Here is a 52,126-nt window from a genome sequence, read left to right on the forward strand (position 1 = left end):
CACCACCACCACCACCACCACCACCACCATCACCACCACCACCACCACCGGGCCCAGCAGCCGCAGCCGAATCACCACCCCCCTCACCACCACCGGCCGCAGCCCCATCTAGGCAGCTTTCCCGAGAGCTGTAGCAGCGACTCCGAGTCCAGTTCCTATTCGGACCATGCAGCCAACGACTCGGATTTTGGCTCCAGTTTGTCCAGTTCCAGCAACTCTGTGTCCTCGGAGGAAGAGGAGGAGGAAGGAGAGGAGGAGGAGGAGGAGGAGGAGGAGGAGGAAGAGGGGGGCAGTGGGGCCTCGGATTCCAGTGAAGTCAGCTCGGAGGAGGAGGACTCGTCCACGGAGTCAGACTCCAGCTCCGGCTCCAGCCAAGTGTCAGTGCAGAGCATCCGTTTCAGGCGCACCAGTTTCTGCAAGCCTCCCAGCGTGCAGGCGCAGGCCAACTTCTTGTACCATCTGGCCTCCGCTGCCGCTGCAACCAAACCCGCTGCTTTCGAGGATGCCGGCAGACTTCCCGACCTCAAGAGTAGTGTCAAAGCGGAGTCGCCAGAGGAGTGGAATCTGCAGAGTTGGGCCCCCAAAGCGTCTCCAGTGTACTGCCCGGCCAGCCTGGGGAGTTGTTTCCCAGAGATAAGGAACGATAGGGTATCTGAGATTACATTCCCACACTCTGAAATTTCCAGTACTGTAAAGAGAACTGACCTGACAATTAACTGCCTGGCAGAGGGGGCCTCTTCACCTAGCCCAAAGACAAACAATGCATTTCCACAACAAAGAATACTCGGAGAGGCTAGGAAATGCCTACAAGCTACTCCTACTACACACTGTGCAGATAACAACACAATAGCTGCTAGGTTCTTAAATAATGATTCTTCAGGAGCAGCAGCAAATTCAGAAAAAGATTCCAAAATCCCTCATTGTCCTGAATTTGCTACGGATTTGCCCTCTTCACAAACTGATCCTGAAGTGGATGCAGCAGCACTAGCAGCAACTAAAGTGGAGAATCTGTGCACTGACACAGGCGACAAGACATTGTCATTTCTGCACAATATTAAAATCAAAGTAGAAGACAGTAGTGCTAATGAAGAATATGAACCTGATCTTGTTACAAATAAGCTAAAGTGCGAGTGCAATGATACAAAGGGTGAGTTTTACAGTGTGACTGAAAATAAAGAGGAGGACGCCTTGTTAACCACAGCCAAGGAAGGTTTTGCATGCCCTGAGAAAGAAACTCCTTCCTTAAATCCACTGGCTCAGAGTCAGGGCCTTTCATGCACTTTAGGTTCTCCAAAACCTGAGGATGGGGAATATAAATTTGGTGCCAGGGTGAGAAAAAATTACCGAACACTAGTACTGGGAAAACGACCTGTCCTTCAGACACCTCCAGTCAAACCAAATTTGAAATCAGCTAGAAGCCCTCGTCCTACAGGTAAAACTGAGACACATGAAGGAACACTGGATGACTTTACAGTTATAAACAGACGCAAAAAGGTAGCCAGCAATGTAGCATCAGCAGTGAAAAGGCCGTTTAATTTCATGGCAAATTTTCCTTGTCCACCATCACTCATTATTGGGAAAGATGGGGATTTGTGGCCAGCGTATTCTTTAAACACCACTAAGGATTCCCAACCTCCTCACAAGGCCCATCCTATATGGAAATGGCAGCTGGGCGGTTCTGCAATACCTCTTCCACCTAGTCACAAATTCAGGAAATTTAATTCATAAAAATGTTTTGGAAGATATTTTCTTGAACCATATTACCTTCCTTTTGTTGTAAACTGCACAGGATGGTTTGTACAAGTCCATTAATGGTGTTACATCCCCTTTGGAGTCCTGGTTTATCGCATTTTGAAGACAGAAATCGGATTACTTTTTTTCCATTGCGGGGGTTTTTTTTTTTTTAAAGTAGGGTGGGGGTGGGGTGGGAGAAGGGTTGGTTTACATACCACAGACTACTTCAGGCTAAAGACTCAAGTAAAACTCAGTTATTATGGTAGAGCTGGAACACTTTACTGTTTCAATACTAATAATGCACCGGTACCTCAATTCAACTGCTACAAATAAATGTCAAAAGGTTGAATAATAAATATTACAATGAGCCATTAAGTTTATGCACTAGATTTCAGATCTGAAAGTATAACTGTTAATTCAGTGAAAGTTTGTTAGGTTACATGGTTACACAGTGAGGTAGCAAGAAGTTTCTGTGAGCCCAAAATGTAATTTTCTGGAGCTCTTGGTTGTGGGGTCTCTTTTTCTTTTTAATCCCCTCATTCCCTCTCCAAGAATAGTTGCACTTAACTTTTTAATTTTTTTTTTAATGGAAAGATTGGGGTGTGAGTCCTGATTACTGATAAAAAGCTGCCTCAAATAGAATAAGTAAAATATGGGATTTTTTTTTTTTTTTGAGTAAAAGATGTGATTTTACTTTTACAGCCCCTCCTTGCAATTGGAAAAGTCCTTTTTGTGTTCTCATCCAAATGTTTTAAATAAGATGACTTACTCTTGTCCTGCTTATCTTGTGGTCTGAACATGACTCTTCAAACTTTCAGTATGATTAAAATATTTCTCTTAATAGCAGGATATTTTATGGTCTAACTCTTCATAGTGACAAAGTAGTAAATACAACCAAGAAAAAGAAAGAGGGGTCAGAGTTATAATACCCCAAATGAAAATGAACAGTTATTTCAGGGCTTTTGGTACTAGAACTCAGGCACTTGGATTTTATTACCTTATACTTTTTTTCTGCATCTCTAAACTTCTGTTTTCAGACCATCTTGTGTATACAGCAGGAGAGTTTCTACTGCAAGTGACAATCAGAGGTGACTATCTATATTTGCACTTAAAATCAAAGTAGTTCAACATGCAAATGGCTAGGGTCTAGCCCTTGGTAAGGGCCATGCTGGTGTACTGTGTTGTGATGATGGAAGCAGTAAATCAAAATTATGGAAATTTGCACTGTTGAAAAGCATGCTTTAGCTTTATTTTCAATTAAAAACACTGTTTAAAATTCCTGGTTCCATACATTTCTACTTATTCCAGATTGAAGAATGGTTAACAGGAATGAATGGTTTTGTTGACATTTTCACTTGTAATGTTTTTGCCTAAAAGAAATGCATTTATTGGGTGAAGTGTTTTGTTGTAATAGTTTGTGATGAGGCAGGTCAGGTTTTGTGCCTAACACTGGTGGGTTTTTTTTTTTTTTTTTTCCCTAAATAACAAGAAAATTTTACAAACTTGTTAAAAATCAAGTACTAAAAGTTTCAGATTTAAGAAAGTAAAACAGAGATCAGTTGTTGTTTTAAAAGTAGCATCTAATAATTTTTTGGTCCATCTCACTTAGTATGACAAATTATGTATCTCATATCCTTGCTATCTTGAATCTAAGAAGTTGCATCTATAGATCATAAATCACAAAGCAAAACAAAACACCAACGAAATGTTTACTGTGTGAATTTAAGTCACAATTTCTCATGGAAATTTAATCTATTTCCCCCCTTTATCTTATAATTCCTACTCCCTTTGAAATTTTCCTTTTGTCTATAAATGTTTCAGATAAATCTGCATGGTCTCAGCCCTAATTGCTGTATATGCTCTGTGGTTTTCCTCTTGTAAAGGACAGAAGCTGAGGATACCTGCATCCAAATACATTTGGATGGAGTAAACAGATGCTTTGAACGGTCTCCCTTCCTTTCCTTTTTGAATGTTGCCAGATGTAGGTTCACTGGATCGCTTTTTATTAGAATGGTAGATATAGTCAAAGCAAAAATTCAGGGTTGTTATCCTTAAATTCACGTTTGTATATAATTCCAAAGACCAGTCCATGTTACAGTTAAAGCCCCAGAAAGCTGAAAAATTGGCCTCTCAGTCTGAGTTCTTTCCTTTTTGAAAGGCAATACAGAATTTAGGTAGTGAGTTGTCCTGAAAAATGAATCTGTAAAAAGTGTGACACACATACTGGAAGTCTGTAATTTCTACTCTAATTACTGCTAAGTCAAGAAAGTTCAAAGTACAGTGACTACTACATTTAGACTAACACTTTCCTTGTTGGCTATGGACTCATTGTCTCTAAATTATAAATTGAGCATATATTTGAAGTCTACAGATCTTGGGTGTGGGAGGACTGTAAGATGGAATAAGCACAAATTAAAACAAATATACCCTATGGAATTTCTGACATAAAATATCAGCCTCCAGCTTTGACACTTGGTCTCTAACCCTCAGAGAATCAATAGTTTCAGTTTATAAGAGCTGGAGAATGAGCAGTATGGAGGCCGAGGCATTCCAGAGTGATACCATCAAAAGGAAAGAAATTAAATAGTCAACACAAATTTCACCCCACAGTATTACTATAAGCCAGCCAACCACAGCAAAACCTGAGTTAGGGCTTCTGTCAGGAAAGTGTACTAAATAATATTGCAGTATATGGCAAATACAAGGTATTCTTTCAATTGCTGTTAGCCCCTTAGCTATTTTCCCATCCTGCTATGGGAATTATTCTCAGTACAGTTTATTTTATTTGGGTTGTCTTATGATTAATGGAAATATCTAGATTTTTCTAACATGCTATAAATGTCCTATTTGTTCAAAAGTTAAGCCTTATTGAGAGTAAAACAAAAATTACCTCCATTGATAGATTGCATTTTTACATTTAAATATTTTCAGGGACTAGATTTTTAAAAAAGTTATATGGCTCCAGGGTCATTGATTCCTGTGTCTAAATTAGCTCAACATTCATAGACTTGAGGAAAATGCAGGAAAAGCCTCTTTCTCTGACTTTTTGGGGAAACAAACTTGTTTGGTTTCCTATGAAAGTAATTTCCCAGTAACACTGTAAAGTGAAGATTTAATTATTTTTTTAAGAGATGTGTTGGACCTTTTTCCATAGTCAGGTTATCTGCCTTTACAGAAAATGCAGCTTGATCCCCCCCCCCCAACTATTTACTTTTTAGAGTGGGTGTTCCCTTCTACTGGCTTACTTGATTACAGTGGAGTAATCTCAATAATGGTTGTTTATTTCAAAATCAACAACAAGGAGCCACCACTAAACAGCAATAACACAAAATGATGGGCTAGTGTGTGGATTTTTATCTTGTTCCAGTCTGGGTGACTTTCAATGGTCTACAAATTCCTCAAAGTTCTTGTCAACAAGACTTGGATTGGGAGTTTCTGCTGATATAAGAATGATAGTTTTGTTTGCATGCAGGAAGAGATGTAGAAGAAACTAATTCCTCAAAAGCTTTTTTTTTTTTTTTTTCTTTCAAAGAAAAAAATCCTCCATGGTAAATAAAATAAATAAAGCATCAGCATCTACAAAAGAAAGAAAATGTGGTGAGTTTTGCTTCACCTTGAAAATAATTTCCTGCTGAAAGAGATGGGAGAAGAGGGATTTCCCTGAGCCAAACTAGGAAGAAGGAGGGAGGGAAAAAAAAAAAAATTAAAGGCTCCCAATCAACTAACCTCAGGATATTGGCAAGGAGGAACAGGGTATCCACCTTAGCGAGTCTTCCCAGCCACCCCAGTCATCCCCAGGATTTTCCCCTTCACTGTGAGGAAGAACTATTTTTAATGCTAGCTTTGGTTTTGGTTTGCTCCCTAGGCCAAAGGGCACTTTGCAAACTCGCCTGGGGGGTGGGGATTTAGGGCAGATCGAGGAGGTGGGGGAGGGCTGCATTTTACCTGTTTGGCAGGCCCTCTTTTACTTTAAAAAAAAGAAAAGAAAAAGGAAAAGAAAGAAAGGAAAAAAAGAAAAGAAAGAAAGAAAAAGAAAGGAGGGGGGCCCAGCTATCATTCTTTGCCCATGCCCTAGGCCCCCGCTACTCTCTCGCTCCTTTTCAAACTGTGGCGGCCTCACAAGCTCCTACTTTAAAAGGCCTGAGATGTTTTGCATGAAACCCTCACAATAGGGGTTGAGGGAATTGACAGTTTCAAAAACAAGGCGTTCAGTCCTTTCCAGCTGCCGGGCCGGCTCTCTCGCACCAACTCCTCGTTCCTCTCTGCTGGTGGCGTCCTCTGGAGCGCGCGGCCTCCCCCACCCCTCCAGCCTGAGCTCTGGCCAGCCCCACCCCGCCCCCAGGCTGTGTTTGTAAACAGGGGTCAGTGGTCGGGGCTGCAGGCGCGGGCCTTGGGCCTAGAGGCCTGTAAAAGGAAGGCAGGGGACAACTGAGCGGGCAAGGGGCTTGGGGCTTAGAGTTTCGAGGGGGATTTCGGGGTCCCATTGCCCCTCGCTAACCCCTGGCAGCCGAGTTCTGGGGGCCGCAGTGACCTAGACAGCCCTGGGCTCTCTGGCCCGTGCTACCGACACAAGAAAAATAGTTTAAGTGCCGCCATTTTGCACTGTGGCTAACAAATTTCTTTGTGACTCCCACCCCCACCCACCCAGATCTTGTTCTCCTCGGAACATGTGACCATTTTCCTCCCTGGGACAGAATAACCTGCACTCCAACTTGTCTAGCCTAGTGTTTTAGTCAGGCGGCTGCAAGGCCTGGAGCTGAGAGCTGCAGGGCCTGAGCCTCCTCCCGCGGCCTACCTTCTAGGACTGGAACGCCTCTCCTCACTTTGTACTCCTTTTGTGTGTCCTGAAGTTACCTCCCATCCCCGCACACGCACAGGCCGCCCAGCTCTTTCTCACCTTCTCAACCAGCCTCATCTCTCCCTCCGAGGCAAATGAGGCCCAGTTCTTTGCTTTGGGCAGAGGGCTAGCCAGGCCTCCAAACTGAGCGTGTGGAACCCGAGTGGCAAAGGGACAGGGCTTCCTATGGGCCAGCCTGGCTGCGAATATTTCCTGGGAAGTGGCCCAAGACCAGAGACCTGGAGTGTGGTGAGGGTGCTAAAGCACTAGCTGGGTCCGGGAGAAACTCCTAAAGTGAGAGAAACGTGATGGGGTATCGCTTGCTTTCCTTGATGCCATGGTTCTTGTCCCTTGGAACTTCTCTCTGTGCATCTATCTGCAAGTGGAACGATGACCTGGAAACGGGAAACGGGAGACAGTGACCTGAAAAGCCACCCTCAGTTGGGGAGGTTGGAGTGCAGCAAGGCAAACAAAGCTGCTACTGGGAGAGGGGGAAACAGAGGTGCACTGCAGATAGGTCACAGCAAAGTGCAACAAGCTTGTTTTCCCGGGTGTTTAAAATGCGGCCCTAGTTGTAAAGTGTGTGAAATTACGCACTGGTCTCTTAAAGAGTGCCTAATTTATAGTAAATAGCAAGGTCTTTGTAAATGGCTTTATTATGTTGTTTCTTGTTAATTGTTGAGAAAATCCCCATTGTTGAGTGTGAAAGGCTTTATGAGCTAACCTGGTCCTCAGCGCAATCAGAGGGCTGTAAAGGGCCGCTCGGCCTCCAAAGCCTCGCGCGGAAGCTGGCGCCGGCCGAGAGTGCCGCGGGGACCTTTGGAGATGCTGCCTCAGCCTGGAAAGAAAGTGGCAAGGCTTTCCAGGCTTTAATTAATGAGAAAGCGTGTTCTGAACTCGCGGGTCCCCAAGAGCAGCTGGCTGAGTACGGCGGGGGGAATCCGGCTGGCCGTGGCGACCCTGGCGGCTAAGGCTGCGGGGAGGCGGAGCGGGCCGGGCTCTCCTCCCGGGTCACAGCCCGCAGGGGGTCAGGCCTCGACCGCAAGTCGGCGGGCACCGGACGCCGGTTGAGCCGGGCTGCGGTGGAATTGGATCTTGGGCTTTGTCTGGTTCTCCAACCGCGTGGAGCACGGGCTCAGGCCCGTTCCACTACGTTTGCAGACCCCTGCCCCCCAAAATGCCTGCCGGACCAGGGAACTGGAGGGTCTAACGGGTAGAACAGGCTGCGGGGAGAGCTCCAGGCCCCTGCCTGGGCCTCCACATCTTTTGTTTAAAGCGCTCTCTTCTTCCCTCCCTCTTTTTCTCTTTCCTTCTCTCACGCACGGACACACACACACACACACACACACACACACAGAGTCTGTTAGAAACCTGAAAGGGACTCAGAAGACAGGAGAAATAAGAGGAAAGGTTTTTGGTTTTGTTTAACAAGAAAAATAATTTCTTGAGTCTAAGATAAAATATTCCTATCCTCCTTTCCTATCTCTTCCAGTTCCCTTTCCAGCCAGCTGGGACCCAGAAGGGAACGGGCAAAACCAGGCAGGCGCTGGGTTCTTTGCATGAACTTTGAGGAAAAGAACTGGCTTAGTCCTGCAGACCTGCAGAGAGTGCCTCCCGGGGATGGGCCCCCGCGGCCTTTTGCCGGACTTAGGACCCGGCTGGTCGCTGGGGGAAAAGCAGCCGCCGCCTCTCCCGCAGCCTGCGAGCTCGGGCACTGCAGCTAGAAAGAAGAAATTTCTTGAGCCTACACAGATGGAAGAAAACCTGGGTTAGGTGGACTGTGTGTGAGCGTTTGGACATTAGCTAATGCAAATCCAAGGAAATGTTAATACCAATCAGAAAAACCTGTATTCGGCTAGCTTCCCTTTTAAGATAGCCTTCTGCTTGCAGCACTCTCACTCTCACCAAATTAGCTATTACGTGAAATCCCCCTGGGTTTAAAGCACTTGTTTCGCGGATTCGCGTACAACCCATATTAACTATGCACTTTCTGCTATTCCTCTTGTGACTGTCCCTGGTTCTTCCTTCTTTGCGGAGAGTATGATGCATTTTATTTTAGCCCAATCGATGCGTGCAAATACTGGGATAACACAGCCCACACATCTGCGGTGGAGGCTGTTTTCAAAATTGAGTTTAGGGATCAATACTAAGTTGAAATGCTCCAAATTGCACGGATTCGCCAAATTCGAGCCTTGAGCTCCCACGCCCCTTTCCTGACTGATTAACGCATTCACAGGCTATAGCTGTGTGTCTATCCTTCCTGCCTCTCAAAACAGGATGTTTTCATCCAGTGTATTTGGCTTTCCCTAAAGATCACTCCGATTTGCTTGGAAAAACACGACCCCAAAACGTGTGGTGTTAAACCCTTGTCAATGGCTTCCATGTGGGTCTCTGGGTCTCTTCACACGTCGATTGCTGTCTGCCACCACCCCCCTTTATTTTCCTAGGACCTAACAGTAGCACCTAGAAGTGCCATAGTGGTGCTCCGAAAACGTTTGCCCAATTTAAATATTTTACTGGCGAGAGAGTAACCACTACTTGTCTCCTAGAATGACATTTAGAGCTGAACTGTTTGGGTAGGAGCACATCCAGCTCTCTATTCTTTTGCAGCCCTCAGCTGCGGGTAGACTGGTGTTCTAACTGGGGGGAAGGGCAGTGGTTGTCCTCTTGTTGCAAGGGACTACTTTTAAGGCCAAAGAGAGGGTGGTGAGGGGAGTTAATTCGAGCTGATATATCTGTGAATATGTGCCTGCTTGTGGAGTCTGAAAATAATATCTATAAAGGAAACACCTCAAGAATCTCGGATGTTAGAGTAACCTTGTTCTTTAGCTCCTGCTGCCTAGGTCTTCCTTCAGGTTAGAGAACTAGAAGATAGAAAACACTGGAGAGAGAGAGTGGCAGGCAGCCTCAAAGCTCTGCAGTAAGATCCAGTTATTCATCTAATCAGTGTGTGTTTGATGCTTTTGGGATGGAAAAGGCTTAGTAGTCAATCGACTTAGACCCTAAAATATTGCCAGTCTAGCAAAGAGCAACTGCTCACAGGTCTGCAAAGGCCCTCCCCAACCCAGCTGTATGTAAGGAAGGGAAGGAAGCAGAAGGGAAACCATATGAGTGGCCTGCCCTTTTCCTCAAGCCACCAACCAACCAACAAACAAACAAAGTCAGAATTCTCCTGAAGACTGGGCTATTAGAAAAGCACATGTAGGGCACCGGAAGGCTGGAATACTATTTCCATTGTTAGTGATTGCCTTCTTTAAGATCAGTTTGTTAGCTCCAGGAAAAACACAATACTTGTGATAAGTGATGAGCAGTAGAAAGGAAAACCACTCTGGAAGAGAGCCTGTGTGGGAGTTTAGGCAGCTGCCCTTCCCCTTTCCTATGAAAGTTAGATATGACACAAATTTATAAGAGATCCTTTGGCTAAAAGTTAATCAGTAGGAAGGCCTTTGAATCTCTGAAATGACCTGAAAGAGCCTAGATTCCTGAATGTCTCAGGAATAAAGGCAGATTTTACTTTCATTCCCCTCAAGTCACTCTTTCTTTCTCTCTTTTTTTTTCTCCCTTCAAATGAATACCCTGATTGTCATTGGTGCAAATATAAAAAAAATCAGTTTTCTTCCTCTATGTTGGGTCCAAATATGCAGACCAATAGATGGGTAAGCTTTGAGATGTCTTATTATTTCATTCATCAATTTAAGACCTGCAGGATATAGTAGGAATTGCCATGAATATGTTTATTTACCTTTCTTTACTTTTCCCCTTATCTTCCCTTTTTTTTCTCTTTTCTCACTCTCTCATCTTCTCTCCTTTCTCTCCCTCTACCTAACTTTGCACCCAGGTGAAAGTTACATTGGGAAATAACAATATTTCCAGAGTTGGAAAGGGGGGAAGAGTGGGAACTTAATGCTGAGAGAGGCAGTCTGGGAGCCTCCAGTGATTCTGAGCTTCCTTGCTGGGGTGAGGGGCCAGGGCTTCTCAGCCTCTTGTCCTGTATGTGTGGAGCTATTCTGGTTAGACTATAAAAAACAACGTGTATCTCAAGACCAGGAGAGCTCCACTCCATAAACACATGGCTATGGTTTTAACATGGAGTGCACTGCCAGATGCAAAAGTACAGAGATGCTGCATTTTAATTTTGTTTCAAGTGTTATACATCATGTGGCAAATTGGTCTTCAGAAAGCCCATTTTTACTTTTTTTCCTGTTAACAATAAAGACTTAAACATTTATGATTGAAAAATTAAAAAGAGTGAGCATCAACCACCAGTGTTTCTTATCTGATTTTAAAAAGGGAGGTGGTACTTTTTTTTTCCCTAAAAAAAGAAATTTTCTTGTTGTTTCTGTTTTGTTTGCTTTTTGCAGGTGCTGGAGATGGACCCCAGGACCTGGAGCATAGGAGACAACTGCTCTACCACTGAGCTACAATCCTAGCTCCCTATAAAGACTTTTAAGTGGAAGAGCTTAGTTAATATTTGAATTGTCCAGTGCATATCATTTTAAGAAAATAATTAAAACACTTTAATCCTTGTATTGTTTTTATCCTTCGCATCTTTAAACTTCAAAGTGAATTAGGAAATTTGTTGTATGTTCCTGCCATATTCTTCAGACAAATTACTTCTGAAATAGCTATTTTCTCCAAAATATCAACATTTCCTATTGCCATATATATTTCACTCTGTGTTTGTAAGATTATAATTAAATAGGAGAAAAATAAACTTATTTTGTAGAACTTAAGTTGGAAGGAAATATTATTTATTTTGAAGACTTGGGTTACTAAGGTTTCTAAAAATCTTGTCCTCTAGCTGGTTTATCTGAATAGGATCTGATCCCGTATACATGAGGGGTGCACATAATATCCTGACACAACAGAAGGATTTCTAGATGAATTGGAAGCATCCTGATTGTGAATTCCCTATCTTTTCCTGTTTGAACCATTACTTTAGTGTACACTCCAAGGTTGATTTTAAATGTGATCTCCTTTTTTTTTTTAAGTGCAGAAGTCATTATTAAAGAAAAGAAAAGCAGGAAATCTTTTATAAATACTGTTAGGACCATTGATCCCAGTTACCTGCTATAATGTGAATGGAATCATTATGGCTGTTCCCATTGACACTGTTTCCTCATTCAGGATCCTGGCCAAAGGAATAGCATGTCAATGTGTAAAATTCTAGCCAAAGATAAGCCATTACAATGGAAATCGCAATGTGCAAAGTCTCATTGAAGCCAATGAAATTGAGTGTAATATCCATACAGCATTCTCATCTGCTTGCTCCAGGATTTAGTATGCAGCTCTGCATTGAAATGAGATTATGCATATAAAACACCAATGTAGAATACACTGCCCAATAAAATATTAGAGAAGCAACTTAAAGCCATATACATGGGCTTTACTTAAATTTGAACTTCATGTACAAAATAAACCACAGCACCATTAGAACACTAAATCTACAAAATGTCCTCACTCTGGTTTTTCATGCTTCTTTCTGCATGATTCCCCCACCCCCTCCTATCCAAACACAATTCTTTTAAGGGCACTCTTCAAATCATCTAACAATTCCCAAAGGGTATTCCAGGAGTCTCTTAAAGTGTCTTTCTAAATTAAAAGGCTCCAAACAATTTAAGTGTATTTTTGAACCAAAAATATCAGAAAGTATTTGGACTTGCAGACCTATGTGTATGTAAAAAGAAGAAAGGGACCAAAGAGAAAATGCCCCCACAGTGGATTACAAGGTTATGGGACAGGTCACTAGGAAAGGGAAATAAAACTGAATGTTAGGTTGGGCTTGTAAATTATACACCTTTCAGGGAAAGGGGTTTAAGTTCTCTTCACTCAAGGTTCCCGCCCCCCCCCATCCATTTTGCTATTAATTCTTAACTCTTGGAAGGCAGTTCTTTAATGAGGTTGTTTGTGGCAGGTTAATTTTCTCCAATCTACTGAGCTTCTCATTTTCCCTTTTAAGTGCACTGCTGCCTAGAGCTTTCAGAATTTTCCATACCAGAAGAAAACAGAATAAAGGTGAAGTTGCCTGACTGGGCTGGGAATTAAAGGTGTTATGTGGACAGATAAATGGAGGGCCTGGACAGATGGGAGTGGGAGGGTAGAAGCCAGACTGAGTTGAGGGCAAGAGGGAGAGAATTCGGTCTTAGGAGAGCAATGACCCTAGGAGTGTAATATATTAAATATTGCAGCGATCGATTTCAATACCCCAAGTGGACACGGGAATAAAAATTCACCAACAAGCTGAAGTGATTAGGAATGCTTTGTTGTGAGGGAAAAAATGTGATTTTCTTCAAATCCTTTTTGTTCAGGTTAGAAGAGGCCCAGACAATCCAAATGTAAGCCCTGGACTCCCAATTTGGGATATAACCTGAAAGGTTAGTCATATCTCAATGGTACTTCTGCAGAGTGGAAAGATGAGCTTTGTACCAAGGAGGATTAAATATCAACCACAATTGTGAGCTGGTGACTCTAGAAGCTTTCCCCCCAAAAGAGAAGAGGACATTTTGGAGAGGCCATGCATTTCCTATGCATTAGTCTTTGTTTCAGCACTGGGACAAAGCAGTGGCTTTTGCACAATTCTTCTTTCATTAAAAACCAGGAGAAAATGCACAATATGGTATACAGAAGGTTGATTCACAGTAGTGGGACATAAAAACAGCCTTTGGTGCAATGTAGGGGAGAAAGATTTTTGAAGTGTCATTCTGGGGACAAAAGTATGAAACTGTCATATATATAGACACAAATGTCTGCTATCACACATGATTTTGTTAGTGATTTTAAGAAATGGGTGGGATTTCTGTTCTTTTTCCCCTACCAAATCCAGTTCTTAGAGATTCATGCTATGAACTGTGTTCCTGAAGTCCAGGAATCTGTTTAGGGATTTGGGGTAGTCACTGTGGAGGCTGCTTGGAGCTGGGGAATTGTTTTCAGTCACAGCCTAATGGGCAAAGCCTGGGCTCTTCACACTGGGGACACCAAGTCTGCTGCTAGGGACACACTGCTGGATGCCTGGATGCAGCAGCAGCAGCTACTGCAGCTGCCTCCTCCTTCAGTGTGGCCGCTACAAATCTGAGAAAGAAATGCAGCATCATACAAAGGATTTCTTTAATGAGGAAGAGTTCCTTGGACTGACTTATGGGCTATGGCTGCTGCTCAGGCTTCTCCTTCCAAGAGATCTTTTCTTACCTTAATATGCTTCTTTCTTTGCTAGCTGCCCCCCACCCCCCACCCCCGCTCCAACACACACATACTACTTATTCTCTGTGATAACCCAGAGGCTGATTTCTATTTTACCCTGGTAAGGATGGACTCAGAAGGTTTGATTCAGGTTGGATTGTAGTGCTGGGCAAAAGCAAATACCCCCATGAGCTCTCTCTCTCTCTGTGTCTCCTCTCCATGTATATATTCTCCCTTCTCTGCCATCAGTCATCTAGTCTTCTATCCATCATAATGATGGCTAGTTCCCACTTGCAGCATGGTCCTAAGGATCAGCCATATTTCTGTATGAGAATCTCTTTACCAGGGAATGGGCCAGGCAGGAGAAGGAACCCTAAGCCTCCCCATCTCTTTTAAATCTAATTCGGGCTGACCATGGCTGGGTTAAGGCTGAGATTGGTTGTGCAACAGAGCACTTAGGTTCCTGCAGCTTGAATCTCCCAGGCTTTCTGTGGAGTGATGAGTGGCTACAGGGAGGCTATTATGCCCTATAAAGCTGTTTATCTCCCTTAAGCTACATGGCTCTTTCCTCTCTTCAGGATGGGTCCAGTCAGGTGCAGGAGTAAAAAAATCACTCAAAAAAGTTACCTTGAGAAAATAGTTATTGAGACCAGTTATCTCTCTCCTTCAGTGTGGGAAAGGCTTAAGGGGACTTTGGGTAAGAAAGGAATTGTTCCATTTTACTCTGATCCTCTGTGGCCATTTTTTATTTGGTATCTTCCTCCTCCTCCTCTTCTTCCTTCTCCATCACCTTTTTCTTTCTTTCTGCTCTTCATTTTAAATCAAGTCAAAAGAAAATGCAGGTAGAAAGTACCAGTGGACCTGTACTATGGTTGAGGGCCTGCTGAAGCTGAAACAAGGACTGGCGGTGCCTGGGCAGGTGGGAGACTGCAGAGATTCTTGCTCTTGTGTGACTGATGGGGTAATCTGGAGAGAAGGAATCTCCTGGGGGGAAGACAGGTAGGTGGAGCCTCTGGGCCTCAGGTCAAGGAGGATCATGGGCCTAACCTCTGGGCTCCTGAAGGCCTTCCCTGGTGTAGGGTACCTGTTGCTCGAGGCTGTCTGAGGAACCTTTGGGTTCCTGGCCTATTGTAAGTCTTGGGGTTAGGTCGGGCTCCCCCGGGAGCTTCTGGATTCACCTGTCATTACGCTTACTGCCCAGGGACCCTGACAAACTTTCACAATGTGGGTCTGAACAAGGGCGCTTAAGGTTCACTGATCTGTGTGTAGAACCTTGCAAAACTGCAAATAAGCGAGAAATTTTGTCCATTCTTGAGAAGGGAGATACAAGTTTGCACTTAACATGGAAGCATGAGAAAAAGAGGAGGGGAAAAACGTCTGGCCAAAATCCCCACTGTAATCTCCAGAACAATTTCATTTCCTCTGCAGCACCCTGGCTACCCTAGCTCAGGCCTCAGAAAGGTCAGGGAGGGGATGGAGCTTAAAGAGCGGGGGTGGGGAAGACAGAGAGAGAGGCTAGGCCTTTGGCTAGGTCACAGGTGAGGGCTGAGCTGTGTGATGGGGAGGGAACTGAATGGAAGGCTGCAGGACGGGGGGAGGGGTAGAGCCACGTCGTTCAGAAGGGTTTGGCGTTTTCCAAAGGGGTTTTTCTCAGGAATTCACACAGCCCGCCTCCGGGGCAGCTTGTTGGGCTCTCCCCCGCCCCTTCTGGCAGAGCAGGTCGCAGGGAGCTCGGGTTTCTGCCGAGGACCCGCGTTGCCGGGCCGCCCGCGCTCTGCCCGCTCGGCAAATAGGCCTTTCCCGCTTGCTGAGAAAGGGAAAAGCGCGTGGCCGGGGCCGTGCGGACAGCGAGTGTGTTCGTGTCGAGGGAGCCAGGTCGTCCCCCAGGAGCCAAACTGCGCCTGACCACGGCGTAAACCTTGCCCGGCCGCTCCCAGGCGGAGAATAGGTTCTGGGGAAGTGGAGCCTGGAATCGGCGGCCGACATCCCCAGAGGTGGCGCGGCTGCTGGGAGCCCGCGGGTAGCCGCGAGAAGCAGGCCGCGGGAAGCTCTGCGCCTCTCCTCCAAAGAGGAGCTTGGAAGTTCTGAACCCTTTACTTTAAAGTGATTGAGCTTGTTCCATTAGACAGCGGCTCCACCCTGTCCCAACCGCCGTCACCTTCCCTTGTCACTCTAAGTGTGCGTGTAAGACGCTCACGGCTCGCGGACGGTGCGTTTGGAGACTGTGCTGCAAACGGGAGCATCCAGCGCCTGAGCTGCTGTCGCGATTTTGGATGAGTTCTGATGTGAGAACCCAGACCTAGAGGATTGGTTTGTGCTTTTTTGCCCCCAGCCCTGTAGGTTAAAGTCGCTAGTGATAGCTTTTCCCATGAAATCTGTCCTTCCGTGCCTGCCTCCCTTCAAGGAAGTCCTCGCAGGAGCCGGGCTCCACCCTGGGAGCCTGCGGGGAAATGAGGATAAAGGCTCAAGGTCTTCACGAGTTGAGATGATTATTAATTTGGGCTGCTCAGAGCGAGTGTTCGACGCCTTCTGCTTTTTGAGTTGTCCCAGGAGCTGGGACCGAGGCTTGAATAACCCTGGGTTGCAACTGGGAAAAGCGAGTTGAGGAGGCTCCCGGACTTTTCTGAATGGCTTGGGTAAAGCTCCTGGGGCAAAGGTTCTCTCTTCTTCGTCTCCAAATAAATTCTTAACTAGTGTAGACTAAACACATTAGTATTATTAAATGTGTGAAGTAGAGGGAATTGAAAGTGGGGGCATGCCAACTGGACACAGAACCCTCGATACTTCTCTGGTGACAAACTAGGGCACTTCCAACATGAAAATAGAAATGTAACATTCGACTGGATGAATTAATTTTTGACGGATTTACGGTATGATTTTCTTTCAGGCAGTATTCATTGGTTCTTTCGATCCATAGTGCAGCCCAAAGACAGAAATATAAACAAGCACTTTCTGCTTTGCGGAAGCCCCTTAACAGTATCTCCCAAAGAAAGATCAAGACACTTTGTGAATTTTCTCCAGATAATGCCTCATATTCCGAATGACTGATCAGAGAACTCCGGTATTGTTAAATAAAATGAGAGGAAGGCGAGTGACGTGGGAGTCGAACAATGGCATTTCTGAATCAGTTTGCTTGATTGACATTTGGGAGCTTCATGACCCCAGGGAATTGGACTCATTACGGTGAATACACCAAAACATCAACCAAGATTAGAACTCTAGATCCAGTTTTAATCCCATTTCAGTCTAAATTATAGTGGGAAAATATAAAATCCAAGAGAGAATTACTCCATCATATATTGACCTAAAGTTTTAATTGTAGTATGGGGGAAATAAGAGGAAAGATGATGTACTTTTCAACCCGTTAGGAATAGCAGTCAAGTAAAATACATGGATTCGGTAGGGTAGGTACTAAGAATAATTGTGTGGCACAAAACTTCTCATACTTATTTCGGGGAGACATCTTACTGGAGGAAAATGTAGAGAGGCTTTTTTTAATGAATGAGATAAATTTCATAACCCCTTCCACTGGTTAAAAAGTGAGGGTCATCAACAAATTGATGCTAAGAAAATCAGATACCTTAAAGCTAGAATCTAGGTTTCATTATTGAAAAGAGTTCCCTATTACTAGAGGAGGATTTTTTTTTCTTACAATATAAGTTGTGTTATCTTTAAATTTAACACAGGAAATTGTGAGAATGATCTTCTATTTCTGTTGGGAAAAGAGAATTTGTTTCTTAAGTCTGTTTTAACAACAGAAAGTTGTGAGACATTATGAGATAATATGGGCTGGGTGTTAGTTGGGAGCCTAATCTATGGCAACTTCACTGCACAAAAATTTTTGATCCAACTGAACTCACCTCAACTCTTAGAAACTTAAAAACTGAGTCTTAAGTTTTAAGCATTAAACGGAATCAACAGATGACAGAAAAACAAAGCTGTGGTAAAGATACTATAGTTATAGTCTCACATTTTTAAGCAGATAAATTACTGCAATGGTGAATGTAACAGGAAGATATGAAAATAGAGCAAATATGTCATAAATAATGGAATAGAGTTGCTACAAATATAGCTTCACAATCATTTAGTGGTAGATTTTAATGAGAAGCCTCTGTATTGCATGGGAACTGGGAGTCATAAGAATTATTTTTCAGCAAGGAGGAACTAAAATTAATTATTAGGAGCTCAGTAATCACCAAATAAACTCTGAACTTTGAGGTTAAAAATAGACAACTATCTTCATGTTCAATTATACAGTATCAATTACTAATACAACTGATGTTTCAGCGTCTCAGTGCGACTAGATACCATCTTCTATGGAGATATCTTGGTATTAATTAATGACTTCTTTATTCTCATTATTCACAAGGAAAAATAGGGGTCGTGTCACATTAAAATTAAGATTATCTTAGTTTATCTGGGCTCTTAAACAAAGATCACTCAAAGTAATTATATTTTGAATTAATAGAGGTAGGCAATTTATCTTTCTCTCTTTTTTTTGGTTCAAAGACAGAAAAATAAAGATCAGAAATAACCAAAGTTTCATTTTGAAGACAGAAAGAAGCAAACAAACATGTCTTGACTTTTGCAATATTTCCCTTGCTAAAGGGGGAATGAGGGAACTGTAAAAGACGTGACTTTGCAAAGTCAAGTCCTTTTTAAAGGACTCGGATCGAAATTCTTGCTATGCAACAAGGATTCAAGTTTGATTAATTTTCTGCAAGCGACGTGACAGCGGTGTTTTAAAAGATTAATTAAAATTTAAGTGATACGGAGCAGGAATTCAACCTGCAGAGGCGTCCCTGGCGCCTTGGGGGGCTTTACAAGCTAGTCCCAAGCCCGGACTACCGGCTTTCCAGAGCCTGGGACGCAATTCTCCGTCTCCTGGAGAGGAACGCGGAATTTGGCAAGGCGCCCGTCTGGCCGCCTGGCATCCCGAGCTGGCCGCCAGCTCTCGGGGGGGTGGGGACAGGGTGTGTCCCCGGGAACCCGCGGCCGAGAGAACTGCTAGCGCGGTTCTGGACTGTCAGTGAGGACCAGGGTCACGCCAGAGGCCGGAGGGGACTCCAGGAAGCTGGAAGTGATGGCCCCGGGACCGGCCCCCTACTCCTGGGGAGGGAGGCACCGACTTTGTTACCCCGTTGGTGCGGAGCCCCCTTCACTGTCGTGAGCATGCAGGAGTGCGTGGATCACACTCTGCGGAAGCGCGTCTACGGAGCGGAGGGCAGGGAGGGCTCCGCTGGGGTCTGCGGCTGCAGTGCCCAGAGCGTGGGCCTAGATCAGCAGTCCTGCCTCCTGAACTCGGGCCCGGGACACCAAGCGGCCCTTTAAGGTGTTGCCGCCCGGGCCACGTCTTCCCTCCTCGGTGCTCGCTTTCCCACCCCAGCTCTTCCCTTCCCCGCGAATCCCCTTGCCCTCGCTTCACTCCGCGACGCCTTCATCCCAGTAAGAAATTAAGCTGAACACAATTGTAACTGTTCTCAGGAAGATACAATCGCAGGAGCCCTCGGGGTCGCGCGCGGCGGAGAGGCGATGCGGGTGGCGCCCATGAGGGTGGGTTGGGGGGAAGGAGACCGCGTTCGTTTGCAATTAGCCTCCCCAGGGCGCGAGCTAGTGTCCCCTTCTTTCCAGCTGGAGGGGAGTGGTGAGAGGCCGCGTCGCACCTCGTTGCTGGTGGGGGCGCGGCCCAGGCGGCCTCCCCTCTGGGGCTGCCCCTCCGACCCGAGGCGGCGCGGGGAAAGCCCTTCCTCTGCAGCGGGTCCCAGGGGTTGGGGCCTAAAGGGGTCCCGGGGGATTCTCCGCGCCAGGAAGACTACGTGGTTTCTCCACCCCCTTTCCCACCCTCATCCCGGAGACCTCGGATGTGCCAAAGTGGGCAGGGAGGCGGGAATGCCGGCGGTGCAGGCTTAGGAGCGAGAGCTTAGGAGATGAGGGTGTCCGCCCGAGTGAGAAAGGAAGCAAGGAGACGCGAGAGAAGGGGCGGTGGGGAGAAAGGGACGCCGCTGGGGAGGGCTGGGGGTTGGAAATGAGGCGACAGTTCCTTCCTCTAAGAGTGGCGCAGGGGGATCTCTTCCCCGGGGAACCCCCACCCAGCACCTCCCAACCTCTAGAACAAAGGGTCTGGGAAGCACGGTCGGGGTCGGGGAACCGAGGTGGAGGGAGGCGGGAAGGCAGGCGGTGGGGGCAGGGGAGAGCGCCTCCCCACATTTCCTCTCGCGGCCGAATGTGGAAAGCTCTCTCCAGCAAACGCCTCGCTGAGGTCGCTTCTAAATCCGGGAGGGCTCGGGTTCCTTACCTAACGGCTGCACTCGCGCCCTTCCTCCCCCAGCGTCCCCACCCCCTCCGGGAACTGCGGCCCTGGATCTGGGAGGCCAGCGGCGTAGGGCTGTGCGGGAGGAACCGCGGGGCAGCAGCGCCCCCTGCAGGTGCGGGGCGACTCCGCAGCCGCCGCGCCGCCCCGACTCTTAAGGTGGAATCGGCCTCATTCCCTTCCCGCGCTTGTGTTTTTGGGGGCCCCGAAGCTGGCAGCGCTGGCACTACCTGATACTTGTCTCCTTTGCTAAGCGGGACGACACTCCAGAACGGTTGGGGAGTCTGCTGATCCTTGTTATTTCCTGATCCCATGGCCCCACTACCTGAAGGATGCTCTGCTTTCTGGACAATCAGGAATAATTACCTGCGGGTATAAGAGGTTATGTAAGTCCCGCGTCTGGCGTTTATAAAACACAAAAACAAACTTTTACTTTTGTTTATTAAAAGCGGAAGGCCAGTCCGAAAGGGTCGCCAAGGGTTGATATGTTCATGGGTCTCTCGGATTAAAAGTGTTCAGGATGAAACTGGAGGGTTCTGGAATCTCCTCTAGCACTCACACCCCACAAACTCACGACAAGTGTGGATTCTAGAGGCCGGGACCAGCCGCAGAACAGCGGAAGAGCCTCTAGTGCGCCTCAGCTTCAGCGCGCTCTCGCCTGGATGCTTTGTTTATTTGAGGAGACCAGGGAACGTGGGGAAGATCGAAGAGCAGTTTTTCTTTTTTCTTTTATGCTTTCCTTGAACAGAATGGTATGTACATGAGAACTCATCGTCTCTTGGAAGTATCTTCAGATTCTTGGAGAAAACCTATGAGACCTGGGCAGGAAAGGATTAAGCTAATACAGGTTATGGTGCTGTCTCTGCTTTAAATTCCGTTCCTTTGGTCTTCCTTCGCATCCAGGAGAGTGCGGCCCCAGGCTGCTCGGAGACTCGCGCACACCCAAGATCCAGAGGCGCAGAGAGCAAGGGTGCGAGGGCTGAAAGGAAGGGAGCCAGACTGCTGGCCCTGGGCGCGCAATACTTTCACCGTGGGAACTACCCCCTCCCCTGCGTGTGCGGTTGGGCTCCGCCCCAACGGGCCCGGGTCTGAGCGACCCACCGGGTGGTTCCCGCTTGGGGTAAGCTGAATCCGCGGGTTAGGCTCCTGCGGGAAAGCTAGCCTGGGCAGGTGCCGTGGGGTCAGATCTGCCCCGGGGGTTGCAAACCGCAAACGAAAGTCGAGAAGGGCGAGGGCTTTCCGTCTAATCCGTTTTACACAGTGAAAACCGCAGACCTGTCGCCCAGGCGGCCACTTTTTAATTGGGAAGCAAATAGACGAAAAACCAAAACAAACGCGCAAGAAGACTTTCTTTAGGCTTTACCTTTTCAATAAAAAGATCACTTTCTGGTAAAGAGGAAAACTGATCTGCGCTCACTATTGCTCTGGGGATCTGGACACTCAGGAAGCGCGACTGCGATCCCCGTGCGTGGAGCAACTCAGACTGTATCCCTCACACCATGCTCCTCCAGCTTCTCGGTGTGTCGTTCTCCACTGGCCTCCCTCCTCTCCGCGGGTCCCGCCGAGGCCATAGGCTCTATGCAAGCCCTATCTCGCGCTTTCTTGTTGGGGCTGAAGGGCAAATATGAGCGTTGGGATGTTGGGGTTCCGAGTGTATTGAGTTATTCTTAAATCCAGATTCCTTCTGAGTTCAGGGCACATGTTTTGGAACTGTTTTGGAAAACTTCAGGCAGAGCAGCAGAAACTATTGCAGACGCATTTCTAATCTCCCAGTTTTTCTTGGGAGAAAACTGAAGTTGCTAGGTGCATGCAGCAGCGCCCAGGCAAACTCCATTTACCCCGCCCCCTGCCAGGGATGCCCTGAGAAGCCTGCAAAGAAGCGAGGATAGCTGTAATGGGTAGAGGTGGGGAACTCTGTGAACAGGTAGGCTGAATCCCGGAATGATGATACTCACTTTCCCATGTTCATGTATTAAGGTTCCTACGTAGGGGGAAAAATATTTTTTGTCAAGCTTCTGATCATAGAGATGGAAAGGTAAGGAAGGCAAAAGAAGGATGGAAAAAAGAACTTTATTTTAAAAGGAAAAACTTGCTTGGACAAATTGTGGGAAGGGAGGGAAGGAAGGCCCTACTTCTTTGTTCTTTGAAAGCTGGAGCACTTTCAAAATCAAAACGTAAAGAGAGACAGTCAGTGTTGGAGCAAGTTTGTGCAGTTGAGAGAGGCTGCTCATTAGTTCATTTTTAAAGCATTTATTTGCTGGGTTGAATGAAGTTTGTAGAAGGTTCTTTCTCACTCAACCCCTGTTTGAAGTTCAGGTAATTTTGATTTAAAGCAGGTTTGAGATAAAAATTTTAGAAGAGAGAATGTGCAATCTACATCTGTGTATAGATGTGCATGCAACAGGGTTTATAGTTCTGTTTCTATGAGGAGGTTTTATAGTAAATTATACATGATGGCTGATTTTTTTTTTCTAGTATTATAATTGTCCCTGGAGAGGAGTCCTGAGTTCTCTCCATTTCCCATTAATAAAGCTGCTAAGAGAGATAGCAGGCAATTGTGGCTTCCCCTCATCCACCTTCTCTTTGGCTGCTTGTTTCTCACATATGAACACACATATAGCATACACATCGTGGGTTAGCTTTTAAAAATCTGCATTTAATGTACAATCTGTCAATCTGGAACCATGTTTTAAGTTTTCACAGAAGTTGAGGAAACTGTTGAGGGCCTACTTTATTCTTCCCCATATGTATGCTTTATCAAGGAAGGATCTTTGGTAAATTGACCATGTTTGCTCTGAATTTATTTCTTTGTGATTAAGTGGAAAATATCTGTTGAACTGTCTAAATAGCACTTTTTAATCAAAATATTAAAATATATAAAAGTGAGCCATATCTATTCCGATAGTTCAAAATAATGCCTTCTCATTTGCAGTCATGTTTTGGCAAAGTAATTTCATATTAATTGAAAATGACTGAACAGTGCATGCATTCCATAGAGAGCCACACTCACTTCACTGTAACACTGATAACTGAACCTATGTGGTTCAAATGACTTAAGTAATGCTTAATGAAGAAGCAGTTGGAAAATTAGGAACTGTGCAATTATTGGTGTATTTTTTGACTTTTCATGATTTTTAGTTAAATCTGGTTTTTATGTGTCTGGGGGAAAGAACTAAACAATACAAGAATCCTTAAATGGTCTTGTAACATATTATGTGATTGTTAAAAAAAAGTATTGCCAAAAGAGAATTTACTAAAACTATATGAATATAACTATTAATCCTTTCTTTCCAGTGGTTATTTTCTCTCTCAAATGTCAAGACATGTAGGACTCCAGAACACATGCTTTAATTTGTTCTGAGACTGGTTTTCTCAGAATGTCGCAGTTATCAAGGGTCAATGCCAAAATCATTAGATAAGCATCATCTTTCCTATCACATTATTGTTTACATGAAAATATACAAGAACATTGTATTTGCTTCAGAAGCTTGAAAGTACAATAGAATTTCAAGTGCTGAAAATATGATTCCTGGTTGACAGTATCTTAGAAGTGGCCAAGGTATCTCTTTTTGAGATGACTTTAATAATGACTGACTTTAATAATATCAGAAAGGAAGGAAAGAGTTCAATGGAAGGCAAGATATGATGAATGAACACAAGGAACAAGGAAGCTATTGACAAAACACACTAACTTTTAGAATTCTACCTAAATTATTATTTTTCTTTCCAAGTGCATCAGTGTTCATCTGATGCAGGGTAATAAAAATGTGAACGACAGGTAATGGCCTTCGACTGGACTGTGATTGTTAGTGTGGGTAGGTAAATGCACTGCATTATTCTTCCTGTGTAGGGAAGATCATTGGTCCAAAATGGGTAAAGTTTATACAAAATTAAGGCCACAAAGGAAAGAAGACTAAAAAAAGAAAAAGGTAAATTCCAAAATTAATAAATTGTTTGTTTTCTATTTTAGATTTGACTCTAGTCAATTGTTCCTGCTAGCTATTTAGATGAAATAAATGGAATATTGCTTAATAGGCAGAGGCGCTGATGTAATTTCCTCTTAAAGGATCTGATTCCTAGCATCCAAAGGAAACAAATTCAAGTTAGTATTAGAACTTGAATTTGTTCTGCCAGAGTGAAAATTGGTTCCATTAGGCGTCAGTCACAGAACTCTTCCAGACCTGGCTGAGCTGTAGATATGATACATCCAAGTAGCTGAAACAATAAAGTCTTAAGTAATGTTTGATGTGCTTTGGGAAACCAACCAGGGGTTTTTAATTTTTTTAAATGAAAGTTTTCTAATTTTATAGTCTTCGTAAAGTCTAATTAAAGGTCATCTAGGCCAGTGAAAACCTAAGCAGTGACTCTTTGGAGATAACATAAGAATAACTTAAAATAAGAAATATTCATTTGTGTGCCGTCTTTCACAAGGATTCTTTTCTGAGTATTTTGTTCTTACTCACTTGCGAATACTTCCTCTTCGCTGTAAATTAGTAGTTTTTTGGGGAACCTCCTGAAAGAAATAACGTATCAGACAAATATGCCACCCAAAAGCTTAAAAATTAGTGTCTGACTATATGAATAGAAATCTAAACAACAACCACAAAAAAAGAAAATCAGCTTTACCTTAGATGAACAAGTTTATACCCTACATACAAAGAGAAATGAGAAAAATATGCATATCATCCAAAAGTTCATTATTTATTAAATGTATGAGGGTTTCAAATAAATTTGCTTCATAATACACATGTAGATCTATATACATAATACACATAATCTATACATAATACACATGTAAATCTAAACATACTGATTTTTTTTTAACAATTAAATGGAATGAATTAATTGGAAACTCTGGCATATTCCTTCTATGAAAATATTTAATAGCTTTCATGAAATAATTGTATATTATAACAATTTAAAAATCACTAATCAAAAATAGAATATTTGACTCAGTGAAAAATAAAATAATTTAAAATTCTCCTCAATTTATTCTGGAAATTTGTTTTCTGTTATTTATTTATTTATTTTTTGTCCTCTCAGGGCTGAGGATTAAACCAGGGGCACTCTACCAATGAGCCGTATTCCTGTCCTTTTTTATGCTTTTTAAAAAAATATTTATTTTTTAGTTGTAGTTGGACACAATACCTTTATTTATTTATTTATTTTATGTGGTGCTGAGGATTGAACTCAGGGCCTTGCCTATGCTAGGCTAGTGCTCTACGGCTGAGCCACAACCCCAGTCCCCCCACTTTTTTTTTTTTTTGATACAGGATCTTGCTAAGTTATACAGTCTGGCCTTGAACTTGTGATCATCCTACCTCAGCCTTCCCAGTAGCAGAGATTACAGGTGTGCATAGTGGGCTTGGTTTATGTTTTTCTTTGAGTAGAAAATTTGTAAACTTACTATTTTGGCATCAATTTCTCCTAATATATGTTTTGTTTTATTTCTTTCTGGAGAAATGTTATCATCTAAATTAATAGTACCAAATATAGTAATCATAAAATCTCAGAGGTAATCATTTGACATGGATAGTAATTCAAATTTAGAAGTTATGGATAATCCAGAAAACTTACTTCAATTGTTTTCTTAATCATTTCTTATTCTGGTTTCATCTTATTGACTTTTTTTTTGTGTGTGTACAATGACAGATACCAGTATTTAAAAAAAAATTTTAGTTATACATGGACACAATTTTGTTTATTTATTTTTATGTGGTACTGAGGATCAAACCCAGTGCCTCACACATTAGAGGCAAGCACTCTGCCACTGAACCCCAGCCCAGATACCAGTATTTTTAATACTTGTAAAAAAAAAAATGCCAGGTGCACTGGCACATGCCTGTAATCTCAGGTGCCTAGGAGACTGAGGCAGGGTAATTGTAAGTTCAAGACCAGCCTGAGCAATTTAGCAAGACCCTGTCTCAAAATAAAAGTTAAAAAAAAGGACTGGGAGCTGGGCGTGGTGGTGGCACAAGCCTGTAATTTTAGCGTCTTGGGAGGATGAGGCAAGGAGGATCATGAATTCAAAGCTATCCTCAGCAAAAGTGAGGTGCTAGCAACTCAGTGAGACTCTGTCTCTACATAAAATACAAAATATGGCTGGGGATATGGCTCAGTGGTTGAGTACCCCTGAGTTCAATCCCTGGTACCAAAAAAAAAAAAAAAAAAAAAAAGGCCTTGGGATGTAGCTCAGAGGTATAATGTTTGCTTAGCACATGGGAGGCCCTGGGTACCCTAGTACCATGGGGGTCAAGGGAAGGAAGCAGTTTGCATTTCTTTCACTGAAAAAACAAATTGAGGAATCTTCTTTAGATTAAATTTATTTATTTACTTTTAGTTCTGGCTCAAATGTATGTGTGTGTGTGTGTGTGTGTGTGTGTGTGTATGATACATATATATAATATAAATTTTAAAAAGCTCCTTTAAAGTTGATGCTCACCTGGATTATTAAAAGTAGTTCCACAGACCTTACCAGAAGTTGACTGTCAGAGTCAAGCTCTTCCCAGTTTTCTTTCCGAACTCCTTTCAAAGGAGATTGCTTTGCCCTGTGGGAGTCATGCTCTTCCCAACAAGCGTGGAAAAAATGCAACAGGCAGTTCCAAGAGTGTTGCCTTTGACAAGCTAGCTTGTCTCAGGGGACTTAATATTCTAGGTGGCATGTGGCCAACATGAGTAGGAAACTTAGGTAACTGCCAAGCTACTACTGAAGAAAGCACTGCCACAGCTAACTAGAAAGGGGGAAAGAAAATTTCTCTGAGTCTGTAATCCCAGCTACCTCCGGGGCTGAGGCAGGAGGATTGTGAGTTAAACAAACTAGAAACTGAATGGCCAGTGGTGAGGTAAATTACTCTTGATGTGTGTATGTGTCCTGGAAAGTCAGCACCTGTAGACGTTTTTTTTTTAATATTTATTTATTTGTTTTCAGTTTATAGGTGGACACAATACCTTTATTGTTATTATTATTATTTTTTTTTATGTGGTGCTGAGGATCGAACCCAGTGCCTCATACATGTTAGGCGAGAGCTCTATCTCTGAGCCACAACCCCCACCCACTTGTAGACTTTTATAACAGTCTTATAATTTGAGAATAGCTTTGAATTATATCACTAAAGTTTGGAGGTTTAGCTCAGTGGTAGAGTGCTTGCCTAGTATGCTTGAGCCCTGGGCTTGATTCCTATTATAACAGAATAAATAAAAAATAAATAAACAAACAAATGTATCATCAATTATGACAACATCAGTCTGAACTATAAAAATAATATAATGCCCTACAATTGTTTTGATGTCCCGCAGATCTTGCTGTTCCAGAATGCATAACCCTTTTGCAATGTGACTTTGTTGCTTCTTTCATTCAAAAGTGGAATCTATTTTCTACCCACTGGAATGTGGGTTGGTCTTGAGACTTGCTTTGACTAATGGGATAAAGTGGAAGTGAGGCACGGTTCCAGAATTTAGGCTTTTGGAAGCTTTGCAGCTTCCAATTTTGTCCTCTTGGAATGCCCTGTCCCAAAGAAGTTTTGGGATGAAGGATCACATGGAGAAAGGACCCAGTCCCCAACATAACCACTAACTGAAGGTAGCTACATGAGTAAGCCCCACAGAATAAAGCAGAAGAACCACATAGCAAGAGAATCATGAGATATATGACTTTTTTTTTTTTTTTTTTTTTTTTGCTAAGCTTTGAAGTGGGCGATGTTGCCCAGGCTGGCTTTGAACTCTGGATTCTCCTGCATCAGCTTCCTGAGTAATATCGTGGGTTTTTATACATGGTGATTTCAACATTCCCAGCAGCAAGAGAAGGCAAGACTCAATGCATTTTCATTTTCCAATCACCTGTGCAAGTATTCTGTTGGCCAAAGCCAGATTAAAAGAGTAGAAAAAGGACTTAAATCTCTGTTACAAGAAGTTGCAAAATCACATAGCAAAGGAACATATATAGAGCAATAAAAATATGTTACCATTTTTTTTTTGCAGTACATTGCAGTATATACTGTGGCTACAAATTATATTTTCCCGCATGTGAAATAGGCTGATTCACATTCTAAGTCCCTCAAAACTCTCATGACAATTATCATATCAGACTTGATATTCATTATCTTTTTTTCTGCTGTGCTGCACGGTAGGCAAATGCTCTACCACTAAGCTATACCCCCAGCTCCTCATCTTTTTTTTTTTAATGCTTTTGTTAGTGCATTATACTTGGGGTTCATTTATACATAATCATACATGCATGGAATTTAATTGTCTCCATTTTAGTCCCCAGTGCTTCCTCTTTCTCTCTTCTTCTCCCTCTTCCTATTCCCCTTTCTCTATTCTACTTGTCTTCCTTCTATTTATTTACTGTTTTTAAAATTGGTGCCTTATAGATCTACATTAAGATGAAATTGACTGTGATATATTTATCCATGTACATAGTGTAATTTTGTCAAATTCATTTTGCACGTCCTCTCTTTTCCCGTCTCTCCTTCCTCCTCCTTCACATCTCCTTACTCTACTCTACTGATCTTCTCTCTATTTTCATGAGATCCGACTCCCCATCTTTTTCTCCCTTATTTTGCTCTAGCTTCCGCATAAGAGAGAAAACATTGGACCCTTGACTTTCTGGGTCTGCCTTATTTCACTGAGCACAATGTTCTCCAGTTACATCCATTTACCAGCAAGTGCCATACTTTCATTCTTCTTTGTGGCTAAGTAAAACTCATTGTGTATATATACCACATTCTAAAATTCGTTAATCTGTTAATGGGCACCTGAACTGGTTCCATAACTTGGCAATTGTGAATTGTACTGCTATAAACATTGATATGCCTGATAACTATGGTGTGATTTTAGTTCCTTTGGATAAATACTGAGGAGCGGGACACCTAGGTTATATGGTTTTTCTAGTTATAGTCTTTTGAAGAATCTCCATACTGCTTTCCAAAGTGGATGTAATAATTTGCAGTCCTGCCAACAATGTCATGAGTGTACATTTCCCCCCATCATCCTCTCCAGAATTTATCATGATTTGTATTTTTTTTTTTGGTATTGGAGATTGAACCCAGGGGCACTCAACTACTGAGTCATATCCCCAGCCCTATTTTGTATTTTATTTAGAGACAGGGTCTCACTGAGTTGCTAAGCACCTCATCATTGCTGAGGCTGGCTTTGAACTAGCGATCTTCCAGCCTCAGCCTTCCAAGCCGCTGGGATTACAGTCATGGCCACAGAGCCTGGCTATGATTTGTATTCTTGGTGATTGCAATTCTGACTCGTGTGAGACTCTTATGATATGCATCAGATATAAATTGGCCAAAGCTCTTGTGTATCCCTATACTATTTTTTTTATATTGTAGAAAAACACATATCACACAAAAACTACCATTTTGGCTATTTTCAAATGTTTAATTCAGTGTCGGTAAGTACATTCACATTGCTGTGCAACCATCATCACCACCTATCATCAGAACACTTTTCATCTTGCAAAATTAAAATTCTGTTCCCATTAGATAATACCTCCCCATTCTCCTACCCTTGCATTTGACTGTTATAACTACTTCATATGAGTGGAATCAAATAGTACTTGTCCTTTTGTTACTGGCTTATTTCACTTAGAATGATGTCTTCAAGGCTCATCATGTCAAAATTTCTTTCCCTTTTACTGTTGAATAATATTCCACTGTATGTTCATATCACATTTGCTTATCCATTTACCGATTGGTGAACACTTGGGTTGTTTCTACTTTTTTGCTACTGTAAATAATGCTGCTATGAACATAAGTATACAGATACCTATTTGGATTCCTGCTTTTAATTCTTTTGTGTATTTGTCCAGAAGTGGAATTGCTGGGCCATATGGTAATTCTTTTCTTTTCCCTTCCTTCCTTCCTTCCTTCCTTCCTTCCTTCCTTCCTTCCTTCCTTCCTTCCTTCCTTCCTTCCTTCCTTCCTTCCTTCCTTCCTTCCTTTCTCTCTCTCTCTCTCTCTCTCTCTCTCTCTCTCTCTCTCTCTTTCTCTCTTTCTTTCTTTCTGTACTAGGAGTTAAACTCAGGGGCACTTTGCCACTGAGCTACATCCCCAGTCCTTTTTATTTTGAGACAGGGTCTTGCTAAATTGCTTATGCCCTTGTTAAGTTGCAGAGGGTGTCCTTGAACTTTCGATCCTCCTGCCTCAGTCCCCCTATACCTTTGTGGGGATTATAGGCAGTGCCACTGTGCCTTGTAGGTGTGTTTTTTAATTAGAGCCTGGTTCTGCTCTGTTGGGGTGGTTCTGTATACATTGTTCTTTGGGGCTCTTAGCTATACTCTTAGGGATTTGGACTCTACTTTATCCTCTTTTCCATAAAAAAATTTAAAAAAAGCATTTGTGTTTATAGTTGAGTAGGTTGCTCAGCTTGCTTTCTACCACAGAAACTTGGTGTCTAGAGGTCTACTTGAAATTTGATAATCTTGTTCTTTGTTAGGCTAAGCTGATATAGGTTCCTTATAGTACCTGTGAGATATCTATGTATGAGATTTATGGTCCACTTCATTAGACAAAAGTCACATCCACAATTATTATTATTTCTTAATTTTTTTTGTAGAATGCCTTTATTTTATTTGTTTATTTTTATGTGGTGCTAAGGAACCTGGTGTCTCACACATGCTAGGCAAGTGCCCTGCCACTGAGCTACAGTCCCAGACCCATAATTATTATGTCGTGGTACTGGGGATGGAACTCAGGGCCTTAAGCATTCGATGCAAATGTTCTAACACTGAGCAACATCTCAAGCCCAACACTCACTGTTGCTTTCAAGACAGACCTATGCTTTAAACTGATTCACAGTTATTTGGGGATTGATCTTCTTTGGAACTATTTCCTTATGATTCCTAGAAGTTCTTTTTTCTCACTGAGGAGGTATACTAGGCTCTGCCTTTAATATTTCTGAAGTCCTAGTCAAAGGGTCTTAGAGCCTAACCTTGATTTGGTTTTTACCCTGAGGCCATTCCTTACTCTGAGAACCTTCTGCTGGCTGAAACAGGACATGAAACAGTTTAATTTTCCATCATAATCAAGTCCTATATTTTATTTCCTCTAAATTATTATTCTTTAAATTTACAAATAAATTTATATACAGGACTGGGGATATAGTTAGTAGAGTGCTTGCTTAGTGGGTACAAGGCTCGCTCTTTGATCCCTCAAACAGAAAAAAAAGTATACAATTGTCCCTTGGTATTCATGGGAAGATTTGTTCTAGGTCCCTCCATGGACACCAAAATCTGTGGGTACTCAAGTTTCTTATGTAAAATGGTATAGTATTTGAGCATAACCTACACGTATGTCCTATACACTTAAAAAAAATTATGAGATGGGGCTTTGCTATATTGCCAAGGCTGACCCAGAAACCCTGGGCTCAATTGATCCTTCTGTTTCAGCTTCCCAAGAAGCTGGGACTGCAGGCATACACCACCCTGCCCAGCTTAGACCACATACTTTAAATCTTCTCTAGATTACTACTAATATAATGTAAAAGCTATGTAAATAGTTGCTATACTATATTGTTTAGGGAATAACGACAAGAAAAAGGTCTATACATGTTTAGTACAGGTACATTTGATTTTCAATTTAAAAAAATTTTTTTCTTTTGTACTGGGGATTGAACCCAGAGGTGCTTTACTACTGAGCTACATTCCAGTCCTTATTATTTTATTTTATTTTGAGACAGTGTCTAGCTAAGTTGTCTAGGCCAGCTTCAAACTTGTGATCCTCCTTCCTCAGCCTCCTGTGTAGCTGAGATTACAGTTGTGTGCCACCACACCACCACACCCTGCTATTTATTTATTTATTTATAGTGATGCTGTGGATTAAACCCAAGGCCCAGCACATGCTAGGCAAGTGCTGTACCATGGAGCTACAGCATCTTGCTGCTTTTTGAATATTTTTGATCCAAACATGGTTGAATATGAAGATGCAGAAACAATGGATATGGATGCCAGACTGTATATTTATCATGTATAACATGTTATTTTGAAATATGTATACATTGTGGAATAGCTAAATTGAGCTAATTAACATATGCATTACACCATGTAATATATGGTTATTAACTATAGAATCTGTGTTGTACAATAGATCTCTTGAATTAATTCCTTTTAGTTAACTGTAGTTCCCTCTAACTACAGTTAGCAAGTGATAAAGTACAGTTTGGTAGTACTTTATTATGTGCAGCTAGGAGTCCAACTGGGGCTTTCAATATTATGCTTGGAAATCACTGTAGCTAAGTCCACAAGTTGATTAGGTATGTTTTCTATCTTCTCTATTACCACAGGTGACAGTGTTGCCAATTGTTTACTGCAGTATAATATGAATCATCATTTCCAGCCCGTGATAATTTTTCACTTTCCAACCTCTACAAATGATTTATTATCTGTTTTTCTAGCTTTGACTAACCATTTCCATTTTTTTTTAAATTTTTTATTGTTGGCTGTTCAAAACATTACATAGTCCATTTTGTTTTTCCAAATTCTACCTAGTCCCCAAACTGTGTATTTTTTTTTTCAATATTTATTTTTTAGTTGTAGTTGGACACAATACCTTTATTTTATTTATTTATTTTTATGTGGTGCTGAGGATTGAACCCAGGGCCTCGAGTATGCTAGGTGAGTGCTCTATCGCTGAGTCACAACTCCAGCCCCCAAAACATGTATTTTGACTTTTATTGTGCTCTTACTTCTCTCCTGAGGTACTGGAGTGAGGTGGACAATCTAGAGCTGCAGAAAAATCAGAGAGGCCAAGCACCATTCAGGTCCATCAGTGGGACCCCCAAAGGCAGAGGTCACGGGTCTTTGGGAAGCTATTGTCTCTGTGGGTCTGTACCCACACACCCAGTGGTTAGCCTCAGCCTCCTGTTGCTCGTAGGGCTGATGTCTGGGAAGACAGGGTGGATGCAGAGGGAAAGAGAATGATGACCAGCTGAGACTCATGAAGTATCTCGAGTCTGTTCTCCATAGCTGACAGTGGACCACTTGAGGATATTGGCTGCTGCCTCACTTCTGGCTCACAGATTCTCCTCAAGTTCCTCTTGGCCAAATTTAACTTGGAACATACAGGGAAAGGGATTCTGGGAATTGTAGTTAACCAAGCCAAGAATAGCACCATCCAGCACACACCCATACATTTTCTCATGCCTCCTGGGAAAATGGTACCATTTTATTTGAGGTCTGTAGTGAGAGGCTATAGAAATACAGAAATCCAGGCATTTATGTGTATGTGGGGAGTGGAATGGAGGGCAGTTATGCTTCTGAAAATAAATAATGCTATTATGGTTCTGAATATCAGTCCAGCTTGATTTTCTTTCTTTTCATTTCCTTCTTGAAGTGCTGGGGATGACTCCTGGGCCTTGCAAATGCTAGTCAAGCACTCTACCATTAAACCACATCCCCAGCCCCCGATTTGATTTTCTGTTGGAAAATAGAATTCAGTCTTCTATACTTGTGTCCAAGAATGATCTACACCTATAGTTTCAAAGATATGGTTTCACATTTATTTCTGGGCCCACTGTCATCTACCTTGTGTCCTTGCCACTCCATTGAAATTGATCTCATTAAGGATACTAATAACCTCTTGGGTGCTAAATCCAATGAACACTTTTTGGTTTTTATCTTATTTAATCTTGGCAGGGGAGGGTGTGAACAGACATTTCCTCCCTCACATTCTTTCTTTCTCTGGTTTCTAGAATGGTTTCTTCTTTAGGATTTATTTTGTCTTGTCCATCCTTCAAATAACCATGTTATAATCATATGTGGGACTCCCTCCTATTCATTGGGTGCTGGAGCCAGCTCTCAGTATCTCACAAGACCAACTGGGTGCATCTCTTCACAAGTCAGTGCTCAGTGATGACACATTGGTAGCTTGAAATGGGTGGGAGTGTTCCCACCACAGACACGGGCAAATGCTACAAATCAGGCCTCCTGTAGCTGGAGAGATGAATGCTAAACACTTAGCATATCATGCTTCTATTCTTGCTCTTCACACACTCCCTGAATAATCCACAGTTATAATCTTAAGCTTCATCTCTATATTGATGACTATCACATCTTTCATCTCCAGTTAAGATCTGTCTTTAGGCCCAGTTTTTCAAATACCTTCTGGTTTCGCTTGGCTGTTCCACAAGCATATCATATTTCTTCTTAAAATTGCTCTTTCTTTTTAAAATTCTCGGTCTCCGTGATTGGCACTGTCCCCGCCCTCTCTCTCACCCCTCATCTCTCTACTTCTCATTCAAACAATCTCAAATATGCTCAGTTAGGACTCCAATTCTTTTTTGAAACTCCTCTGCTCTTCTTCATACCCATTGCAACATCCCTGGTTCCAAGCTTCTCTTCCTGAGTATTGTAATTATTTTCTCTTGATCTCTCACCTCCACCCAATCGGCTCTCTACGCTATAGCTAGAATTGTCTTTCAGAGGCAATAGGATCATGTAATTTCATTGTTTGAAATCCTGGAATAGCTCGCCACTGCTATTAGGATGAAGTCCATGATGTACAGACTGTTTATGACAGGGCTTTTTCAGTCTCATACCTTATTACCACTTCCCCTGACATCTACTCCAACCCTTTCCCACCAACATCTTTTACCTCTGGGGCTTTCAGTGTGCAATGCTCTGTATTCAAAATGCTCTTGATTTGGGGACATAGCTCAGCAGTAGAGTGCTTGCTTAGTATGCTCACAAGGTGCGATGGTGCACACCTGTAATCCCAGTGACTCAGGAGGCTGAAGCAGGAAGATTGCAAGTTTGAGGCCAGCCTCAGCAAATTAGTGAGGTCCTCAGCAATTTAGCAAGACCTAATCTCAAAAACCAAACCAAAAAAAAAAAAAACAAACAAACATAAAAATAAAAATAAAAAGGGCTGGGAGTGTGGCTCGGTGGTAAAGCTCCTTTGGGTTCAATCCCTAGTACCAAAACAAACAAACGAACAAACAAAAAATCCCACATGAAACACTTTGCTGCTTTATTGTTATCTTTTCCATTAATTCCATTCATCCTTTAACTTAGAAATTGCTTCTATAGAGCCCAGTGTGGTGGTGCATGCCTGTCATCCCAGCATCTCTGTAGGCGGAGGCGGGAGGATCACAAGTTGAGGCCAGCCTCATCAACTTAGCAAGACCTTCAGCAACTTAGTCTCAAAATTAAAAATAAAAGGGCTGGGGTTGTAGCTCAGTGGTAAAGCATCTCTGGGTTCAATCCCCAGTACAGAAAAAAAAAATTGTTTTTCTGTGAGGCAGAAAAAAAATGCTATGTGGCTACCAAATCATTTCATTTTCATTGTGGGACACAGAAAAACTTAAATTACCCATCTCTCCTGATCTGGAGTTGCTAGTCCTGGAGAACAGAATATAAATCAAAGTAGTGTATGTTGCTAGTCCTGGAGAACAGAATATAAATCAAAATAATGTATGTTACTTCCAGGCCCAAGTTGTTGAGTATCCTATGTGACTTTCTCAACGTCCCCACTCTGGCCCTATATACCAGTTGGATGCTGCTGCTTTGAAGCTATGAGCTGGGGTGAAGGCAAGGTAGAAGCAGCTTGGGTCTCCTGGACACTTCTGGAGGACAGAACCTAGAAATCTGCTAGGGCTGAACAAAAATATCAGTATTTATTGTGTTAAATCACTGACATGTAGGGATTGTTTTACTAGCTACAGTATATGTCCTAGTTAATGTAGTTGGGAGTCTGTTTCTACATCTTCTGTAGATTTGGTTGGATACTTCTCTGTCCTTATTGCTGATACAAAATCACCACTATAGTCCATAAGTGTCTGTTTGCTTCTTTCTTTCATTCTTTTTTTTTTTTAAATTGTCAATGGACCTTTATATTTTTATTTACATGTGATACTGAGAATAGAACCCAGTGCCTCAGACATGCTAGGCAAGCGCTCTACCACTGAGCCACCACCCCAGCCCCTGTTTGCTTATTTCTGTCTGGCAGCTGTAAGTTTTTTGAGGCCAGGGATTCTATCTTGTTTACTGCTGTCTAACACAGTATTCTGCACAACTGTCACTGTTTGTCAGTTTACTACACAAATAAAGACACATCTCCCTCCCTCCCTCCCTCCCTCCCTTCCTTCCTTCCTTCCTTCCTTCCGCGCTGGGGATCAAACCCAGGGCTTGCATGTGCTAGGCAAGTGGCCTTCCACTGAGCTACAACCCCCAGTTCATCCTTCCTGTTCATCCATTGGCGCCTCACATTTTGCATGAAGTCCAGAATCTCTCTTTTGTAGATTTCCATCCCCTCCCTCCCCCGAGTTTCCCAAGAATAACAGAAACTTATTCAGTCCAAAGGAAGGAGTTCTGGACCAGGGATGTGGCTCAGTGATGGTGCTTGGTGTTTACCTAGAATGTGTAATCCCTGGCACAGGAGGAAAAAAAAGAAGGGGGATAAGTTCTGTTTTCAAACATTAGGTAAAGAAAAAGTTGGAGAATTATTCGGTTCCTCTGGGCCCTGGTTTAGGGCTGTAGGCCTCACACCATGGCGCTGAGGCATCAGCAGCGAAGAGTCAGCCCAGATCTGGCTTTACCATGGAAGAAGGCCCCTGCTAGTCCAGGGCTCTGCAGAGGCCCAGTGTGGACTCCCAAAGAACAGTTCACTTTCATGTGTAGTCGTTCTTCCCAGGACCTGACCACTGGGAAAGGCAGGTGGAGGGATCTTTGCCATCAGGGGTTTCACATCGCAGAAGCTGCTCCTCCTCTGTGGCGGTCTAGATCCTGGGCCACCTGAGTGGCATTCTTTCTCTGTCTAGTTGAAGCCTTTGAAGACTTTGATCTCCTTTGTTCCCACCATTCTCAAGCCTTCAGAGTGGTTGAAAGAACACTGGATCTCAAAGAGGAGGGCCAGTGTTGGGGACTCCATTCCTAAGATCCTTCTGCTCCCCTTGTGGATTAATCGCCAGTGATTCCCCACTGTATACTAAGTTTGAAGGACAGACTTTGTCCTTGAGCTTTTTGCCCAAGCAGTAGGTGCCTGCTCCTTATGTATTTATGTAACTAAAAATGGCCACTCACTGATTTTTCACAAAAAAAAAAAAAAAAGGAGAGAGAGAGAAACAAACAAACAAACAAACACGAACAACAACCCCAAACAGATCATTCTAAAGTGATTTTCTCAGTTCTGCAGAACAAGCAGTTCTCAAACTTTTGGATCTCCAGGACCAAAAGTTTTTTTTTTGATGATGTTTTAAGGATTAAACCTAGGGGTGCTTGAACACTGAGCTACATCCCCAACCCTTTTTATTTTTTAGTTTGAGACAGGGTCTCACTAAGTTGCTTAGGACCTCACTAAGTTGATGAGGTTGGCCTCCAGTTTATGATCTTCCTGCTTCAGCCTCCCCTATTGCTGGAATTACAGGCATGCACTACCATGCCTGGCTAAAAATTATTGTGCTTTATTTTTTAAAAAATTATTTTTTATTTTTAGTAGTTGTAGATGGACAGAATGCCTTTACTTTATTTGTATATTTTTATGTAGTGTTGAGGATGGAACCCCGTGCCTCATGCGTGCTAGGCCAGCACACTGCTGCTGAGCTACAGCCCCAGCCCTTATTGTGCTTTTAATTTGGAGTTCTATTCATCTGTACTTAAAGCAAACAAAAAGACTTTATAAAAATATACTCATTAATTTTTCATTTTAAAACGACAATAATACACATATGCATGTTAATGCACATAACATACATTTTATGAAAATTACTCTATTTTCCCAAGAAAAATGGAATTAGAAGAGCAGTGTTATTTTATATTTTCTCAAATTTCTCTAATAGCTAATCTCAAGGAAAATATTAGATTGTCTTATTTGCGTTTGCATTCAATTTGTTGTAGTATGTTGTTTTGGTTAAAGTAGTCAAAGGAAATCCAGTCTTATAGACAAGTAGCTGGAAAATGGAGGAGTGTGTTAGTAGCCTTTTTAGATAATCATTGGGATTATTCTGTGATACCATTTCAAAACTCGACAAGTGGTAATTTATTAAAATTTAGTTGCAGCAGGGAGCCGTGGCACATGCCTGTAATCCTAGTGGCTCAGGAGGCTGGGGTAAAAGAATAGAGAGTTCAAAGTTAGCCTCAGCAAAAGTGAGGTGCTAAGCAACTCAGTGAGACCCTGTCTCTAAATAAAATACAAAATAGGGCTGGGGATGTGGTTCAGTGGTTGAGTGCCCCTGCGTTCAATCCCCAGTACTGCACCCCGCCCCCCAAAAATAGGGCAGAGAAACTAGATTTAGTATGTCTGAAGGATAGGAATAACAAGGAAGGATGCTTTAAAAATGAGATTTTTAAGGACTGGGTAGAGTGCTTGCACCACATAAAAAAATAAACAAATAAAACAAAGGTATGCTGTCCATCTACAATTACAAAAGAAAATTTTAAAAAATAAAAGAGGTAAATAGGGAGCCTACATCATGGGAACAAATTTTTACTCCTCACACTTCAGATAGAGCCCTAATATCCAGAGTATACAAAGAACTCAAAAAATTAAACAATAAGAAAACAAATAACCCAATCAACAAATGGGCCAAGGACCTGAACAGACACTTCTCAGAGGAGGACATACAATCAATCAACAAGTACATGAAAAAATGCTCACCATCTCTAGCAGTCAGAGAAATGCAAATCAAAACCACCCTAAGATACCATCTCACTCCAGTAAGATTGGCAGCCATTATGAAGTCAAACAACAACAAGTGCTGGAGAGGATGTGGGGAAAAGGGTACTCTTGTACATTGCTGGTGGGACTGCAAACTGGTGCGGCCAATCTGGAAAGCAGTATGGAGATTCCTGGGAAAGCTGGGAATGGAACCACCATTTGACCCAGCTATTGCCCTTCTTGGACTTTTCCCTGAAGACCTTAAAAGAGCGTACTACAGGGATACTGCTACATCGATGTTCATAGCAGCACAATTCACAATTGCTAGACTGTGGAACCAACCCAGATGCCCTTCAATAGATGAATGGATAAAAAAAATGTGGCATTTATACACCATGGAGTATTACGCAGCACTAAAAAATGACAAAATCATAGAATTTGCAGGGAAATGGATGGCACTAGAGCAGATTATGCTTAGTGAAGCTAGCCAATCCCTAAAAAACAAATACCAAATGTCTTCTTTGATATAATGAGAGCAACTAAGAACAGAGCAGGGAGGAAGAGCAGGAAGAAAAGATTAACATTAAACAGATACATGAGGTGGGATGGAAAGGGAGAGAAAAGGGAAATTGCATGGTAATGGAGGGAGACCCTCATTGTTATACAAAATTACATATAAGAGGTTGTGAGGGGAATGGGAAAATAAACAAGGAGAGATATGAATTACAGTGGATGGGGTAGAGAGAGAAGATGGGAGGGGAGGGAGGGGGGATGGTAGAGGATAGGAAAGGTAGCAGAATACAACAGTTACTAATAGGGCATTATGTAAAAATGTGGATGTGTAACCGATGTGATTCAATCGCAATCTGTATTTGGGGTAAAATTGGGAGTTCATAACCAACTTGAATCTAATGTATGAAATATGATATGTCAAGAGCTTTATAATGTTTTGAACAACCAATAAAAAAAAAAAAAAGAAAAAAATAGTTTCCAAAGTCTGAGAACTTACTGAAATAATTTGAGATGGTCCTTGAAACTATAGTTCAAGAAGGGAAGTTTAAGGCAGAAAGTATGAAGTTTTGTGTGGGTTTCAGAGAGTGATCAAGACCAAGAAATTCCCTGCAGAAGTAACAAATGAGAGAAGATCCTGGAAACTAGGGTGCCATGGAATTGTGGCTACAGAATTCCTTGGTAGGTGGGTTTTGACTGATGTTCTTACCCTTCTCCTGGAGGCTGGTCTCTACTATAGGGCAAGCAACTGGACAACCGCAGAGCTTCTGGAAGGAAACATTTGCTTCTGGAAACTTAGTACTGTGTCGGGAGCTGCCACATAGGAGTGACCCTTAGCCTTGAGACTGGGCATCATCCAATGAGATTGGGCTACACCGCCCCGAGACCCAATCCTTCGCCTCATTTAGGTGGAACTTTCTTAAGTGTCTTTCTCCTCAATAAAAAGGGTCTCAGGTGTGCTCTCTCGCTCTTCCCAATGGACCCCTAAAGTTGAGAGCTGTCCCGGATTTTGAAAAGGCATTTCTGTGTGCTTGCTGCTTTCTCAGTTATTGACGTAGTCAGACTTTGTGAACCCAGCATAGGTCGCCAGCCAGGCTTGCTGGCAACAGTCGTACTGCATTGGTCCAAGGGTTAAGGATTTTGATGTGTGACTTGGCCCCACCACAGAGATGGTACAATAGCAGCACATATCTGGGAAGGAGAAGCTAATGACTATGACAGAAGGTTACTTACAGAAATCATAGCTGCCTGGGAGGCTGTGGCTGGCAGCTCATGCCACTTGGATGACTATTCGCTATTGTTGTCATAGATAGCTTGGACTCACGTACTGAATTTTTTGATGGTGCACTAACTGGAAGGAGATAAGACTTCTATATTTTTGTTACTAGTAAACAGAGTTTGTGTGTGTGTGTGTGTGTGTGTGTGTGTCTTGGCCGGATGGTGGTTTGGGGTGTTGAACCCAGGGCTCAGGGCTCCATTCACCGAGCTATATGTCCATTCTTCTTCTTCGACAGGGTCTTGCTAAGTTTCTGAGGCTGGCTTAGAACTTGCTATTCTTCTGCCTTTGCTTCTGGAGTCACTGGAATTACAGGTGGGTGTCACCACCCAAGACTGTAAATAGATTTTTGAGAAAAGCCAGGAGCGATCACTGTAATCCCTGTGATTTAGGAGGCTGAGGCCAAAAGAATCACAAATTTGAGGTCAGCCTTCGCATCTTGTCTAGATTCTGTCTCAAAACTAAAAATAAGAATAAAAAAGACTGGGGATAAAACACCCCTGGGTTTAATCTGCAATACCAAAGAAATAAACAACAACAACAAAACAAACCAAAAAGCCAACCAAACAAAAACCCTCCAACTCTGGGACTGGAGGACTTTAAAGGAGAAAATAGGATTAATTAGAGCCAGTGGCTGCTGCTGCCCTTGCTACTGTTCACAGTGATGGGCAGCAGAGTAGGGGGCACAGCTTGGAGCTGAGCCTAGGAATTCAGAGCCGAGGACTCTTAGGCTAGGAGAAATGACAGTATCCTCTCTCCCTTCGGAATCCTTAGAAATATTGAGAGGGACACTAGATTTCCCCTGTATATAGAATGGGGAAGTAACTCACTTTAAATAAAAATATTTTTTCATCTTGTTTACAAACATTTTCTCACTTAAAAAAAAATCTTGACTGGGGGTGGAGCTCAGTGGTAGAGGGTGTGCTTAACATGTCTGAAGCCCTGGGTTCAATCAATCCCCACCACCACCACCACCACCACCACCACCAAGAACAAACACAAACCAGGCAAACAAACAAAAACTTATATAATTGCTCATTTTTTAAACTAACATTTTTTTGAACAGATCTTACAACATATAGTATGAACTTCAAGAGGGGGCTGGGGTTATGGCTCAGTGGTAGAGCGCTTGCCTAGCATGTGCAAGGCCCTGGGTTAGATCCGCAGCACCACATAAAAATAAATAAGTAAAATAAAGGTATTATATTCAACTACATCTAAAAAATAAATCTTTGAAAAAAATTCAAAAAGAACAAAAGAGCATGTGATGAAAAATAAGTATCTTCTCTTAGTTTCTAACTGTTTACATCCATATTGCTATCAATTTCTTGAGTTTTCTCTAAGAGATATTTCAAGAATTTTGTTAATAGTGAGTTGTTTATTATTATTATTATTATTACCATTGTTTACATATTCGGTTCATTTCGGTTCATTTTCTCTTTCTCTCTCTCTCTCTCTCTCTCTCTCTTATGTTACCAGGAATTGAACTCAGGAGCATTTAACCACTGAGCCATATCTCCAGCCCCTTTTTGTATTTTATTAGAGACAGTTTCTCTCTGAGTTGCTTAGGGCCTAACTGAATTGCTGAGGCTGGTTTTAAACTGGAGATCCTCCTGCCTTAGCCTCCTGTCTGGGATTACAGGTGTGCGCCTGTGGATGGAACTCAGTGCCTCATACATGCCAGGCAGGAACTTTAACACTGAGCCACAACCCCAGCCCCTTCACTTTTCATTTTAAATGGATTTTGGGCCAGGTTTGGTGACTCATGCCTGTAAGTAATCTCAGTTACTTGGAAGGCTTAGGCAGGAGGATCTCAAGTTTGAGGTCAGCTTGGGCAATTTAGAGAGACCCTGTATTAAAATGAAATAAAATAAAAAGGCTGGGTATATAGTTCAGAGGTGAGTGTTTGCCTAGCATGCATGAGGCCCTGGGTTCAATCCACAGTACCCATTAAATAAATGATGTACTTCTTGGTACTTTTTTTTTTTTTTGTATTTAGAGATTTTAGTTCAGGGGTGCTTTTCCACTGAACTACATCCCAGCCCTTTTTATTTTTTATTTTGAGAGAGCATCTCACTAAGTCACTTAGGGGCTTGATAAATTGCTGAGGCTGGCCTTGAACTTGTGATCCTCTTGTCTCAGTCTCCTGAGCTGCTGGGATTACAGGTGTGCACTACCACACTCAGCAAATGATGGTATTTATTTATTTTTTCATTTTTTTAAAAAATTAATTTGTTATATATGACAGCAGAATACATTGCAATCCATAGTACACATATAGAATACAATTTTTCATATCTCTGTTTGTACACAGAGTAGAGTCACACCATTTTTGTTTTCTTACATGTACTTAGGTAATGATGTCCATCTCATTTCATGGTTTTTCCTACCCCCATATCCCCTCCCTTCCCTTCCCTCCCCTTTCCACTTTGCCCTATCTAGAGTTCATCTAATCCTCCCATACCTCCCACCCACCACATCCTTAAATCAGAGAAAACATTTGGCATTTGGTTTTTTGGTATTGGCTAACTTCACTTAGCATTATATTCTCTATCTCCATCCATTTACCTGCAAATGCCATGATCTTATTCTCTTTTTTTTTTTAAAGAGAGAGAATTTTTAATATTTATTTTTTAGTTTTTGGCGGACACAACATCTTTGTTTGTATGTGGTGCTGAGGATCGAACCCAGGCCGCACGCATGCCAGGCGAGCGCGCTACCGCTTGAGCCACATCCCCAGCCCATCTTATTCTCTTTTAATGCTGAATAATATTCCATTGTGTATATATACCACATTTCTTTTTTTTTAGATATTACTTTTTAAAAAAATAACTTTATTTTATTTATTTATTTTTATGTGGTGCTGAGAATTAAACCCAGTGCCTCACACATGCTAGGTAAGTGCTTTACCACTGAGCCACAACCCCAGCCCCACATTTTCTTTATCCATTCATCTACTGAAGGGCATCTAGTTTGGTTCCACAGTTTAGCTGTTGTGAATTGAGCTGCTATGAACATTGATGTGGTTGTGTCCCTGTAGTATGCTGATTTTAAGTCCTTTGGACCTTGAGAGCTTGTTTGGAGGTTCTAGCAGGGGAGCGCAGCTACTCGTATACCCTTGACCGAAGGTCCTCCTCTATCGGGGAAGGTCGTCCTCTTCGACCGAGCGCGCAGCTTCCGCAGCTTCGGGAGGGACGCACATGGAGCGGTGAGGGAGGAAGGGGACACCCTCCTAGCCAGCCAGATCAGCCGAATCAACCCTGGCGATCAATGGGGTGACAGATGTCGCAGCCAGATCGCCCTCACATCCTTAAGTCCTTTGGGTATAGACTGAGGAGTGGGATAGCTGGGTCAAATGGTGGTGGTAAATGGTGGTACTTCTAACCATGAAATATTATGCAATCAAAATCATTTATCCCCCTATTTTGGGCCACTGGGGATTGAGACTGGGGCCTCATTCATGCCAGGCAAGTGCTCTACCATTAAGCTATATCCCTAATCATTTTTCTTTTTTTAATTTTTCAGATAGGTTCTTGCTAGATTACTGAGACTGGCCTCAAACTTGTCATTCTCCTGACTCAGCCTCCCAGGTAGCTGGGATTATACGTGTGGACCACTGAACCTGGTACTTAATTAATCATTTAAAAATAATTTTGAAAAGGTGCTAACATGTTTATTGGAGAAATTCCTATGAATAGAATTACTACCTCAAATATATGTATGCTTAAAATATCAATAGATATTTTTAAATGATGTTCTTTTTAGGTTATACTAACTTGCATTTCCACAGGTGAATTTCAAACTTCAAGGAAGGTTTCACCCAAGGTGACCAAAAAAAAAAAAAAAGGTGGGGTTGCTGAATTTTGGATTACATATGAATGACCTGCCTCTTTGACCTATTTGGGATAACTTTGGGACTCTTTGTATCTGTGGCTGTCCTTGACGGATATCTTGGAATGATCTTTCATTTCTTTTGCTGGCTCCATAATCTGTCCACTTTTCCAGCCTCTTTCTTCCTTTTTTGTATGTTCCCCTTGGTGACTGGATTCTTTTATGGCTGCATGCCACAGGGATGTTTTCCAGATCTGTGTCTTCAGATGCAAACCCATCTCCTCTTTGTCTCCATTTGTATACTATGGTGTAGAGAGACAAATCCCATTTCTCCACTGTAGGAAAGTCATCCACCATAGGGAAGGGAGTAAATTTTGGTGTACTGTGAAGGAAAGTGAAAGGGATATTCTGTTCACGTGAAGATGGGGTGGTTGTACGAGTTTTAGAAGAAGCCAATGTCTCTGGTCAAGATCAAACAGCAGCAGGAGTTACCACAATTTGACGTCTGGGCTTTGTATCAGAGGGTGAAAATTCATAATCCCAAAGCTCTTAGCTGGAAATGGAAAATAAAAGTAGTGAGCTCATCATTGCTGTAGCTTTGCAATGGGTCTTCCAGGCTCAAGTTTCTTCTTTTACAATCCACCCTCCAGCCCACTGTGAGAACTATCTTTCCAAAGTACAAGTCCTCTCCCCAGCTCGAATATATGAATATGTCTTGCCTTTGTCACCTTCAGAATAAAGCCTAAGTGATTTAGCACGAGGCCATCAGACATCCGGAATTCCATCTTCCCTCTGGGCTGCGTGGTATTCCCATTCTTTCCTCCCACTCTATTCCTGCCTTCCTTCCATCTTTGAGCACTCAGTCATTCTGAACTTCTTACTGTTAGACGACTCCTTTTCCTTCCTAGTTCACCTACTGAATGGAGATTTGGTTAAAGGATGACTTGTTTTATGAGGTCTTTACTACTTTTTCTCAGGAAGAACCCTATTTTCTCCTCCTCCTCCTCCTCCTTCTTCCTGGTGCTGGAGATCTAACCCAGGGCCTTGTGAATGCTCAGCACATACTTTATCACTGAGTAACACTTCCAGCCCCATTTTAATGATTTTAAACTGTTTCCCCAGACATTATTTCAATTTTATTCTGGAAGCCCATAATATTGGATATCTATATCAATTTGTAGATTTTCCCTATAACCAGTGGAAAAATGTGCATTGTCCAAGAGGCTTACAGAATTGTCATTACAGGGGGCTGGGGATGTGGCTCAAGCGGTAGCGCGCTCGTCTGGCATGCGTGCGGCCTGGGTTCGATCCTCAGCACCACATACAAACAAAGATGTTGTGTCCACCGAAAACTACAAAATAAATATTAAAAAAAAAAAAAAGAATTGTCATTACAGAATGAACAAATACACCATGTTTCAGAGCCATCTCATTTTTGAAGATGCCATCACAACAAACCTCACCAGAGGCTTGAAGGGTTGGGGACGTTGCTCAGAGGCAGAGAGTTTGCCTAATAAACCCAGGGGTTTATCCCCAGCATCACAAACAGAACAAAACAAATCACAAAAGACTTGTACACTTTAAGAGAGTTAATGCTCAAAGCCAAGATAAATATTTTAGTGAGGAATGAATTTGTGTGAGAATAGTTCAAACTTTAATTAGGTATTGGAAATTGTCTTTTTGGTTCTTTTTTTTTTTTTTTTTTAACATATTTATTTATTTATTTATTTTTTTAGTTATTGGCAGACACAACATCTTTGTTGGTATGTGGTGCTGAGGATCGAACCCGGGCCGCACGCATGCCAGACGAGCGTGCTACCACTTGAGCCACATCCCCAGCCCCGTCTTTTTGGTTCTTAATCTTGATATTTTGTGTTCCTATTTTTTCCCTCTCATCTGAGATAATCCAAACTTCAGAAGAAATTATTTTTTAATCAGTTTTATTTGTCATGAGAAGTGGGATTCTTAAGAGTGACAGCAGCTTTGATAAATGACAGTTGATTAAATCTGAGAAAGCATTCCAACACAAAAATGTTCTTGCTCTCTTTCTGAAGGATTGCCATGATGTTCAGGTTTAAACAGGGGCAGATTTCTTTCCCATTTTGTAGCTGGTGGATATTAGAGTAAATCAGTTCAGCTGTTTTCCTATAAAATGATTTAAAAAAAAAAATCCGGGTGACCTTTTTCTGCCCTCAAATAACTTTAAGAATAGTTGGACATAAAACCTTCAAACTCTACATATTCATAGCCCTCTGAGGAATACAATCGTTGTTAGTTTGAGAAAAAGCTTAGTATTTTTTCGAGCTGGAAAGCTCTAATATTACATGTTTGCACATGCTTGGTATGTTACTCTTCATCTGCTGATGAAAATTGATATGAGACTTTTATACCATATGTGTAGATGCTGGTTTTTTACTTTATTTACCATGTCATAGAACTTACAAAGACATATGGAATTTATGCTGTAACCTTTATATTGAAGTTAAAACTTTACATCTGTTAGGCAATATAAAAACAGAGACCCTACTACGACATTGCAGAAGTCATACAGAAAATCTTACAATGGTGATGCAAAAAAAAAAAAAAAAAAATAGATCTCAGCTCTCTTCACTTCTCATCCAAGCAGGCTAAGTGTTCTGGAATGGCATGGGAAAGGGTTCTGGGGGAGTCTCTATGAAAGATTTTCACACACATTCTGCATACAACCTTAAAGCAAAGACTGTTGATTGCTAATGTAGTCAGGCCTCCGACAGCTGGGGTTTAAAGTTCCATTTAGAATGCCCAAGGCAGTTAATTCCCCAGTTCCTCATATATATCCTGTGAAGGTTTGACTACCACCCAAAATGCAAGACTTTGGTATCATTCTCTCCATTGGATTAAGTTCCATATTGTTCTACCCATTCATCTTTTATCCTCTGGCTAGGATCAGCTCCAGGGTACTCACTGTACTCTAGGTTTCCTCAAGTGGTGCCTATACATTTTATGGATTAAATTGAGTGCTCTCCCATTCATATGTTGAAGTCCTAATCCCCAGTATATTATAATGTGACCTTATTTGGATACAGAGGCTAAACTGTGGTCATTAGAGTAGGCTCTAATCCAATACGGCTGATGTCCTTACGACAAGTGTAAACTTGGGTATAGAGATGACACATAGAGGGAAGACCATGTGAAGACACCAGAAGAAGACATTCATCCATAAATCAGGGAGAGAGGCCAGTCGCAGATCCTTCCCTCACCGCCTTCAGAAGGAACCAACTGTGCCAGCACCTTGATTTTGGTTGTGTAGCCTCAGAACTATGAGACAATTCATTTTTATCCATTAGCCAACAAACCTGTGATACTTTGATATTAGAACCCTATTAAACTAATACAACACCTTTATAAATTACTCTTCCATTTAACAATACTCACCTAGTCTGTCATGTGTTAGAAGCAGACTGATCTATCAACTATCAATCTTTTTTTTTTTTTTTTTTGTCTTTTTTGGAACTGGGGGTAGAACCCAGGGCTTTGCGAATGCAAGCCCGAGTTGGAGGAGATTTTCAAGCAGCTGCTATGATTAGGAATTTGATTAGTCAATAAACTCACATAATAAAAATCGATAGGGGCTGGAGTTATAGTTCAGTGGTAGAGCATGTGTTTAGTATGCTCAGTCCTGGGTTCAATCCCCAACTCCAAAAGAAAAAAGAAATAACAGATTATGGACACACTCCTCCATTCTGACCCAGAAGTTTGAGAACACCTAACAGATGAGACAGAGCTCTGTGAGATGATTACACACTGGTTAAATGACACAGATAGAATGGGTGATTGGTGAGGGCAGGAAGTCCCCACCAAGGTGGCAAGGACTGACAAATGAGGCACTCAGCCTGATAAACCTGGCTCAGGTTGGAATCCTTGAAAGTATCATTAGTCCCAATCACTGGGATCCAGTGGCAGAATTGGCTGGTCTCCAGCTGGGCACAATGGTGCATGCCTGTAATCCCAGCCGCTTGGGAGGCTGAGGAAGGAGGGTCGTGAGTTCAAAGCCAGCCTTTGCAATGTTGAGGTGCTGAGCAACTCAGTGAGACCTTGTCTCTAAATAAAATACAAAATAGGGCTGGGGATATGGCTCAGTGGTTGAGTGCCCCTGAGTTCGATCCAGGGTACCACCCCAGCTCCCTGTAAAAAAAAAAAAAGATGGGCTGGGGTTGTAGCTCACTGGTAGCACACTTGCCTAGCATGTGTAACGCACTGGGTTCGATTCTCAGCACCACATACAGATAAATAAAATAAAGTTCCATCAACTACTAAAAAATATTAAAAAAAAAAAAAGAGAGAGAGAATTATCTGGTCTCCAACAGTGACCCTGCTCTGCTCTGTGGGTGTATGGAAGGAAGTATAATCTGAGAACAGGACCAATCTCATTTTAAAAAACAATCAGGGAGGAATAGGGACATAGCTATAGTATGGAGCCCTTGCCTAGTGCTCCATAGCACTAGCATGCATGAGGTTCTGTGTTCAACCCCCAAAACTGCAAAAAACACCCCCCCCCAAATAAAAAAAGACCCACCAGGGAGCCAACTCCCTACTGAACTTCTTGCCATCATACTTTGGGAAGAGCTGAGAACTGACTTTGGAATTGGACTGGGACTTAGCTGCAGCCACTCTTCAGTGGTTTAAACAATGTAATTTGGAATCAATCAGGGATTCTTTCTTGACCTCAGATTTTCCACGTTTGGTTCTGTATATTTGGGTTAATCGTCTGACCTTTTTGAACTTCAAGTATTTCATCTCAGGTGTTTCATCAGCAAAATAGGGATTATGCAGAAGTTTCTGTGAGAATTAAATAAGGTGCCTGGCACCAACAGACTCTCAATAAATGGTGCTTATTATTTGGATAAATACCTTGAAAGAGGTGAGTGGCAATATTGAGCCAAGTTAAAAATATCCTGTCCTCAAAGAGATCATCCTTGACCCTCAATCTAAATTAGGTTTCCCTCTTATATTCTCTAATAAATCGCTTTCCTTTCGTGGCCTTCACGCTGTCGGCAACTGTGCAGTTCTTATTCCTGTGACTGTTAACACGGCAGTTGCTAACTCAGCGCTCAGGGAGGGAGGTTACATGAGGACTGGGAAGGACTCTATGTCTCTGGCCAGGGTGGTGCGCAGTGGGATCTGCCAGTTGTTCTTTTGAGAGAGCAAGAGGCTCAGGGCTACAGGACTCTCCATGTCTTCATATTAGTCAGAACTCCGACTTTATATGTGAAATGTCCTGATGTTAAACTCCTGGGGAATGATTCAAAAGACATTGTGTGGGCTAAACAAGTTCCTCGTGGTGCTGGAGATGCAGCTTGGGGTACAGCACTTGCCTAACATGAGCAAGGCCCTGGCTTGGGTTAAAAAGCAAACAAACCCTCAAACCATTACAAATTCCCAACATCTGTGTGGCCACAGTAGACCTGAAAGCTGTCAGTTTACAATCTCTGGTTTATATCTGTCTTATCTCTAGACTACATTATGTTCATTATTGTTCGTGCAATACCTGGTACAGTGAGGGCACATAGTAGGCACAAAATATTTAAAGAAAGAAAGAAGGAAGGAAGAAAAAAAAAAGGAAGGAAGAAAGGATGGAATTAAAGACAAATTGTTTTCCTTTTTCCTCCTATAAAGAATAATGTTGGGGCCTGGAGATATTGTTCAGTGGTAGAGTGCTTGTCTAACATGTGTGAGGCCCTGAGTTCTATCCCCAGCACTGGGGCAAAAGAAAGAATTATATTGGGAAAATTGCCTATATTAAAAACATTAGCCAGGTAAGGTATATTTAGGAGTTCTAAGTTAGTTAATATCAACTAAAAAGAAAAGCCATTCACTGCTTCTCTGTTTTCACTTTAGGGAAGAAAAATAAAATTATTTTTGTTGCTTTTATAATGAAATGTTAAAAAAAGAGAATATTTATGGCAGAAGCAAAGTTTGCCATTTGTAAATATTGTATTAAACAGACTGTTGGTTGTATATTGTCAAATCAATTTTTTGTTTGCTGTGAAATAGAATTTAATCTCTGACCTCAGGTTTTATTGTGTAATGAGCTGGCCAAATACACAGAACTGCAGATTTTCATGGTAGTATGATTTGTGTACTGGCTTGAACTCTGGAAGTCATTGTAGCTGTCATTTGGTGAAAAATAGGAAAAAAGGGGCTTTGGGGAGCTTAGGTTTCTAGCTGATGGAAGGGAAAGAAACCTCAAATTCTAGATTATTTAGAGACTGTCTAAATTGAAGTGGCTATCTTTGACATATTTGTAAGTTTAAGTATTCCTAGAGATTTGTCTTTGGGGACACAAAATATGCATCAGTAACTACAGTGGTCTACTGGTAAGATTACTGAATTGCAAAATTGAAGATCAACAAATGTTCTTAATAGACACTTACCATGAATCCTGCACTACTACATTGGTACTATTGTCCCCAAAAGTAAGTATTGGAGGGGATGTTTGAGGAGTCCGTCTCTATACTCAAGGAATTTACAGCCTGGTTGGGAAGCCAAGACCAATAATTGGGGAAGGATAAAAGACTCTATGATTAAGGGCTAAACCATGTGTTAGACACTGTAAGTATTACAGGAAATCAGAAGGTAAAAATCACAGCAGGCTTTATACATCAGGTGAGAACTCAGCTAGAGCTCAAAGAAGTATTGTTAGGCTTTCGAGAAGGAAAGGGAATCTGGATATATTGGTCCTCTCTACTTTTGCAACTATGTTATGTTAATTCCTATCCTGTGCTTTTCTCAAAAAAAAAAAAATCTTTGTCTACCATAAATTTACATACTTAAAATATTTTTCTTTAACTCTCATATTTAATCAGTCAACAGATCTGGGTTTTTTAAATTATTGATGAAAAATTATAATTTTATTGATAGTGCCCTAGTGGAGGATTTTTTTTTTTTTTTGGATACCAGGGTTTGAACCCAAAGGCTCTTAACTACTGAGCCACATCCCCAACCCTTTTTATTTTTTACTTTGAGACAGGACCTCACTAAGTTTCTGAGGCTGGCTTTGAACTTGCAATCTTCCTGCCTTAGCCTCCTGAGCAACTGGGATTACAGGTGTTTACCAAGCAGAGAACTTTTTTTTTTTTTTTTAACTTCACACAGATTTTAACTTAAGTTCACTCAGCAAGTGGCAAAACCAAGAATAGAACCAAAGTCTTGTACTTTGTATCTGATTCCATATGGTATTGCCCTCATCAACTAACTTCAAATAGTCTCTACTGAAGCTGACATGATGGCACACACCTATAATCCTAACTACTCTGAAGGTTGAGGCAGAAATTGAAAGTCTAAGTCAACCTGGGTAATTTACTGAGACCATGTTACAAAATGAAATGAAATAAAATAAAATAAATGACTGGGCATGTTGCTCAGTGGTAGAGCCCTTGCCCAGCATGTAGGAGGCCTTTGATTCAATTCCTAGTAATAAACACACACACACACACACACACACACAGAGTCTCTACTGATTCATTAAATAAATTATAGCACATCCTTATAGTAGAGTTCTATGTGACCATTATGATTATTATTTTACAGGACTAGGGATTGAATCCAGGGGTGCTCTACCACTCAGTTACAGTCTAAGACCTTTATTTTATTTATTTATTTTTAAATTTTGAGGCATGGTCTTGTTAAATTGCTGAGGTTGGATTCAAATTTGCATTCTTCCTGCCTTAGTCTCTCAAGTAGCTGGGATTACCTGTGCACACCACCACTTCTTGTTACTATGTAGCCATTATAGATGATGATTTATATTTATATTTATTGTCATTGAAATTGTTCATGGTGCTTTGTTTTTTTTTTTTTTTTTTTTTTTTTTTTTT

At 42.1% G+C, this 52,126-nt stretch overlaps 1 protein-coding gene and 2 long non-coding RNA genes across 3 annotated transcripts in view; 2 read left to right on the plus strand and 1 right to left on the minus strand.

Annotated features, from left to right (window-relative positions):
* Skida1 (SKI/DACH domain containing 1) overlaps window positions 1-3,013 on the plus strand; it is a 5,981-nt gene extending 2,968 nt beyond the window's left edge. Inside the window, 1 exon segment of the mRNA XM_048812734.1 lies at window positions 1-3,013. This exon segment is cut by the window's left edge and continues 63 nt beyond it. Coding sequence (XP_048668691.1) covers window positions 1-1,728 — 1,728 coding nt within the window. The 3' untranslated portion in view covers window positions 1,729-3,013.
* A 15,733-nt stretch (window positions 3,014-18,746) lies between these two features.
* LOC125619567 lies at window positions 18,747-43,741 on the plus strand. The gene is made up of 3 exons (XR_007351106.1): window positions 18,747-19,112; window positions 25,974-25,978; window positions 43,614-43,741. It is a non-coding gene; the product is annotated as an uncharacterized LOC125619567 (long non-coding RNA).
* LOC125619568 lies at window positions 19,143-43,741 on the minus strand. Its single transcript, XR_007351107.1, has 3 exons — window positions 43,636-43,741; window positions 28,556-28,567; window positions 19,143-19,182 (listed from the first exon to the last, which is right to left on the minus strand). It is a non-coding gene; the product is annotated as an uncharacterized LOC125619568 (long non-coding RNA).
* Window positions 43,742-52,126: the final 8,385 nt, after the last annotated feature.

Source organism: Marmota marmota, unplaced genomic scaffold (assembly GCF_001458135.2).
Source record: "Marmota marmota marmota unplaced genomic scaffold, marMar, whole genome shotgun sequence".
NCBI lineage: Eukaryota > Metazoa > Chordata > Mammalia > Rodentia > Sciuridae > Marmota > Marmota marmota.